The sequence below is a fragment of the Paralichthys olivaceus genome, chromosome 16, assembly GCF_024713975.1.
Source record: "Paralichthys olivaceus isolate ysfri-2021 chromosome 16, ASM2471397v2, whole genome shotgun sequence".
Lineage (NCBI taxonomy): Eukaryota > Metazoa > Chordata > Actinopteri > Pleuronectiformes > Paralichthyidae > Paralichthys > Paralichthys olivaceus.
The window spans coordinates 12,124,791-12,195,458 of record NC_091108.1 but is presented as its reverse complement, the minus strand read 5'-3'; the positions used below and the strand labels follow the sequence as shown (position 1 = coordinate 12,195,458).

Below are 70,668 nucleotides of genomic sequence, written 5' to 3'. Positions count from 1 at the left end.
GCAGCAGCAGCGGCAGCGTTGGGAACTTGGCCGACATTGGGGCTTGAGGCCATGAGGACAGGGGTGCTGGGTAGGATCTCTTGCGGCATCAGGCTTGGTGACACAGGGCTCAGGTAGGGATTAAAGGCCGCGGCTGCGACTGCTGCTGCTGCACTGGCATTGGTGGCCAGGCCTGGCGTCACCGAGAACATGGGCTGGATGAGAGAAAAGGAAAAGCAGAAAAATGAAACCACTGTGGATAAAACCGGTGAAAACCCACAAACGAAAACGGGAAAATAGCGGGGCTGACGGAAAATGACAGAAAGAGCCACAGACAGTGAAGGAGCTTTATATGTGTGAGCTTTTACATTGCATGTGGTCTCACCATGGGCAGTAGCTGTGCTGTGTTCATACGTGTGTGTCCTCTCACCATATGGGGTAGCTGTGTGCCGGGCATCATGGCATTGAGCTGCATCTGCTGTGCCAACATGGCCATGTTCTTCTGCTGGATCAGGTTGTTCCTGCCATTGATCTCCAGCTGGGTCTTTAGGTGAGGAGGAGGGTGCAGATACTTGCAGTTCTCCCTGGAACAACGGCCCTAAAGGAGGAAGTGACAAAATGCACATATACTGTAAGTTAGGCTGTATTCATATTGAAAATGTGGTATCTGTAAAAAATACGGACAACTATATGATGAAAAATAAAGGGTAGAGGTGCTGTTTTCTTTACTGTCTCATGAACCGGGCTGAGATCCTGCCAAGCTGACTTCTTTAAAAATACATATTTCGTTGTGGTTTCTATTTCAACCATGATCATGTTCCATGTAACTATACATTTGGAAATGTAAGAGAATGGAGAAATGTGTAAGGGGGTTATATGTGAAACGTAAGCTCAGTACCTTGTTTATAGCTAGCTCAATGTCAGACATTCAAAATTGACAGTAGGTTCTGGGCCGGGTCTCGCACTAATTGTTACGAGCTTGCTATTTCTGTAGGTCCCAGCAGGGACATGTGAACGTGTGTGCATGTTTGTGTTGTGTGTTGTGTGCGTGTGTGTGTGTGCGTGCGTCTGCACTCGCCCCAGGTGGTCATGACACTGTGGTGCTGCTTTCAAGACATCCAGCTTAGCTACATGTTTAACTGACACTATAAATACTGCCCTCATATGATCCGTATGTATATTATATCAGCAGTCATCTGGAGGTCACACTTCAAAGCCTTTGAATAATTATCTCAGACAGGGATCCCTTTTTGCTGCCTGCTGTGAGTCTCCAATTATAACTTCAGTCTGGGGAAGGAGGAGTTTAGGAAGAAGTCTGACATACATACACGCACCAGCAAGAATGCATACTCAGTAAAACGTGCAGATCAAGGTCGTGTTCCCCTAACAGGTGGCCGATCACGCAAACATCGGAGAAATGCCGACACAAACACGTCCACGGTTCAGGAAAGACATGTATGTACTTTCAGCCCTGCGGTGCAGCTGAGCTGACTGTGGCAGCCTGTGCCCTCCCTTGCTGACAGAGCTGTCCCCAGTGGGACTCAGCTCTAAACTCTGTCATGACTTCATTCCATTCTCCCATCTCTCCCACACTTTCACTGACACTGGATCAGCAGACAGGTGTGAGGGGAAACGAGGGGGAGATTAGGAGCAGGGAGTGAGACACTTAAATGACAGGGGGGGAGCTCTTTATGCTATTTTGTTTAATCCACTCGTCTGAAGTTGAAATTTCAAGCTCTCTTTAGGTCCCCCTTTTTGACACGAATACAGCATCAGTGGAGCAGGATTACAGCCCCTGATTTCTTTCCTAATGCCACAGCACATAGATGGAGAGTTTGTCAGTGGTCTGTTTCCACATAAAATGTCCGGTGGTGAGCTAAATAAAGTGAAGCATAAATAAAATTGGTGTTTATACAGCTTTGAATCCACATTTAAAGGCGAGATTTTGTGTTAACTGAGTAAAGAAAAATTCAACCGAGGCATAACCTTTCCGTTAACAAGACTGACCAGGTTGTATGCCAATCACTCTACATACGCTGAGCTTGCATTCAGAACAGTGTCTGACACTGACAGCGCTGAGAGGTGTGTGCGTGGGCAAGTGTTTCATGTCATGTGTGTGAGACGAGGAGCTGAAAGCAGGTTCTAATAGAGTGAGAATGGCATGCGTCGGAGGGAGAGTGAGTTTGTTGAGAGTGCATGTGTGTGTGTGGAAGGGGGGCTGGTTGCGAAAGCATGGAGGATCACGTTGCTTTTACCCCACATAACCCCGTCTGTTGACCTTTGGCTCAACAACTGCAGCTGTAAACGCGCGTGAGTGTGTGTGTGTGTGTGTTAAAGGTTATAGGGATGTGTTAAAGAAAGAAATACGTGGTTTTGACTTTAGCTCACAACATTTACCTTCCTGCTGAATCATCCAAAGGGAAAGCAATCAACTAACACTGGCTGCCATTTTGAATTAAAAATCAGGTCCCAGGAGAGGAAACGTCAGGCTGCATGATTGTTACACACAGAGAGAGAGAGAGAGAGAGAGAGAGAGAGAGAGAGAGAGAGAGTCATAGTAACTCTGCATAGCAAGAGCTGCATAGGCTGCGTCAGGGAAATTTTAGAACTTGCAGAAGACGTGATCAGTCTGGGTCATCACATGCAGGGAGGAGAGAGGGAGAGGAATGGAGAGGCAGACATAGATGGGAGGAGGAGGGGAAAGAGGAGGAGGACGTTGCCCCTCACATCATGTTTGTGACTGTTTTTTGTGACATCAGCGGCCTTGAGGAGCAGCTAGAGACGGTGTCCACGGCAACAGAGCAGCCAGTCACTCCTGCTCTCACAATGCTGTGATTCCTGGAATCTTGCTGATAGCTGGTAGATACGGGAACTCCGCAGAGATAACACTACAAATACAGACCACAAGAGTAGAGGGCATCCACAGTCTGCCCCGGTCTGTTGTGGGTATTTTTTTATATCTGCGTTATACAACTACCTTATAAAGCTGTTTCTCCAGATAAATACTACAGATATCATCTATATACTTTTCTAATCACTGACTGTTTTGTCACCATTGAGAGAACTGAAGATGAGAGTTACATTATTGTGTCACTATTTAAAGGCAAAAAAAAATCAGATGAGCTATAGAAACCCATAGAAAGCTTCTAGCCACATTTTTTCCATGTCACTGTTTGAGGAAATACCTGATGAGAATGTGATTAGTGAATATACTGATTTGTCATTGCTCTGTGCTTATGCCAGAAATGATGAAAACAATAAGGCATGCAGCTTGGGAATGATTCATCCACGTCATTAGTTCAGTCCCCAGAGTCCACAGTCAGTGCAGCCTGATGAGCAGAGGGCAGTTACAAATTTGCTTTTACAAACATGTGTTCTAGGAATGTTTAATTTTTTAAACATTATAGGTGCCAAGGTTGATATTAGTTTCACAGCAGCTATACCCTGAGCCTTATGGCAAGAGATCCTGACCACAGTGTTTTACCAAGGGCCAAATAATCCGAGATAAAAACACTGAAAGATATATTAAACTTTAATACCTCTAAGAAATTGTTATAATAAAATGTCTAAAAATGTCAAAATGATTGTAATTGTAATTAATGGTTGCTTTTGTAGTGGATACAAAAGTAAATATCAAATAGTTGTATATCTCAGTTTGAAAAATATTTTCATAAAAGCGCATTAATGCACAAAAATATTTAGAACCAAGCCAAGTTTTAATCTAAAATACAATATCATATTATTTTGTTCTATTGCCAAGTCAATCACAACGTATAAGAAAGCATGGCCAAACTTAACAAGTACACGGTGCTGGACAGAAGAAAACCAGAAGACAAGAAATGTTCCCCCACCAGTTGAGGCTGTCAATAACTTTTTAAAGAATTCCCAGTTAATGTTTCGGGCACAAGAGTAATTAGCTAGTGTCTAATTTCTCGACATCTGATATTGTCAAGTCAACCCTTTTTTTTTTTTTTTTTTATCAACTTGCTCCTGCTGCTCTACTGACCCCCCTTCAGCTCAGGCTGTATTTTGTTTTATCACAGGGGGGGTCGTCTGTTTTTCCCCTGCTGAGATCTAACTTGCCAAACTCCAGGCCAAACTGGGAACAATAATCCCACAGGCTACCGTGCACTCCGATTGATGATAAGTTGTAATAACATGTCCCACCCTGATCGCTCTCTCTCTCTCTCCAAACTCTCTGTCTCTCGCCCTTAGTCACACACCCTGCTTTTGTGACTGTGTGGGATTTAAACAAACAATGAACCAATGTATAAAGAATGCTGGGTGGGTCTGTATCCCAACCTTTTGAGGAGATGAGATGAAGCATGCAGCAAGATGCAGTAATGCGCATGTGTGTAAGTGAGCGACTGAGAGGAAAAGTAAAACAGTGGAATAGTGAAGAATAAGGGCAACAGTAAAATGAATCTAATAAAACAGCAGCTCTCAACATTTTTGACTCGTGATTGTTGCTGTGGTTGGTTTGTAAACCACCAAGCACTTTAGATCCAGAATACATCACTGTCTGCTATGAACTGTTGCTGGGAAATGTCTGTTTGGTATCAGGGTGAAAGCAAAACAGCAGCATTCAGTTTATATGCTTCATATCTGGGACAATCTACCTGAAAAAGTAAGTCTGTCAGAAGTTGTTTTATCCTACATCTTGAAACTTTAAATTCTTTGAAAAACTGCCGTTGGATTAAATTATAAGAATATTCATTAACCTCATACACTGCATTAGAACAGTCTTATTACAAGGTGTCTTTATACATTGCCTCATATTTGTTTTTAAGATCTTGTCTTAAAGTCTTATGTAAAACACGTTAAATTGCCTTGTTGTTGAAAGGTGCTAATAAATAAATGTTTCAATAAACTCTGTTTAAAACAAAGCTACATAATATATTCTAACAGACTGCATATGTTAGTGAGTACAACCAAAGATTGATTCTTGTTTTTATTTTAATAATTTAACAGTGGCCTGAGGAGGTAAATTGTATAATACACAAAAATAAAACCCAAATTAGAAAAAAAGGAACAAGAATCTTCTCATGAACCATTAGATCTCTCATGTGACCTTTCAGAGGGTCCCAACCCCCAGATTTGGAACTACTATAAATAAAGTTTCCTGCAGGCGTCAGATTGTGTCCAAAACCTTCTTCAAGGTTTATTAATTCATTCCAGTTACCTCTAGATGTTTATCTGTTTTGCACTCCTGATATGAAGCATCACCAATTAATGTATGTTAATTCGACATAATAATATACTGCATATCATCTTTCACAGTTACTCATTATACCCACATCCAGTGTTGTGCTGGATTCAGTCGTGTGGGGTTCTGGTGTGGAGCTACGCTGCTCTCTGCCCTGTGTTCCTGTGACTTCTGTCTAAACATACGCAGAGATGAAAGCCCCGTCTCCTCACACATACTGTGAGGGAAGCTTTGTTCTGCTGGAGAGCAAAGCAAAGACTCAAAGGAGTGAGCTCAGTGGTCAGTCTCTCCGTCTATACTGTGAATTAAATATAAAACATATCAACTGACCAAGTGCTGATCATCTTACAGGGCATCCGGACAGTCAGTAAGACAGCTTGCAAATTACTTGAAATTTAGCAAACCAGAAACTGAGCATATTGAGACGTGGTAGTGTAATTGGGTGTTCAGTGCATTTGCAAGCATTAAGCAACCAAATGAGTAGTCAGCAATTCATAATCAATAATATCCTTTTACAGTGCAGAGTACAATGGATTTCCTTTTTTGTTTTTAGCCACTTAAATGTGCATTAAATTAGCTGAAAAGTTCATTTGGAAGAGGGTGAGGAAGACCTTCCAGATCTACACAATCTTATGTGAAGCAGGGTTGTGCCTTTGCAGGCTTGAATTTCGGTATCAGACCATCAACACTTGTGAGTGTGTCTGTTTCTCCCCCATGGGACTCAAAGTACATAGCGTTGTGCAGCTTAGTGGTCGGGGAGTTGATGTGACCAGTGGGGCTTATGGAGATATGGAGGAGGGAGGGAGAGTTAATCTATGATAATAGTTGCAATATGCCTCCCTGTGACGCTTTACTACACTAGACCAAACAGCAACGAACAGAAAAGGATCATGAACCACAGATGAGATATGACGTGGACCACGCTGAGGAAGATGAGGTCAGCCAGAGAAACATAACATGTTTGTGGGGATGGACATTTTGAGGAGATTCTAAAGTTTTAGGAATAATCATTTAAAGAAATAATGTGCGCGCGCGCACACACACACACACACACACACACACACACACACACACACACACACAGATGAGTTATTCACACTTCAGAGGGTGTTGGTTCTCAGAAATGCCTCAGGTCAGATGTCACGTACACAGGAGCCCAGGATCCAAACTTAGACCTCTCTGTTTCTGACCCCCTCCTCTCCCTCGCTATCAACCCTCTATCTCTTCTCACATGAACACACTTTCATGTGACTTTATTTACGCCAGGTTTTTTTCTCTACAGTCTCTGTTAACAGTGAAGTGCTGCCTCTTCTCCCGTGAAGGCTAACAAGGTTATTTCCACACTTTTCATTATTAGTAATAACAGAGCAATCACACAGGTATCGATCTAGGCAGCAGCAGTTTATGAAAGCCATCCAGTGCTCGCAGCGTGAGTGTTCATGAGGGCGGCCTGGGAACTTTCATTTAATCATCTGCGAGTGAAGCTTCCCAGTGAGATAGAGAGAGAGAAGAGTCAGTGCGCAGAAGTCACAAGGTCCAGACGGCCTCTGAGCGTCAGTAACATTGCTGTTGTTTCTGAAATGAGTTGCGCTCTTGTCTCTGTCTGAAAGCCTCACAGGTTTAAGAAGGATCAAACGTTGCCACATCAAAACTTGAGACATGAGTAATCTAAAGACATGTGATACCAATAGTTCTACCTATCTATGTAAGCTCTTTTTTTTTTTTTTAACAGACAGCTCTTATTAAAGAGCAGCCACATGAATAGAAAATGTACTTTTACAATTCCCCACCAGATACACTAATCGTCTTTTGCTTTATGATGAGTATTAGACAACTCTAAAAGTCTTAAATAAAAGAAGAGGTAAATTTCATATAATACAGGGCGGGTAACAAAGACAGAAAAATCATTTGACAATGGGAAGATAGATGTATGCCTTCCCTATCTTCTTGTCTCATGCAGATTCCATCTTTAGCTACATCCATATGACCATGTTTTTGTTTGAAAACGCATCAACTCAAAAGCCACTATAACAAAGTTTGGAAATGCTGTTGGCTGCGTTTAATTTTGAAAACTCAGAGGCGGTGTTTTAGGAAGTAGATGTATGGAAACAATGGCTTAGACACTCATAACCGCTTGTCGATGGCTGATTAATAATACAGAGACAAGCTATTGTTTAAGCAATTCCTGTTTCCACTGGCTCGGGCATGCCCAGTGTGTATGAGTGGTCATGTTATAAATGTTTTCAGGTGCATTAGTATGAACAGGAATAAAATCTGATATGGCACCAAAATGCTCTTATGGACAGAGATTGTTTTTGGTGGTTTTTAGTCCAATGAATAGGCAGCAGTATGGATGCAGCCTTTGTCGTTATTGTTTCACAGTAGCAGCTTTGCGATGCATCGTCACACATCAAAAGCTAAAAAAAAGTTTGGAGGCAGCATGTCACTACTCCTTTCCTCTTTTCTATACCTTTGTTTGATCCTAGCTTTCTGTTCTCCCTTTCTAACCCCCCCCCCTATCTGCACAAGGGTTCACCTCCCCCTCAATTCTGTTACACCTGTATTGTAGGAATGCAGAGAAAAAGTCTCTTCAATCAGCATCCAAGAAATAACCCCCCGGAAGATGATTAATTTGGTTTGCAGCATGATCAGATTTAATCGGGCGTGTATTATGCTAATCTGATATAACAGACTGTAATCCTATCCACAGCTCTAATCCCACTGTCAACTGGCCTAATCCTTTTCTGCATGTGATTATCTCCTCCGGATTTGGCACTACCACAAGCAAGATGCTGTCACTCTCCTCCTCTCTTACTCTTACTGCAGCGTATTCCTTCTTTTCTTGAGCTGCAGATGCAGGGAGACAAGTTAAGAATGAAACTGGTGTGTTTATATTGAGCAATAAAGCAAGAAGAAAACATCAAGAGGAATTACTGTCTTCTATTCTACTCAAAATAAACTAAATGTACTGAATTCTCCACATTGGAAGTTTCTTACTGAACTTAATTTACTCTCATTGTAGTTTTCAATCAATAAATCTATTAATAATTTAAATTACATTTACTTAGAAAAAACCAACATGACATCCTACCAATCAGGCCCAAATCCTATTCATGAATTCATAATTTTTAACTGGTCATACTATAATTAATCCAGAAATTGCCATAACAATGAAATCGAAGACAAGGAAATTTCATGTAATGATGTCTTTGAAAAATATGTTTTTGAGACAATTATAATAGGATTGAGAAAAGCAAAAAAAGCAAGGCTAATGCTACTAATTCTGATGATACATAAGCTAATAAATTACAAATGTAGAGGTTGCAGTGCAGTGTAAAGCAGTGTCAACAGAGACTAAGGTGGAATGTGCATGTCAAACAAAACTTATCAGGGGTAACGCTGACTGGAGTTCAGGCGGTGCCACTGTTTCAGGTCAGATTCAAGGACACATGATGGATCCTAACCTGCCAGGTTTGATGTGTTTATGTTCACAACTCAGACCTTCAGCTCAATGTCATGTGACAAAACAGTTTGCGACAATAAGTTGATGTTCGAGTAGATTTGTGATAAAAGTTTTCCCCTGGCCTACAAAGAGCATTTATAGGAATGCTGAATCAGATAAAAAGTTAAAAGTAATTAAGACCAACGCCATGGCTTTGACAGGCCCAGGGGCGGTGATTCTGAGGAAGGAATGCACTTTAGAAAAAAAACTAAATGGACAGAAAGAGCAACTGAGCAAGAGAAAAACAGATGAACAGGTAACATGACTGTGTTTGCCTCAAACTCTTGTGCCTTTCACTACCGCTACCAGAGGCGTCTTCTTCTCCCGCAGCCTCTGGCACGGACTCCTCAACATTTTGCCATCAACAGAGAGATGAGGGGCAGGGTAAACGAATGGGTCTAACAGCTGGCGAGAGGGAGGGGCAGTGTGAAAAGGTGTTGAGAGAGTTGAGTCTAAGTGAGTGGCTGCGCCCTCAAGCTCCTCTCTCACTTGTCTAATGGAGGATAATGGCTGAGCTGACTGACGACTGGATATGTGACTTTGCATGTGAGGGGTAATGAGAAAGTCGATAAGAGAGAAAAAGAAAAGGAGGATAATCGTGAAAAGCCAGTTTAGTTATGAGGCTGAAGCTCCATTTAGATTACACAAAACTATTTCACCCCTAAACGTCTAGTAATGTGCTATACATTTTTATGAATTCAAATCACATTTTTAATGCTAATTACAGTTTGCTTTTAATGTATTCACAATTATGAAGTATATTTTTATAGCATAGTTTTTGTCAGTAGTGGTAGAGTACATCATTCTCATGCCTGTCAATTCACAAGAATTCAAGAAAATGATGCACGCATATATCCATCATGCCACAGCACACACTCATTTATTGAAACCATTTGGGTCTCCTGCTGAATATAAAATAAAGTTATGTGCGTTAAAACAATGTTTTGCTGGATATGGGTCAAAAGTCCTGAACATAGAAATATATTGTCATATTTATGTCTGCAGGACTGAAAGGTTACAAACATTACTATTTGCTCTGATTAGTATATTCATCAGTTGTGAGGAAGTCTACACATTTAATCAGTTCAACACATGTATCCAATAAACTCTTACGTGGTTGTAAATCCTCTTATAAGTGACATACCAACAAACCAGTAGACATTTATGAGACAGCAAACAGATATGTGAGTTTTAAACCATCATCACTGTGACTTTGCATTTCAAGATGTTGGATCTGATCTGTCAATATTTTTTATTCATTTAATTTTAAAGCAAACATAACCCTCAGGCTATGTGAGGTTTTATGATATGTCTGTATGTCAAAGAGACAGACAGAGAGACAGAGAGGCGAGAGAAGTAATCATTGTATCAGTGGTGTTATAAAAGGGGCCCAGTGTGATGGAGGGACAGGGGCGGCTGACACTGAGAAGAAGAGACGGGCTGTTGTCGTTGATCTTCCGTCACATAAGCTCAAAGACAAAATGCACAGCCGCCCTGATCTGACAAGGATACACACAACATGAAATGAGCAGGCCACAGACCTACTCTGTGTGTCTGTAAGTGTGTGTGTCTTTGTGTGAAGGCTACGATTAATCTGGTCCAAACACAAATCCCTCTAGCATTTAAGTGAGAAAGCTGAAAGAATAGTTGCATGAATACCAGGAGGACAGAGATGTGAAAGAGCCTGGTTACTAACATGAAAGCCTCCATAATGTGACTCAGCTCTTATCAAGTGAAACCTGCTCATTTTAATCAGCCACATTAAATACGCAGCGCAGCCAAACAGAAGACAGGGCAGAGGCCCATGTGGTATCCTGTAAACAGTGTCTGAGTTATAGCCTTGCTGCGGTGCCCTGAGTGGAGATTAGCACAGTGCTACAGAAACTAAACCTTTTTCGATCAAAGATGCTTCTGAATCTTATTTTGACATTATAACACACTGTCCTATTTCCTTTTCTGCTCTGTGTTTTCTTTGGGCTAGAAATTGTTGGTGAGAAGCCAGCGAAGCAAGTAGTGTGAGGATCACACGTCTACGAGAGGCTTTGGATTCCACACTTCCCATCTGTGGCTGCTATTTAGATAAACACTGCATTTTTGTGTCTGCATGTGGCCCACTATTATTTAGACAACATTCAAAGAGGGTTCGATCGGTTTCTATCAAATACCCTGGACATTTTAAGAAATCAGCTCATTTGCTCTTAGATTCATTCACCTGCATGTTTATTAGTTACAACATTGGATAGAATGGAATCAATTAAAGATTCTGAGCTAAATTTAACAATTCAAACAAACTAAATTGTGCTATTTATTTTTCTATGGCCTTAAGCACTTTGTCACTGGCCACAGAAAGGACAACTGTTCGCTGCACGTGTGTCACAGCAGTGTCAAATACACATTAGCCTTCTGAACTCATAACCATGTGTTTACACACAGAGAGTGCATGACATGTTGATTTTACAGCCCAGAGATTGGCCAGACAATTTGTTTGAAATCATAAAAAACACTGTAGACTAGCAACACGGCTAATATTTACCGCACGTCTGTCTGGCCGGCCACCATTGACTTTGTGTGTCTGTTAGTTTTTGTCTATGTGTGTGTGTGTGTGTTAAACCTGACTGTTCCACCGAAGCAAAGAATATATACAGACTGTCAAAATATGGAACGCGAAATAAGAGGAAAGACAGATAGAGACAGACAGAGAGGGACGGAGAGAGTTTGAGACAGAGGGAGATAAATAAGAGGTATTCACCCGCCCTCTGCTCTGCAGGAATGTAATCTTGGCTCTGAACAGTGTAATAACACAAAGTAACTCGCTGAAACAGCACCACGAACACAGCAATAACACACACATTAACATGTGCACATGCTCACACTTGGTCTCTTTTTTTCTTCCAGAACTCAGACATGATGACAGTGGGTGTGTCTTGCTGGCAGGTGGACAAAGTACAAAGACTATGCCGTGACTATAATTGTGTGTGTATTCACACTTTTACTTGTCCATGCTAGACCATTATTAGGACTTTGGTTTATGACATGGAAGGCAGTGTTGGGGGCAAATAAGGACACGCTGCTGCTGCTGGGTTCACACAAAGTCATTGTTGATGTCACTCCAAGCAGCCTCTTAAAACTCACGCAGTGTGGGTTTATTTGCATGTGTGTGCATGTGTGTGGGTCTATAAGAGTGTAATGTGAACCATCCTGTCCAGGGATGGGTGTGGCCTGAAGTAAATGAGGCAAAAAAAACAGACCGAGCGGGAAATCAAGTAGAGGGAGCTACCAAAATGGGAGGAGAATGAAAACAAGCGACGGAGGAAAGGAGAAGGAGTGGAGGAGAAGTTGACTAGAATAGGCTTGCATGAGAAGTTGGATGGCACAGTGCTGGAAATAAATTGGCGGTTTTCCTCTGTGTGGGTGTGGTGGAGCTTATAGTTAATTTACTGTAGAGTAACCTATATTATGTCAGACTTATTCTAGTATAAACTCATAAGGCATGCATCGGCTCACTTGTTTCTGCAACCTGAGCTGACAATCATGCTCCAATATGTGTTTTAGTAAAGGACATACAGAACTGAACTGAAGTAGGTTACTTCCTCAAAACATCATGAACATTTTAAACTCTTATTGGATTTTATGTTAGTTACAGTACAGCTTAAAAGAGCACATGTTACACATGCTTCATCGTTATACTACATCACACACACACACACACACACACACACACACACACACACACACACACACACAACTTAGTATTAATTCTGTGGCCTAGATGAAAATTTAGCTCTGACTGATTTTCTTGCATGAGGCTTATATCATCCACATCTGATCACTGCCAAGAACATCTTCCCATGAAATATTTCAATTTAACTGTTACTGCTGTTTCTGGTACGTAGTCCCTGCTCTAATTCCCTCAGCATGGACTCCACAAGTGTGGTTTAGTCCAGGACATGTTTTTGTGTGTGTGTGCCATGTGAAAAGGAGGCCAGAAAGAGAGAGAGTGGCTGTTGGGGAAATGACTGGGTTTGGGTGTGACCTGCTCAGCTATGCACTGGTGATCATGTGAGACCTATTCTAATTTTACACTTCTCAAGAAGAAGGTCGATCCACTCTCATGGGCACGGAGTGTGTGCACATGAGTCCGAGGGGGGTACATTAGTGTGTGTGGGTGCAGGGGGTGCAGGACGTATCACGGGGAGCAATGTGGCTTCATGTAACAAAACTAAATCGAGAATGTGTCCCGTTTAAACCACTCATCCTGAGTGAGGGTGAAGTAGAACAATTTTTTTTTCTGTGAATGTGTTTGTGGGTTTATGTAAGAGGAAATCGTTGGGGTGTCTGTGCATTTATGGTTTTGGGTCTCATCTGCTGGTGTGTGCTAAAAATGAATCAACAGCCTTTGTTTCTGATTTCCTCCATTCTCCCTTTCTTTCTCTATTGCTCTCTCTCGCTAGCTGTTTTTTCCACTGTGGGTTTTAGCGACCCGTTCTGTTTTTCATTACCAGTGGAAAAATGGGGCAGTTGGTTAAAAAAAGTATCACCCATCTCCATTAATACATACGTCCTTGTGGAAAATGAGTTCAAACTGCTAAAATAGGCCCCTTGGTTCCTTCAAATAGTTCCATGTATCTGCCAGCTACTGCTCTCCACTGTCTGACCTTGACCTCAGCGTGAATGACAATTTAGACACATGTTCACATATCAAGATCCTTCCGCCTGTAGATAAAAACTAGACGGCTTTATCAGCAACCTGTCAGGTCCAGATAGTCAGGAGGTGTGGTATGTACATGAGGATTTCAGCTTATTACAAATTGGGTCTAACTTGTGTAGTCTTTAAACATTTAACAAACCCAATACATTTCTGAGATCTCTGCAAAACCGCAAAGTCTCTTCAACGAAGCATCAGGTCACATCACAGGTCATAATCAAGCAACAGTTTAGCAAGATTATCTAATTCTTTATGAGTAAAGCTAAAGAAATGATTTGCAATAATCGCTCTTACAAACAGAAAATTGTGTTCACATATCTAAATGTCATTCATTGTACTGAAGTATGATTTGTCACACTTACTATAGTTAATATGTAAGTACAAATATGATCATGTGACTGCTTGTGTTTCTTGCCCTGCCTGGCTTCTGTTTAGCAAAGTTGGCACATTCTCAATTTTTCTAATTAACTCAAGAGATCTATGGAAATTAGACAGAATGGTGGTTGCAGTCCCTTTCGATAGGATTAAATATTATTTAATTCATCTTTTGCAAATTTTGACACACAAACGCAGAGTTGTTGCCACATTGTGAGGAAACTTGGGACGAGTTCAGCTTGTTCACATATCTAAATGTCATTCATTGTACTGAAGTATGATTTGTCACACTTACTATAGTTAATATGTAAGTACAAATATGATCATGTGACTGCTTGTGTTTCTTGCCCTGCCTGGCTTCTGTTTAGCAAAGTTGGCACATTCTCAATTTTTCTAATTAACTCAAGAGATCTATGGAAATTAGACAGAATGGTGGTTGCAGTCCCTTTCGATAGGATTAAATATTATTTAATTCATCTTTTGCAAATTTTGACACACAAACGCAGAGTTGTTGCCACATTGTGAGGAAACTTGGGACGAGTTCAGCTTGGGCCCGACAATGTTCCTCTGTCCACATCTGGCTATAAACGCTGTTCTCTGAGTCGACTCACACACGCTGTCCTCATCATAACCCTACCCTGTTAACACACTGCCAATGGCCACGAGTCATCAATGTCTGGAGGGGCAGAATATAAACAGAGGTAAGAAAAAAAAGTGTGTGTGTGTGTGTGTGTGTGTGTGTGTGTAAAGGCTGGAAACTTTGGGTTGAGGTCCGCCCATCTCTAGAGATGAGTGTTCTGATAAAAAGACAGATTGTGAAAGACAAAGAATGAGAGAGAGAAAGAAAAAAGAGATGTTTGCTTTCCTACTACAAAATGGAAAAGTACTGCATACGGTGCCCCAATTCTGCCCCCATCCTTGCTCGAAAACACACACATCCATATAGAGATACACCCCCACCAACTGCCCCGAGGCCTCTGTGCAGGAAGTGGTTTGACTGAGTGAAAGCCGCATGATGACGCTATCACTTCGTTCCTCGCTCGCCTCTGAGACACGGTGTGCTCAGGGCACTCGCATAAGTTTGTACATGTTACAGACTAATCACTAGTGTTTTCCTATTCAAAAGCTGGCACAAGGCAGAGGGACTGGGCTGATGTTGTAAGTTCGTGCCACTGTGTTTATGTTCTGTGTAATCAGTCGGAAATACGAATGTCTCCTGTTTGAAAAGATGCAGTAACACCAGCCAAAATACTTCAGTCTGTCCTTTTAAATTCCTCAGTGCTGTTGGAAATGTATGACTTCTGCTTCCTGAATCTAAAACGCTGAACACCCCTCCACCCCCACCCTTGATCACATGTTCTAGTCACCTGACCAGAAATGGGCAGAACCAAGCAGAGCACATGCTGAGGCCAGATGGTGCAATAGCTTTTCATGTAGACTATAAACTACTATTTCTAGTTTGCAACCCATTATATCCTTAAACGGTCTGTCAGTCTAAATGTGCTAAGTCTCACAGACTCTTATCTGTGGTCTGTTTGAATCCCCCGTGCACCACCCTCCACTTCCTTACCTTGAGTGAGTCGAAGCAAGCAATGACCCGTCCGTTGTCCACCTGACAGCTCTTGGCGGGATGAGCGAACTTGCACTCCTGGTCAGAGCGTGAGCACGTGCCCCTCTGGAACTCCCTACATACTTCCAGTGTCAGCCACTTTGTGTCACGGATATGTGCTATGTTCATTGCCATGGCAACACGCTGGCAAAATGTATTCTGGGAGGAGATGGGTTAAAGCGTGAATAAAGTTCCTCTAGTGTAATCCACAACTTTAAGGTCTTCTTTTTGCTTATTTATCGGTGCAGTTAAAGTCTTTGATACTTTTGTGTCAAGTTGAAATGAAACTTTCAAAAAAAGAAAAGCTCCTATTGACTTTGACGGCTCCTTGTCCAAAGTGAAATGTTACAGCACAATGTATCGCTGGGGATGTTAATGGATCATTTTCCTTATTAGACAACCACTGACAAAGTGATTTATATCCAGCAGACAACTTGGTCTAACAATTAAGTTGCCAGTCTCGGCTTGACTTTCCACTCTCACTGGTTATTGCTGGCTGAACAGTCTCATCTACACTGTTCACAAGCCAAGGCGGCAAGCAGACGGACAGGCCAAAGCGAGAGCCCTCTGGTTTGGCGCAGTGATGCAGGCAACAAAGGTGACAGTCTGGGTGTAACCTGCTACAGGAAGGTTAAGGACACTGAGGACCAAGTGGAGGCTTACAGGGTCAAAGGCGAAGGTTAAAGGCAAGGTGTGTGAGATGCTGCGTGGGCCTGGTGGTGTGTCGAGCTGCTGTGGTAAGGCTGGTCAGCTGGTGGTGAGCGGTTGGGCAGCTGGGCCGTCTTTTAAGGAGAGTTCAGGATGGGGCCTTGCTGCGAGGAGTGGATGGTGATGATGGTGAGAGGACGAGCAGGTCGAACCGTAGGCTGCGAGGAGGGTGTGGTTGTTGTCCTTGCACTCCTGTTTCTGTGGCAGCAAGCGTGCAAGGCAGGGAGGGGGGGGGCTGGGTGGTGCTTCAGCTGTAGAAGCAGGTCAAAGCTGCAGCAGACCTCAGGGAAGGCACTTCCTCTGGGGAGAGAGAGATAGAAAGGAAGGAAAGGCAGAAAGAAAGATTAGTCTGATAATACATGTACAAAGAAAACTTCCAGGTTTGTTTTCTCTCTCGTTTATCTTTCGTAGGAGGTTCTGACCTGGAGCATTTTTAAAGTAATTCCACTACTAAATTATGCAGCTGTGGGAATGAAGAATATGTAAAAATGTCAGATATGCAGGGGTGTCAGCTAAGACAAATAATACTTTCACCCTCCCTGCGCTCTAAACACACATGGTGTGCATACACACATCACGCCACACTCATACACACCACACACTCTCCCTCATACACACATAGAAAATGCACAAAGCAGCTATTCACAACTTTCCACCTCTTCTGCCCGATGCAGGAAAAACTCGATCAAAGCCTGTATCACTTACATTCGAATACAGCAAAGCCGGCCATCGCAAGTGTGCTTAGAGGTGAAAGAAAGGAAGAGTGAAAGCAATGGGGAAGTCGAGGCAGGGCATGAGGGAGAAGAGGTTAGTCATTTCCCTTCTCACACAGTGGTGTGAGGACCAATGAGAGCTAGCAGAGTTGCTGCAACATTCTGGGCTAAGCGCCAGGTGAGAGCAGGGGGAGGAGGCTGACCTGCCTGCTACTGGCGGAAGAGACACAGACTCAACTAATAACTGTTCAGTATTTCTATGTCATGAACATATGATGAGTTTTTTTAAAACAAACAACCTTTCACATAAGATCTTGTCTCACATTATTCTCCATTTCATGTGCCATCATGGCAGCTATGCAGTGATGATCTCACACAGATGTAACCTTGCCTACTGTGATAATATCATAATACAATCATTACATCATTTCGCTTGAATATTGTCCTCTATATTACATGCAGAAGAGATCACGAGAGGTTACTATATTTGGTGAATCCACTGTAGAGGGTTCGCAGGGGGAATCTGAATTATTGGGCTCCCGGGGGCCCATTCTGCTCTTATCGCACAGGCAGGGTAACTCACCACACCCTCTGTAGAGAAATCGCTTTTCCCAGAACAGCATGTGAACCTCCAGCAATGCTATGAACCGTTGCTAACTTTGCAGCATTGCAACATGCTATATCAGAGCCATGCAGTAGCACAGCCCTGGTCATGATGACCCAGCAACATGGATAAATGTTTGAGAGACAAACAGAGCGAAGCAAGAAACTGCTTGGTTTCACCTTGGATGACCCCTTCGATAGCAAATATAGCGCTGCTGCTACAAACGACCTTTGAATTGCTTGCATAAACGTAACGGAAATTCTACAACTGCCCTACCCGCAGCATGCACACACCCAGGAGCACACGTCAAAAACACAAACACAGCAAATTATCTTCCATATCACGCACTTTAAACAGGCCTCTAAAACAAATGAACTTTTCAATAAAATACAAACAGCAAAGATTCAATATTTTCAAATGACAGAAGTGGTTTCTTATACAGTTTAATGCTAAAAAACATTTCTTACTAAAAGCGGTTTGACTGAGTTGGAACCCAACCCCCAGTCTTATGTGCACCAAGCCATTTTTATGTTTACATTGCTTAAGGCGGGTCTATTCCCATGAACTCAGTCATTCATCATTATGTTTATTGCTGTGAAAATGCCAAGTCAGCCAACTCTTATCTTTCTGCGTAACCCTGTATGCCTTCAGATCTGTTTGTAACATCATATAATGTTGACTCTGCTCGAATTTATTGCTGCAGCTAAGTCTGACAGGGTGAAAAATATGACTTGTAATAAGGTAAATTCAGGTAAGCGACAACTGTTTCTGAACTCATAAGTCAAATGAGAGAATGTTATGTCTTGATATGGGTAAAGCTGACGACCCCTGCATTCAGCCTGGCTGCTTAATATGTTTCTATGTTTTCTATTCGAGTCAGACGAGCAGATATCTGTGAGAGAGAACATAGCTTGGTGCAAGGCAGTGCCAGAGTGATAATGAGGACTCATCATGATCCATCATGCCTGGACATGGACACCCTTCCCCTATTGATTTCTTCATGTCTATGGTCTTTCTTGTCAGTGTACCACTCCCTCTATCTAATCCCACTTTAACTGTCAGTGCTCTTTGTCTCCAAGGCACCCTTTTCAAATAGACAACTGTAAAATATCTACTTCTCTCCTCTAACCACTGTTTAAAACCAGCGGACACTTCTTATGTCTTCTTTTCTTTTCACTCCGTCCGTGCTTCTGTCTTTTATGCCCTCAATGTGACTGTCTGGCTTGCGTTCAGCAGCACTCCCTCGGACTTCAAGGTCTTGCAAGCTGGTGCAAGGTCAACCACAATGGAGGAAGGGAAGATGGCGAGAGAGCTCGCGAGGTTTCTTTCCCTCTATTGGACACGTGGTAGAAACATTATGTGGCTGCAGGAAGGGAAGTATATCTTCAGTATCAGCACAACACCATCAGCTCATGGTCATGTGACACCAGCATATGCCTCAGTGGCACAGACAGTTTCTGACATGAAAAGCAAGCCTTCCATGTCTTTTCTTTTCTCTCGGTAATGAGTCCGAAATTATTCAGTACTCAACGAAGTGAAGACGCTTTACTCTGACATTATGAGGTTTTCAAACACAGTGAGTTTTTTTCTTTTATGAAGGCATGAGTGAAAAGTAAGAGCAATCTAAGGGACATGCTAATCTGGGCTGGTCTTGAAGTTGTCATTGTGACTAACTGCCAGAGACAACAAGAAAGAGGGTGTGGTTCACAGTTATGATAAGACTTCCTGAGAAACAACTGAATGCAACATTATTTGAGGAGTTTGGCAATGCTTGACACCACAGGTCGTGAGTTACTGGAGGCGCTGTTCTGCATAGTCACGCAAAAAATAATACATTGACTACACTAACTGATGCAGTTTGAGAGGAGACAAAGCTGAAGCACAAATAAAGATATGATTCTCTGTAAATTTCAAAATACATGCTATGGCAACCTAACCAACAAACCCATAGCTTCTAGCCTGAGCTTCTATTTTCGGCTTTGACTGCAGAGAAGGAGGCGTTCTTCTCTTTTGGTTTGATGCCATTCAGTAAAAGGAGTGGTTTCAGCATATTGACAGAAGTGTAGTCAGGGTGACAGTGTGCTGAGACAGGTCAAAACAGCGGAGGACGCTGGAAGAAATGCAACCCCCAAGGTCTCACTGCTGCTGCTGCTCATGCGTCTGTTCCATGCGTTCAGGATACAGCAGGTCAATATTGCCCTCACTGACCTTTATGCACACATACATGGGTGCATATATGGACACGTGAGCATGTTCTCCTCGCTGTCTCTTGATCTCTTTTACACTGACACACACACACACAGAAACCAAAGCCTGCTACTCTATCCACCATTGCTCTTCTACAAAACCTTTCATATGGTTGAGCCCAGTGAGGTCTGTAGGGGAGTTATAGAGTTAGGTCAACAGTACATTGCATTAAAATGATAAATGTAACACTACATTTGAGCTTGGTTTTATTATGAGTAAAGGTTGTTGATGAAACGCAGCTCACAGGAATAGCCTCGATCCAGCACATTAGAGTAATGTCCACCATGGTTATCTTCTTTCCTGGTGTTAACATATCTCAACTAGTACTTTTACTTGTTTGTCATCAGATTAAGTAACGCAGTTCTGAAAGTGAGTCTTAGCCAAGGAACACACAACCAACAATGGCTATTGATTCCTCTGAGAGCGAACCTCTGGAGACAATGTGATCTCTTGTTTAGCATACATGGACAGAGCTATGCACGCACGCACATACACACACATGCACACACTGGCAAGACACACAAATACAAACCTTTACAAAACCTCTATGTGTCCTGACACTGAGTATTCCTAAGCCGTGGTGAATATCTGCCTGTGTGCAACACTGCATCTTTGTGTGTGTGTGTGTATGTGTGTGTAAGGATGTGATGCAGTCAACAGACAGTGGGGGATAATGGCCGGACTACGGTGTAATGAGTGGTTCATTGGCTCAAATTGATGTCGCCTGTGTCAATGTGCTGAGACATGTTTTCGACATATACAAACAGGTGACAAATTTCAGAAAAATCCAAGAGCGAAGAAAGCATAACAAATGATGCATGTTCATACAATGTGAATCTTATAACCTCACAAGTCAGCAGATCTAAAACTAATTGATATTCGATGAAGTCATATCTTACAAAAGAATGATGTTCATCCCTCCGATAAAGTATAAAGATTGCAAAACATTGAAATTAAGCCATTTGAGCAGATATTGATGGATTACCACTCTACTGAGAGGCTGTTTTTTTATTCCTGTATTTGTATCCATATTTATATATATACAGGTATGGCTTAATCTAGTTGCTATCCAAAAGACAACTATGGATAAAAAACACATCAGGGCAGTTTTAGGTGATTAAGTGTTATCTTCTTCTTTTCCTGAGGCAATCATTTTCATGGAGGGCAGATGTTGCTAATGCAGGTAACATACCCACATTCACTGACTAAGATCCACATAGATCCACTGCAGTAACATCGATAGAAACAACGGCTTGATAGAGATGTACATTTAAAAGAGATTGTGAGTGAGAGAATATTGGGCCTAGAAGGTGTTATTAAATGTTGTGGGTCGCTCCTTCAGAGATAGAGATGCTGCGTCTGTGAGCAGTAGCCGATGCAGCTACAGGGGGGTAGAAAAACAAGGACAAGGCCTGTGTTGACACGTGTACCTCTGGACAGAACAACCAAGAAATAACTCCACACTTATTACTGCCTGCACAAACAGCAGCTTCACATGCTGCTTCTCCTGCTTTTGACCATGACTGTGTAGTTCAGACACAGACGAACACTGACTATGTATTCTCTGTACTGCAATGTCTGAAAACAGAAACCTTACACAGAAATTACTTATTGCTTGATAGGAAATAAAAACTGATATGTATGATGGCAGGCTAAGGGCTTAATTAAATTAAATCACTGGTGTAATAAATAGCTGTCTCTCCCACAGTTGTTGAAGCTAATTCATTTTAGCTTAGTGGAAGTGGAAGGTGTCTTACTCAGCCCAAGCTATGTCAAACTGTTGCTCACAAGGGTTGAAATGTGGTCAAAACACAGTAGGAACATACAGAGAAGCCCTCCTTTAATAAAGGCTTAAACTGTCAGCGAAGATTCAATCATGCATATAATCCTGTCTGTAGGGCAGATCCTAAATCATAGGCAACACACATTCAAGGAGAGCAATTTGCACCTCCATTTAAACACATATGCAATCAAAGACATAGAGTAATGTGATATTTCTACCTACTACAGGCACATTGACATCAACATCATGTTTCTCACGCTTCTGCAAGACAGAAATCAGCAGTCTACCTGCAGCGGTGCTGCCACAGGGATTTTTTGGTCTCGACAATGCAATCTGCCACACATCTGTCTGTGCTGCGCATGCTTGCACGTCTGCACATACTTGTGTGTGAGCTACCGTCTGAGCCACCCTGAATCTCTCTAAGTCACAACAACAACATTCCTCATCATCGCCCCAACCACGGACACACCACCAAAAGGAAACACACAGAGAGGCGAGGGGAGGAGGGCAGAGGTGGAGAGGAGAGGGACAAAGAGAGGAGAAGAGGGAGCCCAGGCTGGAGTTTTTAGCTCTGAAGGTTCCCTAGCTCTTATACCACTTTTATATCATCTGTATTTCACCAGACACACGTCCGGCTATAATTCATTTTTGGGTTCTAATAAAGAACAAATGAATGCAAAAAAAAGTACAAAAATTATTGTATGTGAGCCTGACAAATAGCCAGATATAATCGCACATATGAAAACGCTTATGGTCCATTTATCTTAGTATGATCCACAAAGACAAAATTCACTTCTGAATAGAAAGGAAAACGTTAACAGGGTAATCTCACATAATCTCCCAAAGCGTTTATAAAGTAAGAAGCTACTTACTTTTACTCCAGTTTAGACATCGACAAGTAAAATCCCTTTTTTTACTGGGCCACTTCTCCTTGTCTCACTCCCTCACTCGTTCTTGCCCCTCTTTCCTTCTCTCTTCAACTTTCTTCCTTCTTCCTCTCTCTCAGTTAACTCCCCCTCTGACAGACACATGCAAACACTCACTTAGTCACACACACACACCGAGACACACACACACACACTCCCACAGACAGAGTCACCCTCTCACACACTCTCTCCTCCCGCGACCCGGAATGCTTGGCAAGATTCTACTGTACTGAAATACTGTGCTCACCATATAAGGTAGCAGCGGCTTCACATGTCACACATAATTTACATGCAGCGGGGCGGGAGTTTGCCTTACACAGCAAACACACGCAGAAACACACAGGCACACATGCAAAACCATGCTTCCCCCTTTGGGCTGACGCAGCAAGGGAGGGAAGAGGTAAGAGAGAAACAAATTTTACCATTCTCCTTGTTAACCAAGCCCTGCAGGATAACTCCCAACATGTCCAATGTTGAGTCAGATGGAGGGAATGAAAGCTGAGTGGGCGATCTATTGATCTTCTCCACTGCTTCCTGGAACAACCACGGCCCTCAAAACATATACACACACACACACACACACACACACACACACACACACACACACACAGAGCAAATTTTCTTGCTAACTAGCGCTACCCTGAGGAAGTAGCTATTGTGTGACTGTCTGCTTTCAGCCAAGAATGTGTCTAACTGTGTGTGTCTGTGTGTCTACGTGCACGTGTGTGTGCCTGCCTATATCTATAAAAAAAGCCACAGCAAATACATGTTAACCCTGTGGCTCACATACTGAATGTGCACACACAGCAGACAGTAAGGACAATAATCCCCATATCTCCACCTATGCTCCACTGCACAGGCACCTACTTTGGAAAGTGAAGACTGCAGCACACACAGGAGGAAAGATCTAGATAAACCAATGAGACAAGGAGGAGGGTTATGAACCGAGATCTTACCTCTCACATAGCTCTCCAGTTTGTGTGTGTGTGCTTCCGCGTGTCGATTGGCTCTGTGTGTTTATGCGTGTGTTCAGACAGGCCGCGACAGCAGACCCCCAGGCACCGGCTGGACCATTCTCAGGCAGGCAGAGCGCAGCAAGGCAGAGCGACTGGCAGAAGAGAGGCAAGCGAGTGAGCGAGTGAATCAGCAGCGAATGAGTGGAGGAGCTGTGCAGAGCCGAGCACCAGAGTGAGATAGGGAGAGGGAGAGAGAGAGAGAGAGAGAGAGAGGGAGAGAGAGAGAGGGAGAGGAGGAGTGGTTGTCTGTGTAATTGTATGTGTGTGTGTGTGTATGTGTCTGATTGTGTGTGTGCGTTGCAGCACTGGCAGTGTGCGCTAGTGTCTCCCCTCCCCTGCCTCTTGAAGTGGCTGAGCGGGGCTGAGCTGTACTGAGACGGGCTGGTCTGTGTCTCTACTGACTCCCCAGCCTCTGGATCGTCTGTCTGCTGCTCGATGAAAGTGCTGCTCACTGGGCGGCAGTAGCAACAGCTGTGGAGGAGGAGGAGGAAAACGAGGAGGAGGAGGAGAGAGCCCTGACTGCACTGGGCATACAGATCCTGCAGTCCACTCGCCCTCCCTCTCTTCCTCACTGAAGGCAAGCCACGCCCCCCAAAACAACACCAGGAAGTGCTGGCTCAGTTACAGCAATACTGCCCTTGCCTTTCCAGTGAGGCCGGGGAAGGAGGGAGGGACAAGGGAGGAAGGAAAGATTAGGGTAAACACAGTCAGAAGATGAAGAAGGAGAAAAACGAAGGGAAATTAGTTACAGGATAAACATAAGAGCAAAGGGAAAGCCATGCGCAGTAGGGAAAAGGCCTCAGAAGTAAATGCCGTGATAGTGATGTTGAATGTGAGACAGGAAAGAGTGAGAAAGAATCAAGGTAAACAAGGGACTTAATGGAGTATAAGGAGAAACAATTAAAAGCAATTAAAACAATTGGAGGAACAAAATATTTAAAGAAATAGAGCTAACACATTAACTCATTCTTCTATTCAGATACAACCATGAGACACCTCAGCTCAGCCTCACAGCCCACAATATAACACAGGAGTCTGTGAAATGCACTGAACCAAACTGGACTGTTAGTACACGGTTATTCAGAGTGTCTAAATACTCAGGAAACAACTTTTCACAAAGATGCAGACGTGTGTAGTTTGGTTGCAGGTCAGCAGCCCATTATGAAAAAGGCTAACCCAAGACAACACTGAAGTAACTGCTACTGCCAACTCTCCTGTTTTGTTATTGACTCGAGGCTTCTGCCACCACAACCCCAGCATCCAGAGGAAAGCCAGAGAGGCTAAAAAGAGACTCCAAGAATTTGATTTTGACCTGATGCTGCAATGTCCGGTAGCCATGGAGATATAGTGGCCTTGGCATCTGCAGGAATCTTAACAGATTTTTGAGCTGTGAGCTGACGCCAAGTTGTCTGACTGATCCTGCGTATTGTCTATAACTCACTTCATTTCATTGTGATCAAGGGGAGAGTGCATTTATAATGCTGCTTATTTAGAATACTGCAATTGGCTTTGAAATGTATTTTAAATTATAAAGAGAGCAAATTACACATACTGCAGCTGAATCCACTTTGTCTGTGAGCACACCTGCACCTATAATGTGGTATGGCAATCTATCAGCCTGGTCACTGGATATACATATATAATATGTTGAAAAAATATCCCAATGTATTACCTATGTAAAACTGTAGGACCTCAGCTGTCGTTCTGTTCTACCCCTTCCCTCCCTCTCTCTTTGGACCAGTTTCTACTGCTGGACGACTGTTTAATACAAAGCCGGTGATAAGTCATCTCTAATTTTCACAGCGGGCCTTTAATCCCTGGGTGACAATCTGTGGTAGGGCCCCAGCTGCAGTGCGAACCCCTTACCTAGCCAATGTTCTGGTGAAATGTGCCAGCACACTTAAAAAAAACATGCTGTGTACATCTGACGAAAGAAAAAAATCACGGTAGTAATTTTCTGAGTTGATCAAGTTTAGTCAGATAGTGACATTATTCCTTGTGTCCTGTTAGTCACATTATTAGGAATATAAGGAGATCTATTTTTCATCATGGAAAAAGCCCTGCAAGAAAACATATGTCTTTTACATTAGAATGAGTAGTCCGATTGACAACTGATCAATGGAAGCAGAAGGTCATTCTAACATCCAATTGGAATTTTCTTTGACCCACAATGTAAAAAAAATTAGATGACTAATATTGTTGTGACTCAACAGGAGACGCATTAGTAAACCCTCCAAAGATCTGGGCTCTATGTGAAACTCTTGACATTGACGTGGAATTTCCCCTCTTCCTTTCTTCTGGAGCAGCTGAGTGTACGCCAGTCTTTCCTTTTCTCCTCTGTGCCGCTATAGTCCAAACTTTCCTATTCATTATTATTCTCAATACGCTATATCTGAGTCTTTTCATCACTTAATCTCATTTATGACTACAGTTTAATTTACCTAAACTTGCCGCTTGGAGAGAATCACAACCACTTCTCTATTTGTCAGAACCCACAGGACCGTATTCCCCTCGTCCAATTAGAGGTGCGGGTACTGAGCCAAGCTTTGCAGCAACCAGATGGTTTGTTCATTCGGCTCATCGTCGTACTATCAGGTTTCATTCTGCGTTTTATCTTATCAAATGTAGAGCAGGAGCAAATTTCTATTTTTCTACTCAGTGACATCAGATATATATTTCAACATCAATCTCATATCTTGTATCTCACAGATAAGGGCACTGGTGTGACTCTTGTTTTCTTTAGAGCAAGAGCAGTTCAAGTTTGCGCAAAGAGCAACAGGAATCAACATACTCAGGTTGAGCAAACTCTGTTGGCCAACCGACAACAGGAAGAGGTGCACGTGTGTGCTTTTAGGTAAAGGGAAATTCCACCAATTTTACATGTCGAGATCAGTGCAGTAGTAGGAGTACTACTGAGCCTGTTAGAACAGAAATCAGTTGCACAATGTGTTTTGTGGCTCTGGAGAAAAATAACCCTTGTAATGTCACTTTCGAATTGCATTATGGTAATTGTAGGATTGTCTTTTGAAAGTCCTACAAATGCAGAGAAATAATTAGCCAAATGTAAATATAGGAAGCTCAGAATATTCTAGAAACTCCTGCAAACTTTCTCTCTAATCTTAATCTATCACATTAAAACTTGACCTGAACAATCCCCCTTTTTCATCAGTCGAACCATCAAACCTTTCACCTCCGTCCACCCTTATTTTCTCTCGCTCCTCCCTGATGAACACAACTTTCCACCTTAAGCTCCTATCATCTCAACACTCTGCTATTTCCCAGCCTTCTGTAAATGACACTGGCTGGCTGATGTGAACTCTCACTCCACTGAGGAAATGTCCCAGAGCTTTTGTGTGCCAAACCCTGACAGCTCATCAGTCACTAAGGCCGCAAATACACATTACACTCCCATTACAGACCGTCACTGCAATAACTGTAACAGTACACAGTTGCAGAAAAGCCCACAACAGAGCGCTGCATTCAATGTCAGCCATTGGGCAATACAGTTTACTTTGGACGATGCAAACGACTTCTGCTCAGGTTTTATGTATTCCTTCGAGATAAACACTTATCCTATAAATATGCCACACATGACTAAAAATATTCATGAAAGTGGGACAAGTTGTAAATGTTTGTATGCTGCCAAATGCTCCTATTCTAGAATGAATGTGCAGTCATGTGTAGCTGCTGATTACTTTGTGGTTTTCTCCTAACTTCTTTCCACTTTGACGCAGTGAGGGGAAGCAGGTGCAATTCAAGCTGTCAGGTTTGAAATACAGAGAGAGGAAATAGCACACTGTCTTGTCCCCATCTGACACCACTGTGCATGAGAGTGAGTCTCATGCACAGTGAGTGTGTGTGTGAGTGTGCACTATTCAAGCTTGAAGCCTATCTTGGAGATAAAATGAAAATGAATGGAAGCACCCTTTGCAAAAAGCTCTTTCACTTGAGCTTTCAGCAACATTAACCTGCAGTTATAATGCTGTGAAGATGAAACTCGTTTTACATCTCAGAAGTCATGTTACAGAGTAACATGTGTTCTATGATCTTAAAGAAAACTTCCCCCCATTAAAAAGTACAAGCTTCAGTGGAAACACTGAATAACATTACAATTAATTTAAGTTTTCTACAGGTATTATTGTTATAGAGAGTGATTTCACAGAGAGAGCTTACCTGTGTGTCCGTCTCTGGCTGATGTGACACTAGGACAGACAAAGCCACTTCAACACAGGGCATGCTGACGCAATGCATTGTGGGATGAACTAACATTTTCATTTCTCTCTTCCTCTTCTTCTCTCACTCTCTCATAATAGCACCTTCTGCTTGGCAACGGCCATACCACAAATGTGGTCAGGTTTGCAGCGAACCATCACTGCGCAACATCAAGTCTCCATGACAACCACTCCTTATCTCATTTGCATCTTCTGCTTGCATTATCTACTGATACCAAATATGGTCACCTTGTTATTGCCCCCGCCTCTCTCTGAATACGCTTTTTTATAACTTCCTCTTTCACTCCATTTTCAAATAGGTGTGTATAGACTTTGTGTATAATATTTGTGTGCGCAGCCTTGCAGCCTGTGAGTGTGTGAAAGAGGAAGTCCCTGTGACATTAGAGCAGTTTGGAGCCTGAGAGATAAGCAGAGAAACAGCTCTGTAAATCAGGAAGTAGGGTGTCGTAAAGGCTGCAGTTGAGACTTTGAAAATAAAGGGAACTTGCAGTATGTTATCAAAATCCCCACAGTGGCTATATCATCAGAGGATTTCACTTACCCCCTCAGCTCTTCTTCATTGAAGTTTGTACAGGAATCTGGCCCCCACCTCTTCCTCCCCCAAGGTCTGTGTCTATCAAACTATCACTGGAATGTTGAACCAGGCCCCTGGAGCCCACACACACACGCACAGACACACACGCACACGCACACGCACACACACACACACACACACACACACACACACACACACACACACAGCAACACTCAGCAGCACTCAGCACCTGTCCGCAGCTGCCAGCACAGAGAAAGAGACACGGTCAATCACACTGGACAGCACAGCAAAGGGGAAAGAGCAATGAAGAGTGGGAGGCAGACAACAAGTGTTCTGTCAGCAGAAAAAACATACAGAGCAGGTTGCACAGTATCTGCAACACATCACATCATTTCTTAATGTAATATATCATTATTAAATTATTATGGCATTTTGGCATATTTCCCATAAATGAATAAGGTCTAGACAAGTTACAGCCTCTGTCTCATGACAGTGTCCTGGCTTTTTTTCAGTGCAAAGATGCAGTTGATAATTTGACAATTTCATAAATCAATATTTTGGTGACTTGTTAAGCCTATAACAAGAATACAAATTAGGTTTAGGGTTTTTTAGACTATTTGTAGATCTTTAAATTACATTTTACATTCGGTAGACATCTTTGTGGCTTGTAGCATAAAGTGATCTCTTTTTGTACAATGTGCAGTGCCCTATGCAGTCCTAATAAAAATCTGAGTTGTAGCAAGATGATTAAAAAGATCTAAAGAAATAGTGGATACTTATTTAGGTCTCTCAACTGAGTAAAAACAAGAGAACATAGTGTGTTGATTGTTTACAGTAATTAAACTAAAGTTAACCTCCTAATGTTTTGTGATGTTAAAATGGTTAACATCACAGAATACTTAATGTTATTCATGTTACTTTTCCCTTTACGCAGAATACTATCAAGAGATACAATCTCCCATCTCAAGCTTCCCTGAAATATCATCTCACCATCTGATACTTTAACTTACGCAGGCAGCATCTGGAGAAGCTCTGAGGAAGCATCAGGGCCCCTGAGGACCAGCCAGCCTCCCCTCCTCTGGCTGTAGGGCTGCTGGGACTCGGAGGATTGGAAGTCAATGAAACCAGGACTAATTTAGCCTCCACTGCTCCAAGAGCTGCCAGGAATCAGAGTGAGACTCCTTCCCTTTTTAGGGCTCCCTGGACGCTGCGGTGGGCAAGTGGCACCAATGCATTCCTAGCTATGCTAAGGAGGCTGGAGAGAGGTGACAGTTAAGAATCGTTATTAGGAAGCATAATTTTAATCATCATCTCGCTCTATATGTCATTGCCATGCACTATAGGAGCTATTTAAATTTTTCAACAAACTACTGGGAGTTTATCTAGTCTGCCTCTTTGGAAACAACCACATTTACAGAACTTTCAGTAGATATGTGGACAGCTTAGTCTTATAACGGACTCAGACGCAACAATCCATTGTCCACTGTTTCAACAGCTTGCCATAAAATCACACCGGTAATTAGGTGTGAAGAGAGGACTAATCAGAGAGTCTATACTTACACGACCCAATCATCCAGGCCCTGACACAATGTCATGTAATCTTCAATATCCTCGGCTGCACTGTAACTAGATGCTGCCAGCCGAGAAGTGTTCCTTCTCTCCATAAATCTGTCTGACTTTCATTTGACAGAGAAAGAGAGAAAGATACACAGTATATACATTTTATAATGATTTTCTTACTTACACTGACTAAATACAAACAGACAGTTAATTTGCCTAAAGACAGACAGATCTAAATAGCAAGTTAAAGTGTAAAAAGTTAGAATGTGCCACTTTTTGAAAACTACGAAAATTAAAACTCAAAAAGAGACAGCACTGCAACTGTGTGAATTCATTAAAAAGATCTACACATAACAGTTATTAACCCTGGCAGCACATGTGTTTGAAATAAATGGATTAGATGAGGATTATTCAATGAGTCGACTCATTTCGCATTCCTATGTTTTTCTGCTTGTGATAGGACTATACGTGTATTATAGAGTACAGTGATCACATAAACCATGGTTTGGAATACACAACAGGATTATCTATGCTGGAGTGCTTAATTCTCCTCTTTGCCTCCCACCTCCAATAGGGAGCAGACAAATAACATGGCTGCCGTTTTGCTGCGAGTGTGTTCAGTAAAAGCGGCAAAGGCGGATTCAAACTGACATAATCCCATTAGTCTGTTCAGGGTCCCTGTCCGACCACCCTGCATAATGAGGAGATAAAGGCTATTAGGGCAAATCCATAAGTAACCGGTTTTAATAAAGAGATTCATGCCTCTTGTGTCACGGACAAGTATTAATTAAATTACCCTACACTCACAGGAATTGAATATTACAATTTATAAAGAATCTTTGGGTTTTATTAGGTCATATAGGGTGTAAAATGATAAATTATCAAGAAGTTTGTTGAGCCTCGTTTATCCTGCCTCTTCCATACTCCATATATATATAGCGCAATTTCCTTGCAGCTCCTTGGAAATCTCTATACCATCTAACGGTTTTGTCTTATCTTACGTATGTGCGACACTTTAATTAACCTCTGTATATGATTAGGTGCTATAAAATTAAACATGCCTTGCCTAGAAGCCATAAGCGAGAGGTAGCATCAATAAAACACAAATTACAGCCCTCTGATGCTGTTCAAGTAGTACCTGTCTTGCCAGTACGTTGGAATATAGCCAATCACCCAATGGTAAAAAAGTTAATGAATAATTAATAACAAATCAGGAACTAGAAGAGGTTATTCCCAGCATGTGCAGCCCTGTAACAATCTGCACTGCTGAATATCAATCATTTTAATATTTAATGTGGTCAAATACCTACAGTATTGATCTCATACCAGTCATGTATATGTTGGCACAAAAGACAGACAATTCTTGAGGAATGGTAAATAGCAGGTATACATTACAAGCCATATAATTTACTAGTAATTCCAGCATTTATTGCTTCTTATAGGGTTAAAGAAATAACAATTAAACAAAGACACGATTAAAGGTTCACAGTTTTTGCTTACTGTAATCATCTCTCCTGTTAAAGCTGGCAAAGACATACCTCCCTGAAGCATATCAAGTCATGGAGGACAACATTTACAGTCCTCATTCAGTGTAAAGCTATCAGCCAATCATTAAACACCAACAAAATTCCAGACAGTCTCATACAACAGTATCAGTAATGAATAATGACATTGCCCAGTATTAGGTAACATGCCTCACTAGGCTGAGGGTAAGTACAAAGAAAGGGTTCAGTCCATATCAAAAACATTTCTATACAGTACAAGACCCTCCACTTAGTATCCTAGCAACCGGTGAACTCAAAATGGCACTAACTGTAACTCTAAAACTAGCTAAGCTGAGCGCCAGACATAATTATATCTCTCCTCAGCCAATCACATAAGGCCCTGAGCCATAAATAACAGACTGCTCCCCTACAGAGCACCAGTCTGTGCCGAAAAGTAAACAAACGCTTTCTCCAGTAGCGGCTCTTGCTCACTACTGGATTTGTCTTACTTAGAGTAAGACAAACAGAGGGGGAGGGAGGAGAGGTCTATAGGTTTACAGAGAGCAAGAGCGAGACAGATAGAGCGAGTCGAGGGAAAAAGAAAAGCAAACGTAGCCTGTGATTACTGAGTCATAATGAAGGCTGTTGAATGGGACTGCGGCTATGAGCTATGTCATTAAAGACAGTGTGGAGCAGCTGGAAAACCTACAGGTTTCTATTTGAAACACTGGCATGTTGGAAGACAAGGACGCATAGCGCTGGATTCAAAATGTCCTTTCAAATAGCTTCTTCAAATTCATTCAACATTTCCCAAATTTTATGCTCAGAACCACAGTAATAGGCGTCTGGAACTTCACTTTCCAACCTTATTACCCACTGCATGTTTATTTTCCAGACAGCTACCACGGCATTCTGTGAAACAGCTCAGTCTCTGGGGCCTTATATTTAGATTTTACGACCAATATTGAATTCTAACCCAAGATATTTTCACCAGGGTGATTTAAGATGCCACCATGATAGGGCAACAAGCGGCTGCAATTACGATCAGATCACATCACATCACATGGCTGCGAGAGGACACTGGTACATTTGTTCCCTCTGGGTGATGAGAGATGGGACGGGGGATGTGTCTGCACATAAACATTGCTAACGTAATACAAAGTAAGAGGACACTTGTTTGACGAAGGGGGTTTGAGAGTGTATCTAACCTCTTAATGTCATATCATGACAAAATGACAAAGTGGCTGTCAGGCACACAATGACAAATTCTGATGGAGTATGTCTTTTTTTTTCACTTGCTGCAAGGATTTTCAAAATAGCACATTGTAAAATAATCTAATAATCAGATTTTATCAACAGGAATGTCAACTGCATCAACAAATCATTTCTTGTCACATATTTTCTGAGATATGTAAAGATGACTTACAGAACTAGAAGACATATTTGGCATGTATCACATAATGAAAACAGATGTGCCCCACATTTCTACTTCTCTCCTATGATACTTTTTTGTTTTGTTTAGCACATCTCATACAGAGGGGGGACATTTTCCAGACATCAGAATGATGTATCCAGTGAGTCATGATCTAATCCTTGTTGGTGACATTCAAAGCTTACATATGTACACATGTTAACTAGGATAAGGTCAATGCTGGCCTTTTACTGAATGCTTTAGTTATGTTATCTACCATGACAGTTACTTCCTGACTTTAGTCTGTCTCACTTTGAGGAAGTTTGTGGGGAAGCAGTGACTAAATGTCACCTTTGACATGTTATGCCATGAAAAGGGTTAGACACTTTATCAAGTACTTCTCTTTGATACTTTGTCTTCAAAGTGATTATAACAGACTACAGTTATTGCGTTGTATTTTCTTGTATAATCATATGGCTGTGATTATACACAGGATGTTCTGGCTCTAATAGCTGCTAAACCTAAAATTATATAAACCTAAATGAAATTAATGAAAAGATTATCAACTTAGATCTCAGAGATAGTACCCTACTATCTTAAAATCAGGAATAGAAAAATCCTGAAGGACAAAAGTCTGACCCTTCTCTCGGCTCCCAGGATGTTTTCTTCAAGCCTCCCTATTGGGATTCTGGTAGCCTACATTCCCTGCTTCAAGGTCGACAGCAGTGGCAAATTAAATTACTTGTCCTGTTTTGTGGTGTTGGCGCCGGGTCAACAGCGACTTGGCTAAAATGATGAGTGCGGGATTCTGAAGCGAGCTGCATTTGTCCTGGCCCTCTGGTGTCATGTTTGCAAAAGCAAGTAGCCGCAATGAAAAGAGCTGAAATCAAAAGCAGTGTATTAAATTCTGCCTCTGTAATCACTTGCAGAAAAAATCAATTACCTCTGCTTTCAAATGCACCACTTTATACTGTTGTCCTTTTGGCTTACCTTGCTGCTGGAGGATGTCATGTGCTTGCACATGGAGTGAAGCCTGGGTGCATTGGGCCTAATTTTGTAAAACTCAAGCTACAGCACACGCCACCTGCTGTGCATCCTTGATATCACATGGCAAATATGTTGTTACTGTGTTTAAAAAATGTAGTTTTAGTAAAGCTAACAACAGTGAAATACCGTTCTGATGCTTTTTTGCCATGTTTACAGGCAACATGTTAGTTGTCTCTACAGCAGCAAGTGGAGTTTATGTCCTTGTTTCTGAGGGGGTTGTTATCAGCAGACAAACAGCTTACACACCACACTGTGGAATGGGAGGAACTTTAAGTATTTAATGTGGGGTCGAAATTCGGCATAAGCAAACAGGCGACTTGATATTATGCTTCATTTATCATTTGTATGTCACAGAGGTCTGTTGACACAAGAAGTTAGAGACCAAGTCAACAAGGATTATAGTGACACACACCACATCATCAAATACAATAGATGTTTTATGTTATCACTGTAGGATAAACAAATCTGAAATTTTCCCATGAGATATAATTTGCTCTGTTAGATGCACAACAATTGCTGAATTTCCAAAGTGGCTGGTCGACACACCCTCCACAACACACTAAAATTATATCTGAGTAGATATTTCTAAGCACACACAGATTGTAACTGCAGCACTGTCTGTGTAAAAAACACACCGAAATCTGATCTCATCTGATATGCACACAGTTCTCTAAGTAATTTTCTATTATGTATCTTCATTACATGAACCACGGCTCAGCTGAGACTTCATGAATAAAAGAGCAATGTGAAGACTGTTTATTGGAAGGTTTGTTGGAAGGTTTGTTGGCTGTCTACAAGGACCAGAGACATCACAGGCATCCTAGTTAAAACACACATTAGTTGTAGAGATCTTCTAGGTGCTTAGTGAAACACTCATATTCAAAATAATGAATCTACAAATAGTGTCTATCCATCTGCCCTTAAGTTACACCCTGACCTCCTTAAAATATTATGATCTTTTGTAATTGTTCGTCATTCTACTAATTACTGATCAATTTTCTGCACATTTATTCAGTTAATTAATTAACTTGTACTTGTTGTGTGCATTCTTTTGTCAATTTATATCTATCAGTGTCCATGACACAATATTAAAACAATCTTAAACAGCTAGATATCACTGTTATCGGTAGGCAGAGTTGCTACAAACTTGACCAGCAGAGGTCAGTGTTTTCTACTCACTAAAATTATTAAATTCTAGACAGCAACAGAACAGCTCCAGACAAACCCTCAATGACTCATTCTCTCCTCTTAACACTGCACCAGTGATGCTTATGGTCTTATTTTACATTCTAATATATTCTATAATAATGCATAAATAAACAAAAAGTTTAATGTACAGTACTTTTGTAGTTTTTACATTTCAGTAAACAATGCTATATGTGTATACCATAACCGGGAGGATATCAACGTAGAGGCCGATAATTAAAATTATTAATTGTGTTAATATAGCAGTTAAGTTTCATTTGTTTGTGTGTAAATAAACAGTCTTTTTTCAGCATGGGGATATATGATCATCACACAATGCAAAAATTTGGTGCAGAAATAAAGTTTAAATTCAAAACACATGTTTGACAAACGTGAGTAACTTCTTGCCTATCTATGTGTATTTTAACCACATTGAGAGGTTGTGTTAAACAAGAAGCATTTCACCTTGTATCAGCTGGACACACACTGTTAGACCACACCAATAGGCCTCTCCCAAGAACCTATTGTTGCCTTATGTTGAAAGACCAGATGAATATTTAACCGGAAGAGAGAAAGTGGTAGGCATCAGATCGCTGAGAAGAAAATTACACTCTCCCCATCATGTGACCCGACTATCCACAGTCTAAAGGCAGACAGGATTGCTTCTTTTTCATTGACTGCTCATTTATAATGTTGGGCTTTGAAATCAGCTTTAAAAAGAGAGGACCTGTGTGCAGTGACAGACGGTATGTTTGCAAGTCTAATGGGGCCAACTGGCGAGTTGGGTGTCTGTGAGAAAGATGGAGATGGGTTGGAAAGGCATAGGGTCAGCAGCACCACTGACAGAGAACAGCGGCTCATCCAGGTGATCAGGGTGATGCAGATGGAAATCAGAAAGCTGGAAATGGAGAACATGGGGCTGAGGAGGAGAGCAGGAGCTCATCTTCGAAAGAATGCTACAGTTCCCATCATTTTAACTGAGTGCAGAGGTAAACTTATATAATATCATTATTGTGTACCATGCAGCTTGAGTTTAGTCTGGGAATAAATAATGGCACTGTAATAATTTATTCTGAAGCGTTACTTGAGTTATTACTTTGAAGTATACCTTAACCTCTAACTTCTGGCTGAGGTCTCTCTCTCGAAATTCAATAATTTCCATTAACAAGGTGATGGGAGGCACCTAACCGGGTGTGTGTGTGTGTGTGTGTGTGAGACAGCCAAAGGGCAGGGGAGGATGGGGGACATCTTTGAATGGTAGACAATGTGGTAGTTTAGGGATTCAGTTTAAGCATGGATTTGAAAATGAGTGCATCTTTCCAGATCCCCACTCACAATTAATCAACGGTGGTAGGGTGGTCATCCCAAATGGTTGTATTTGTTTTTTAAATTTTATACATTTTTATAAATTTGGTAATAAATATAAAATTGAAACAAGCATAGGATAGTTCACCCAAAAATTAAAATTCACTCATTGTCCACTCACCACTGTGCTGATGGAAGTCTGAGTGACGTGAAGTAACTGGACGTCCAAATTCAACTCAAAACGAGGTCATTCACACCATGTTTTAGCCTTAATGTCCCCCGTGATCCTCGTTCACATGCACACACGAATTTGAATACCGGTGCTTACAGACACTTGGATGACACCACAGGAGCAGTTTTTTTTTTGTTTTGTTTTTGTTTGAAGATGTGTTCCCCAGTTACTTAAATTGTTTTGGATTGAGCTATTGCCTCCATCGGCATAGTGGGGAATAGATAATGAGTTAATTTTTATTTTTTGCTTAACAATCCCTTTAAGAGTGCAGTATCTCTTTAATCTTCTTGTATAATGCGTTATTATCCCTGTATTAGTATTCTGAAATACATATTTTTTTAAATTAAGACTCACCTATTTGTTACTGTGGATGTTTATATTTTCATTTTTTTCTTCCTGCCATCCAGAGAGCGTGGTCATGACGGTGAGGAGATACCCGGTCTTCCAGCCTTTGGTCAGTCACAGCACTTTGCAGTGGGGGAAGATGAAGAACGAGAAGTGAACTGGAAGACAGCAACGAAGACAATTAGCATGAACTGAACATATTTAACAGTGAATATCGTGAGAATCATTAGAAAACACCAAACTGAATGAGGGTCCTGTATACTTCCTGCAAGAGGCAGGCTAACTAGCTTGAATTAGTGGTGACTGAGTTGTTAAGTTAAAGAGAGCTAAAGACGGGATAAGCTAAATGTACAGTTTAGCCATTGAATAAAGTCTTTTGCTCACTTTGTCAGTATTTTTACAACCAGTTGTTTGTTCATTACACTGTTATTAAGTTATTTAGTACTTACACAGTTCTCGTGGAAACGTGATGACGACGTGATAGGAGTCACCCGTTATCTCCATCAACCTGTGGAATGTGTGTGCACCTGTCCGCGAAGCAGCCTCAACTCTCGCGAGAGTTCGGCGTTGCGCAGTGGAGTCCAGCCGTCCGCCATCATTACTCCCAGGCTAACATTAGCCAAAACACCCACCGGGAAGAGGGCGAAGCGAGCGAGTGACAACAACAACAACAGCAGCAGCAGCAGCAGCGGACTCACTGACACGACCCGCTGCTCAGAGGGGAGGTCACCGGGTTCCCCTGCCGCTTCCCTGGCACAGGAAGCGAACACCAGCAGCTGCCTTTCATGTAGTCTTCAAATCTCCACAAACGAAAAGTCGTTCGAAGTAACCATGTCCAACCTCATAGGCGGCACCAAGAAGGACACCAAGATGAGGATACGAGCCTTTCCTGTGAGTAATTCACCGGCTAAATATGAGACCCGAGCACCGGGGCTGACAGGGTTTAATGCTAGCAGTAGCATATGCGCGCTAGTTAGCTGGTCAATCGAGATAAAAACATGTCATTGTCAACTGAAATGTGCTACTGGTTTAACAAATAACCCGAAGCGCACGAGCTATGTTATTTATTCAATTCATTTAATATGAATAAGGTGGTCGTTCAGTCGTCGTCTGACATGAGCTAATGTTAGCATATGTTGTAAAAAACTTCTCCAGTTAGAGACGAGCAGATAGTAGCTAGCTGAGTAGCAGGCCTGGGTGTTAGCGTACTTGACGTTAGCCAAGTTGCAGTCGATCTGCAAGTATCATCACAGCGATGATAACTGTGATGATCTGTGTTATATTACGGGTGGAGGCTGACCCGAGCTGTTATAGGTGGTAAATGACACACCGTCATAAAGTGTTAGCTTTACAGAGCTAACGAACCTTCAGCCTAACTCGAGACCATAGTATACATGCCCAACGTAACTCGAGAAGTTAATGCCCATGCCTTTCCCAGGACCAAGATAACATAGTGCCAACTCCATCTACCGATTGTTGTGCTGATTTACAAATTCTAATGCCGGGCTAAGAATGTGAGGATATTGGGCAAGCTTAATCTCCTAGCTCTTGCAACACCCTTCATTAACAAATGTGTTTTCCATGCTGGGTGTCCAGGTTTATGCCTTGGTATCAGTTATCAAGTGTCAGTCCTCTCTCTGATGTTGGGCTTACATGCAAGTGGAATGCCAGCCCCCTAAACAATAATCAAGGTCTGTTTCATTGCAACAAGAAAATGTAATTCTAGGACGAATATGATTTAATCCTATCACACCTCTTTTATTTGCTCAAACCTACTGAGTCAAGCTAGTCAAGACTTACTCTTTACACGGGATGCACCCATATAACTTGTGCAGTGTACTAAATATGATGTCAGCCCTCAGAGGCCCATATCCTCAACAGTATTTGTAATGCACATTGTTTTCTGTAGTATATTTATAGCCAAACTATCACTATACTGCCAAATGTTACACTTCCAAATTTGCTGTTTCATGCTTGATGCTGACAGTCCACACATTGTTACTTTGCTTTCCCTCAATTAACAGCTGCAGTTAGCAAGCCAAAAGCTAAAATATGTTGTGTCACAACTTAAACAATACCTTGAGTGACTGTATATTACTTTTTGATTGCTATGATATTGGTTTGTTATTGCTACATTTCTACCACGTGATTTAAAAAAAATATTTCAATAAGAGATTTTTTGTTGCAGTTTATATGCCTGAAAAAATAAAGTAGTGATTTGAGAGTAGCTTTCTACTAACCAACCACCTGTGTTCTTTCACTGAAATACGTTATCAATTTCTATCACATGCTTGAAAAATCATCTTGACAGCAGTCAGAATAATCGAGGTGTCACCGTATGTCTGTATTGAAACAAGTATTTTTGTTCCTGGCAGCCTGGACATCACCGTCCTCTTGACTTAAAGGATGTGGAAGTAATGAATAATAAACACACTTTTATCTGTCTGCTCCTTCTTAGAATACGATGGATGAGAAGTATGTGAACAACATCTGGGACCTTCTTAAGAATGCCATCCAGGAGATCCAGAGGAAGAACAACAGTGGGCTAAGCTTTGAGGAGCTGTACAGGAACGCCTACACCATGGTGCTCCACAAGCATGGCGAGAAGCTCTACACAGGCCTGAGGGAGGTCGTCACTGAACACCTCATCAACAAAGTAAATAAATATATTCTTCTCTAATGCTGCTCTTTTTATGAATCATTTACAGAACAATAAATAATAGTTATATGACAAAAAAGGGAAAAAACTAAAAACAAGACAGGCATTACCATTACTGTTCATTATTGATTAAAACAAATAAAACTGTCCATTGAAGGCAACCATACATTTAAAACTATCAACAGCAATGCAATCATTGTCCTCCATTAACCTGATCTGATGTGTATGTATTTTCAGGTCCGGGAAGATGTCCTTAACTCTTTAAATAATAACTTTCTGCAAACACTGAATCAGGCCTGGAATGACCATCAAACAGCCATGGTTATGATCAGAGACATCCTCATGTACATGGTAGGTATGCCTCATCTTTTGTCCTGAGAAAATGGTAGAGTAGTTATAGATAAGTAATAGTCATCTTCACCACTATGCAGTGAATGTTCTGTTTTATCATCAGATAGAACAGATTTGAAGTTATACCTTTCCCTCATGGGTTGTGTGGCATTGTAAGTGTAGTATGATATCATCTCTGTTTAAAAAAATGCTTCTGTGCTGTAGAAGAGTAATCGTCATTGTGACCCGCCTTCATCGTTTTCTGGGCTTTGATTATAAGGTGCTGTCTCGTATGTGGGCCCAACAATGAGCTTCTGTTGTTGAAGGTATTTGTTTAGTTGGAAAACTGGCAGGACTAGTCGATTTACTTTAGCCCACAACCAGTCCTAAGGGTTTATGGGGTTGTGCATGTGCGAGTGAGTGAGCCTTTGAGATAGAAACTAGTGTAGGTTAAACAATGGCACAGTCGGTGCAGAGATGACAAGGCTCCCCTGGGGTTGTTTTGTTAAATGGTCTCCTTTTTCCTGTCCTGCTTTAACCCCGGACAGTTTGGCTTTCTGTTGTTAAACTACTGCAGACTCGCAACCTGCAGCTGTTGTTACCAGGCTGCTGACCATGAGTGCACAGCTAGACAGATACAGCAAGTGTGACTTTGTTGTTCTCACAGTTGCCTTTCTTCAGACTCAGGAGACATTGATTTATTTGTCTAGCAGAGGTATGGTCATTCATAGATTTTATGTGTTAATCATTCATTTAATAGGGCATGGAAAATGTGTGTATTTGGTTTTTTTTTATAAAATCATAGCCCTGTGTACCTGATTTATTTCTTATACATTAATTTAACTCAGTTAATACTGTACTTAGGAAAAACTGAGAGGAACCAGAAAGCCAAACCCCCAAAGCGTTTAAAAGAAGCTCTTCTTTAAAATGAGCAGGAATACAAATCAGTGCTCATTTGTACAAAATTTAAAAGATGTGGAAGTTTGTATTAGTAATAACCAGCTGTAAATTTGCACTCGGTAATATTTGTCATTCTGGACTAATGTTTGTAATATCAATTCTTGTAACTTAGTGGCTTGGTAAATATTTTATAACCCATGCTCATATCAATATTTATGCCATCTTAAAGGAGTCCATGTCATAACCTTATGTTTTCTGGGAATAATTCCAACAATTACTAATGATCTTATAAAAGCTTGGCAACCTGTCAGCAGGATATTAGAGTGTATAATAAAAGCTTTTCTGATAGGTTGCGCTGCATAAAAATAATGTTTTTTACATTGAAAATAATACAAATAACTTGTGAATACATAATATATCCAATAAGGATAAATACCTTTCACTCAAACTGAATATTTTCTCTATACATACATACATACATTCATTTATATTAATTTAATTGAGTCAGATTCAGGCCATGGTACATCTTTCTATGTATTCTGTGTCTGATGTCCTTTCACCCCATTCTCTCGTCTCCCAGGACCGAGTCTATGTTCAACAGAACAATGTTGAGAATGTGTACAACCTCGGCCTCATCATATTCAGGGACCAGGTGGTTCGCTACGGCTGCATTCGAGACCACCTGCGACAGACGTTACTGGACATGATTGCACGTGAGAGGAAGGGAGAGGTTGTAGATAGGTATGCAGATCAAAATTGTTTTTGTAACTTTACATTCTCTCCAGGATTCCTCAGACATTATTGTAATATGTACATTTGTCATTTTAATGATTGCTAATATGGAGGTCGTACATTCATTCATTACAGGGGTGCCATTAGAAACGCCTGCCAGATGCTCATGATTCTCGGCTTGGACGGCAGGTCTGTATATGAGGAGGACTTTGAGGGCCCTTTCTTAGATATGTCAGCCGAATTCTTCCAGGTGAGTCTGTGGTGTTTTTATGACTCCTCTTATGTTTTTGTTTTTGTTAAAAGTCTTTGTAATTAATCAACATATTCTATCTTTTCAGATGGAGAGCCAAAAGTTCCTTGCTGAAAACAGTGCCAGTGTCTACATAAAGAAGGTAGAGGCCAGAATCAATGAAGAAATAGAGCGAGTTATGCACTGCTTGGACAAGTCTACAGAAGAGCCCATTGTCAAGGTGGTGGAACGGGAGCTAATTTCTAAACACATGAAGACAATTGTAGAGATGGAGAACTCTGGCCTCGTCCATATGCTCAAGAATGGAAAGACAGACGGTAAAGCTTTGTTTTGTTGTTTGTTTTCCCTTTCTCCTGCATTTTGATTTTGTTTCTCATTACTCTTCCCACTGTATCCCTGTCAGACCTGGCATGCATGTACAAGCTGTTCACTCGCGTGCCAAACGGCCTGAAGACGATGTGCGAGTGTATGAGCTCTTACTTGAGGGAGCAAGGCAAAGCTCTGGTGTCAGAAGAGGGAGAGGGCAAGAACCCTGTTGACTATATACAGGTATGATGATTCAGCAATAAGTCCAAAAGATTTATTTGTTTTTTTTGAATGACAAAGATCATATCAGCTCTCTGTAATTTTCTCCTCACCAGGGCCTGCTAGACCTGAAGACACGATTTGACCGTTTCCTCCTCGAGTCCTTCAACAATGACAGACTTTTCAAACAAACCATAGCTGGCGACTTTGAGTATTTCCTAAATCTCAATTCTCGCTCTCCAGAGTATCTATCACTCTTTATCGACGATAAGCTCAAGAAAGGAGTCAAAGGGGTATGTGACTTAGAATTATTTCTTTTATTTTTATTGGTGTGCTGGTACGTTGCTCACTTTACCCCCTCCTGATTATTTGACCAGTTAACAGAACAGGAGGTGGAGTCCATCCTTGACAAGGCCATGGTGTTGTTCAGGTTCATGCAGGAGAAAGATGTGTTTGAAAGGTACTATAAGCAGCACCTGGGTCGCAGGCTGCTCAGCAACAAGAGTGTCTCAGACGACTCAGAGAAGAACATGATCTCTAAGCTCAAGGTAAATCCAAGGTGCTTTTGGATGCACTTCATGTGCATATCACTTTTATTGTTCCTCATTATAATGTCTGTCAAAATACCTGTCAGCAGTCTCAAGTGATTTCTCTCTGTCTTTGTCTCTTGCAGACAGAATGTGGCTGTCAGTTCACCTCAAAACTGGAAGGAATGTTCAGAGACATGAGCATCTCCAACACCACCATGGATGAGTTCAGGCAACACATACAAACCACGTCGGTAAGGCAGTCAGGCTTTCTAAACATGGCACATGTTAAAATAAAACTTTAACATGACATTGCACATTTCATCATCTGTTTCTGAAGGAAGATCTGAAACAAAGTAATTGAGTCAGAAAAGCAATTGTTTGGTGTGTAACCTCCTTGTTTCTCTCTCAGGCATCCTTAAGTGGTGTGGACCTTATAGTTAGAGTCCTCACTACCGGCTACTGGCCCACACAGTCTGCAACCCCAAAATGCACCATCCCGCCTGCTCCTAGACAGGCATTTGAAGTCTTTAGAAGGTAATACTCCCTTTAGTACTCTTTAAGTGATTAATACTATACACATGCTCGATATTATTTGATCCTGTATTTGTTTTTTCCAGATTTTACCTCGCTAAGCACAGTGGCAGGCAGCTTACACTGCAGCACCACATGGGCGGGGCAGACCTAAATGCAACTTTCTACGGAGCTGTTAAAAAGGTAGAAGCAAAAGTAAAAATACTGCAATAATGCTAATGTTTGGTATCATTATTATCATAATCCAAACTCACCTTCCTTTCCTCTTCAATTGCAGGAGGATGGTTCAGAGGTTGGAGTAGGAGGTGCCCAGGTGACAGGCTCAAACACCCGCAAGCACATACTGCAGGTTTCCACCTTCCAGATGACCATCCTCATGCTCTTCAACAACAGAGAAAAGTGCACTTTCGAGGTGGGGGTTGCACAGTTAAGCGCCTTCATCTGGCTATTATCACCTCTGTTGTTCCACAGGAGGACAGAGTTTAAAACAATCCTTATTTAAAACCTTTTCCGTGCTTCTGTCCTTGTCTATAGGAGATCCAGCAGGAGACTGATATTCCAGAGCGGGAGTTAGTGCGGGCGTTGCAGTCTCTGGCCTGTGGGAAACCCACACAGAGAGTTCTCACCAAGGAGCCAAAGTCCAAGGAGATTGAAAACGGCCACGTGTTTACAGTCAATGATCAGTTTACTTCCAAACTGCACAGAGTCAAAATACAGACAGGTGGGCAAAAGATTGATACAACATATACTAAAGACTGCTTCAGTCTCAGCTACTGCCCACAACTGTCTGTGGCACAAGTTGTTTCTGGTTTGAAGGTTTCATTCCTGAACATCTTAAACTTGATACTGTGGATTTCCTTCTGTACGAGAAGGGTTCATTACTACTGTACTTTGTTGTAAAATTTGGTCACAGCACATTGAAGGTTTGTCCTCTATCTTTCTGAAACATCATCTCAACTCTGTTTTCTACTTCCTCAGTTGCTGCTAAACAAGGAGAATCAGACCCTGAAAGGAAAGAGACACGACAGAAAGTGGACGATGACAGGAAGCATGAGATAGAGGCAGCCATTGTCCGAATCATGAAGTCCAGGAAGAAGATGCAGCATAATGTCCTGGTGGCGGAGGTAAGTAACGCAAATGATCATATGAAGTTGGGTCTCTTTTGCTTTGATTTTCCACCGTCTCCTGTTTAAACGCTGCCTTTTTCTTACATGTTGCAACTTTGTGTTTTCAGGTGACTCAACAGCTGCGGGCGCGTTTTCTCCCCAGCCCTGTGGTTATCAAGAAGCGTATAGAAGGACTCATAGAAAGAGAATACTTGGCGAGGACGCCAGAGGATCGTAAAGTCTACACCTATGTTGCGTAAAAGAGAAACTGTGGATTTGAGGAGAAAGAGACTGGAAGGGGGGGAATGGGATTTGTTTTTCTTTGGACTGTTGTTACGCATGGACTGGAAGTTTTTTTTCAAGATAAGTCTGGGAACCTGATTCTTCATTCTGTTCAAAACCACAGTAAACAAACACAAAATGTTGCCACAGGAAAAATCCATCAGTTCACCTAGATGATTTTTAAATCAGGCCCAGTCTTCTCAATCCCTGTGAGTTTTATCAAGGATGGATCCAGCTTCAAGCTTTTCACTGTTTTACCCTTGTAGAGATAAAACTTGCAAAGAATCCCTTGGGAAAATGTGAATGCACCACATTATTTTTTGTTTCAATACTGTATAAATAAATCAAATATGAAAAACAGCAAATTTGGATTGTTAGAAAATAAAAAGAATGAGTATTGATGCTCTGTAGTCTCCCTCAGAAAGGCTTTGCTCACCTTCTGCATTTGTCTCCCAAAGAACTCACAACACTGACATTTGCTCTTCTCAAAATGATTTATTACATTGAGAAATGTGTTTCAAGCTCTTGGTTAGGATTCCCACATTTTCCCATGGTGTCAACGACAGTGATTTTTCACATTGCACCTATTAGACTCTGTTTTTAATGTTTCATTGTAATTATTTCATGCCAGTTTCTAACAACTCTGTCAGTGCTACAAAGGAGATTGTGCAGCTTGGGTTCCACACACAACAAACTCAAGTGACACCTGCAGTGTATACATCGAGAACGGTGAGTCAGAAATCAAAATCCAATTGTATCATCTACAGGCTCATTTATTACATGCATGTAATATGTTATTTTCAGGCAATTACTTATTAAATCAATACTCTGACCTGCAGTGTTAATACAGAGCAGTAAACATGTAACAGTTCAAATCAGGTGACACTGAACTACATGTCTGTAAAGTGAATGAGCACAATTAGAAAGTACATTGAACTCAACATGATAAATGTGTCACTTTCCAGTATCTGATCTTGATGTTAGTAATAATTTTATGTAATACAGTGCAACAAATACAGCTGAATTCAGACGACTTGAGGAAGGGTAATTATGGAGGGGTTGAGGGAACTGTTAAGCTCTGGATCTGGTTGTGACTGAGCAGCTCTAGCCAGAGTCTCCAGCTGGGTAATGAAACTTTGAATGTCTTCAGTAGAACTGTGAGTCCAGGCCAGAGGCAGATGGGCAGCAACAGGTTTACGATCTGCAACACAAACAACCTCTCAGGCGACAGAATTTACAGAGGAAGTCTGAAAAGGGCTGAATAAGAACATCTCTCTCTGTACTGATTTAGAGTTGAACAGATTTCTCCGCAGCTCACCTTGAAAGAACTTCCCGCTGCATGTTCTGGCTGCAGCTCGAGACAAGGCCAACCATACAACAGTGTCCGCCCCTTGCTCTACACTGCGCAGCCTCTCCCCCATCATCTGGTGAAACTGAGGCATTGACGTGGAAACAGCTGGAGACATAATTTTTTATAAAAATTAGGTTTTAATGTTATTTTTGCAGTGAAGCAGATGAGACAAATAATATTTATCAAACAGATAAGTCTCCACTAGATAGAATAACTGGTCAAAGCAAAACTAAAAGTGGACAGTGCATCTTTGAAAGACATTTTTTTTATCACTACTAACAAAACATTTTAAAAAAGTAGAGAAAGAAAGTGAATGAGAGCTGCAGCAGCAGAATCAGCATTGGTTCCTCATTGGAGGAGCAATGTATAACCTGCACACAGTGATAATGTCATTCCATAATAACTTGTACCACACAGTGATGAAAGATAAGCTCGATCGTATCTCTAATGTTATTGGTTGCAATTTTTAAGACTTCATGATGACAATTCAATCATCCATCCATCCATCATCTAATTCGTATTCTCTTGAGTCTTGGGGGGGCAGCTGAAGCCAATCCCAGCTGACATTGACAGAGCTGACACACCCTGGTCATCAGCACATAACAGGGCCCAAATACAGAGACGAACAACCAATCACACTTACAGTCAGTTCAGTGTCTCCAATCAACCTAACCCCAATCTGCATGTTTTAGGACTGTGGGAGGAAGCTGGAGAACCCAGAGTATACATACCCACGACACAGGGACAACATGCAAACTCCATAAAGCAAGACACCAGCCGAACCGGAAACATTTCTACCACTTGATCATAATACATTTTATTGATATATGCAACTTTTAGCTCTTGTCTGTAGTTCTGTAGTAAGCAGAGACACCTTGTCCATGTGTACTGATATTTAAATATTTCGTACACACAGACAGAAGCTAAAACAAATACCCTGCTTCCACTTGTGTTGGCACGAATTAGTGATTAGTTAGTACCTGGTGTATCCACCCAGCCTGGATGCATGACAGAGAAGTGAATCACAGGGTTGGCTTTGGCCCACTGTTGTGTCAGCACCACCTGCTGTCTCTGAAAAGAAACAACACATTCCCATCACTAATATTATTTACATCCAGAGTTCCACTTAAAAAAAAGAAAGCCTCATGATCTAGATATCCCATGTTCCGCTCTGACCTTGTTCTGGGAGTAGACCATGACGCCATCAAAGTATCCCCTCTCTGACTGCAAGTCATCCGCTCGGAGCTTCTGGACCAGCATGCCTCCCGAGGACACAGTGATCTAACAGATAGAGAGGAGAGGCCACAGTGTGCTGAGACAACAGCCCCTTTACTGCAGACAAAAGTTCTGTTGTACTGTCCACATGATGCACTTCAACACTCGGCCTGTGTATACTGTATCTGTTTGCGTAAATGTGTTCACACCACTCTTGGGTCCCGGCTCTTCTGTAGAAGTGGTATGAGGGTCTGGGTGAGGATGTACACCCCTGGAGAAATGGAGAAATGCTTTAGCCTTGATTTCATATCAAAAACTGATTCCCTCCACAGAATCATGATGCGATCGACCATCAGCATGATGTCTCACCCATCGTGTTGGTGGCAAAGTTCTTCTCCAGTCCCTCAGCGTTTACCTCTCTCTTGTGCATCATGCAGCCTGCGTTATTTATCTGTCACAACAGAAAGTGAGATGAGTCAAAATTTGCATGGTTATTAGTTTGGTAAAGAATTTGTGATGAAGATTGGGGACACGTACCAACACGTTCAACGATGAATACTGCTTCTTGAAGGCATCTGCAAACGCCCACACTTTGCGTGTCTCTGACATGTCCACAATATGGACATGCACCTCCTGGAAAACTCAATTATCAGTCTTTCTCAAAAGGTATGGGACATGTTAAATTATTTCCTGTTTAGTTTCAGCCATGTTCTTTACCATCAACCCTCACCGTATTCCCAGACTCATTGACGATGTCCAACCTGGCGTCCTCTGCTTTCTCTTTGTTCCTGCACACCATGTGCACGGTCCCACCTGGAAAGAGATCACATGGCTTCACTACTGAGTGCTTAAAGGGATATTTCACCAAAAATAAAAAGCACTCATTATCTACTCGCCACCATGCCGAAGGAGGGGTGGGTAAGCGTTTAACACTTTTGGAGTTTGTGAGTAGATAATGAGTGCATTTAAATTTTTCTGTGAACTACCCCTTTAACTGTCCCTATCCCTTTAACAGCGTGTGTGTGCCTATACCTCTCTTGGCTATTGCCATGGCTGTCGCTCTGCCGATCCCACTGTTGGCTCCAGTGACCATGAAGGACCGTCCCACAACAGACACATCCAGCTGCTGGTGCTCGAAGTCTTTGGATGCTGCCTCATACCCCTTCCTGAAGGTACACACACACAAAGCTAAGAAAGGAATAGTGAAATCACAACTTTGACACATTTTTAGCTGGAGAAGAATCGAGTGATGCGAGTGTCATCCTCAAGACTCAATGAAACTGTTGTGTAACTGTCCATAAAGGCCTGTTTGTGTTATATACAGGGACCAGACATTTGAATATTCCTCTGTTTGGTAGCGTTTACACTTAAAGACGTGACACACAATACATGTTTACACACGGTAAAACCAACGTTTACACAATCCAAAGGCTGGAGTGACTCTACAGAGAATAAACAGTGAAACACACAAAGCATCTCCCTGACAGCATCTCTCTACTCGACTGTTCTCAGCACTGACCTTGTGTAGTGATGGATTCCGTTCAGAAACCAGATGGTATTTCTGTACACAGACATGTTATCACACAGAGTGAACCGGGGGGGGGAAGTGGTCAGACTTCACAGTGCTGGTGAAGCACTGTGACAGATCAGAGTCACATGAAGCAAGGAGGCAGCGACCATCTACCGCCCCCTACCGGCTTTGAGTGGTAACAACACCTTCAACACTCACCTTGTCTCTTAAAAGTTCTGGGGTGTTAGTTTTCATTCATTTAAATGCCTAAAGCACCCACGTGATGATCTATAGAAGCCGGGATGGGCTGGTGTGTGTTACAGGACTGACTGAATGTGACCAATCCAGCAGGTTGTTTGATTTGATGACGGGTCCTGCAGGCACCGCTCCCCGGGAGGGCGGAGTTAACCCAACCTCTGCTGGTGCCTGGAGTGGGCGACGCGTAGAAATGTGTTGAGTCCGGACTGTTCGACCCTTTTCTGAGGGTTACAGAGTTTATTTTAATTAGTTTTTAAAATATCTGATTGTCGGTCACAGGTCGTTCTGCGACATCAACAATGGTGAGTAGCTGTTCGGTGTTTGTTTGCTTTTTGTTCACCTGTTCACACCTGATGCAGCTCACTCTCAGGTGGCTAATGCTAAAAACTACACTTCCGCACAGCTTCCTGTTCACTTCAGCCCTGTTTGTTCTCGTCACGCGGCTCCACAGCAGATGTGTTTGGTTTCTACTGAGTTTCTTTTGTCTTACCTTCCACTTTGACCCACAGTGAGGTGTTCGATTCCCCCTCAGTAGAACAGGTTTAGTCACTTTCCGTCGACAGGAGCAGCTCTGTCCATAATTTGCCTACTGCCTCTGACACAGGGGAAGTGCACAGGGAAGCACCTGTTTGAAGAGGGGTTGTGGGCCTGCTGCTTTTCTCCAGTGAAATGTGTTCACTTCACACATTCCTCCAGTTGTGTCTTTATTTAATTTTTTATTCAACCTTTATTTAACCACGAAGTTCTCTTTGAGACATCTCCCCTGCAGGCCCACACAATCAAACTGAACACAATCAATAGATTTAAAAACATAGAACATATTTAGAGATGTGGAGGAATCATCGGCTAAAATAACTGTTAGAAGCATGAATCTGATTTTGAAAGACTTTTAAACATGCCAAGGGGAGGTCATGATAGGATTAGATTATGTTTAGTATGCTTTGGAGTTGCAAGATGTACGATAATTATCATATGTGTACAATAATCTCACCGTCTGCCCAGTGTACGACCTCTTATGCTAAAATACATGAATAGATTTACAGATAAGATATTATGCAAGTATATTCAAGATGTGTCAATACTACAATATACGCATTTCTGAACACACAAAAATAAGAGAAACAATCTAGATAAGGACAAATGTTGCCCAGTGAAAAGCCTAACTTACTCCCTCATACCAGCCTCTCTTACATGAACAACAAGAGGAAGGTGAAAACAGTGCAGCAGTGAGGGAAAGTAATGTTCCTCTTGATGTGTAGCCAAATCTATTTCCAACGCTCAGAAGCATATTCTCCAAACATCTGAAACCCAACTCCTTAACTCTCTTGAGGATCAGGAAAAAGGAAACTTCCGTCACCTTTTCCTCTACCAGTTGTTGACCCTCCTCTTTTCCCCTTTTGTTTGGTCAGTGGAGTTACTCTTTAATGAGCCATGACAACAGCAAGTCACAGGTTTGACCCTTGGTTTCTCTCTCTCTCTCTCTCTCTCTCTCTCTCTGTGTGTGTGTGTGCGTGTGCGTGTCGAGGGTAGTTAATGTCCTACTGAACGACTGTATATTTGCTCAAGTCACCCCCACTGTCCATGCATGTATCATGATTGCCCCGCTGATGTGTCTGTGTTGTTAGATGCGCTTCCTGCTGCTCTTCAGTCGCCAGGGGAAGCTGCGTCTGCAGAAGTGGTTCACACCCATTTCAGAGCGAGAGAAGAAGAAGATCATCAGGGACATGACCACCATGGTGTTGGCACGGCAACCCCGCTCCTGTAACTTCCTACACTGGAAAGACCTCAAGATTATTTACAAGAGGTGGATGCTGCCTCCACATGTTATTAAATGACTGTCTTAGCCAGCAGGTGTCTTAGTTACAGCTGCTGTGTAATATGTATCCCCATCAATGCCAGTTTATAATAATGTCACCTTTTCCTCAGGTATGCAAGCTTGTATTTCTGCTTGGCCATAGAGAACGAGGAGAATGAGCTGCTAGCCCTGGAGGTTATTCATCGTTATGTGGAGTTGCTGGACAAGTACTTTGGCAATGTATTTGACTGTGTTTCACTATATTTGACTCAATATGCATCTATACTCTCTGAAGCAACGCAATGCAACTTTTACTGAGCAACAGCGCCCTCTGCAGCCACTTGTGGTGATCAGTTATTTTGGTCCCTGTGTCCTCACGATCCCCAGCTTCCTGAACCAGGAGAGCATGTCATTTTAACTTTCCTCACTGAACATTGAACACTCTTCCAAACTCTTCTTACTGACCTCTACACTGAAAAAAGAAAATTGTTGTACCAGCTTAAAAGATTATTTCGATTGGTAACACAAATGAATTAAGTTTGACACCTCCACAAAGGAGGTTTGTTTGCAGGATTATGCAAAACTACTCAATAGATTTCCATGAAATTTTGTGGAGAGGTGGGGCATGAACCAAGGACAAACCTATTTTGTTGCAGATCCAGGAATAGTTTCACTTTCTTTAAAATTGTCATATACAGAGTTTTTCAACATTTCTGTTGATTCCTCAGAGAATAATTCATGGATCTTCATGGGAGAGAGGAATGTTTCTGGGACTGATATTTATGTGTGTTTGCAATTTGGTGCAGATCCAAATAAAAATCTGGATCTAGTGAATTGAAATGTGGTTTCAGAGAGGGACTGTTACTGGGTGCCAGCCTAGTTCAACTTGAAGTTAACAAGTTGTATATTAACACAATTTTAAACTTTAATTTGAAAGAACTTCAATAATATGTGTGTTACTAATTGCAAGTATTTATTATTCAGTGTTAGATCAGCATGTGGCTGATCTACAGTTCGGCCTTACTCTTGAACTTGCGCTGCCCGATTCTGACAATTTAAGATGCAACTATCAGACTAACAGAGCAAAAACAGGCGTTCAGGGTGAGGTGAAGTTGCACAGTGTTGCTTTTATGGTGGCTAAAATCAAGGGCAATATACTGGAAATATCATATGAAGCATTTTAAATTTGATACTTTACAAAATAACCAACATATCCGCCCTCATACCTCCTCTCAGGTGTGTGAGCTGGACATAATCTTTAACTTTGAAAAGGCCTATTTTATCCTGGATGAGTTCCTCATGGGGGGTGAGATACAAGAAACCTCCAAACAGATGGTGAATCGCTGTATCGAAGCCTCGGACATGCTACAAGAGGTGAGTTGCGGTGACACACGCTAACACTCGTAAACAACACAGGGCGTGGCTTGCATTTTTGGTGTGACCATGTAACGTGTTGCATGGCTCAGAATCATTAAAGGAATAGTGACATGATTTGGAATTTAGTTTAGAGGTGATTATATATTTTCTTCAATCTCGGATGCGGGGTAATGAGAAGGGTTCAGATGAAATTGATTTTCCTTATAATTTACTAAACATCAACATTTAACACAAATGCTGTATCAAGCTCCATCATGAGAACTTGTTTCAATTAATGTGAGTGTGAACTTACCAGCAAGTAGTCGGTATCAAAATGAGTTCAATTAACAGCGGTGCTGCTGAGTCCCTTGTGTGTCTTTGTCCTTCTCATAGCTAAAAGGCTTTTGAATATTAGCTGTTGCACCTGTTTTGAATAGATTTGTGCTTGTGCTGCTGGTTTTTCTCCCTTTTGTGTGTGTTTGTGTGTGTATCTCTCTCTCTCTCGCTCTCTGCCTGTGTTATGGCGAGTGAGAGACAGATCTCCCTGGAACGTGGCATAGGTTTTAAAAACGGTTTTTGACTGATTCTCCCTGTTCCCCCTGTAGAGTCTGTGGCTCTGTGTGCTACTGTAGTTTCTCTGGGTGTGTCGTTCTGTTGTTCTCAGTAGCGCTGACTAACGCTTCTAACCTAGAGTTGGATTATGTGCAGTATAGCCTCTCATTCATTGTGACCATTATCGCTTCAGGATGACAGCAGTGAGTGGTATGAGGTGGAGCTGTTTGGATGACCTTGAATATGGACAGAAAGGTTAGACGTTGTGCTTGTGTTAGTCACCTATCGTTTGTTGGTGTGCTCAGCACTTTATAACAGGTGATTACATACGTGTGCCAGTGAATATTAATTGTATCATGATGCATTTCAAAGAGGCTGAAGACTAATTTTTCTTGTTTTTGCCTTTTTTCTAGACCATGGAGGAGTATATGAGCAAACCTGCATTTTAACACATGGAAAAGGGACATAAAGGGGGAGGAATACAGGAACCAAGTGTACTGTACATGAGTCAAAGAAGTTTCAGAATATGGAAAACGGGATTAGCTTTGACTCTACTGAACATTTTCAAAGGGAAAAGTTGCCGTCTTGAACGTCTGCTCCTGCTCTAAGCATCGCTGCAATATAACCTAATTCAAGAGTAAGTCTACCTTTTGTTCATACTTATACATTCAAGTGAAGGAAGGGGTTGGGAAGTAATGCTTTTATATGGATTCAATGAAGTAGTAATACAGGTCCAGGGATATGAATTTTATACAAATACATTGATTTTAGCTCTACAGGTTTGTTGCATTCGTATCTAAATCCCACATAAATTTGTTGTAATTGAAGTGGGGACTGATTGCAGGAAAAAAAAATTTGTGAAGTTAAAATGGATTGATTTTATATTAGTAAATAATAAATTATGAATGAAAGTAATTATACGTTTCATATTGTTTTTTTCTCTGTATAAAATATTATTAAAGTGTGGGATGATTGGTGTTGAAAAGGAGCCGTTGCTAGTGTGGGTGTGAATATCACTGTTTTTAATGATGTGAAATTTATGATATTGTGGCTTACGATTAAAATATGTATTTTGATAAAACACTCTGCTTTGAGTAATCTTTATTTGATGATTAATTTTATATCAAAGGAATCCACCTTAATAAATCAGTCTGGATGACACCAAGCCAACTATCAACATGATTAAAAGTGTTGATCTCCACAAACTGTTTTCTTCTGATAAACCTTTATGTCTATGGTTTGATTTAAAGAAAATTGTTTTAATAAGGCAACACAACTCAGCAAGGAGAAAAATAATACCGCTGATGCTTTATTCATCTGTTATTCCTCACACATCATTGAACATGTACAAAATGGTTTAAAAATGAGCATACAGAGCACAACCACTGGTAGGCCAACGATACAGAGCTTCGCAGTATGAAAGGGTTGGAAGGCAGGCGACGGTCTCATATTTAGACTTGGAAATATTTATCAATAATAGTAGTAACATTACATCCACTAAACCTGAATATAGAACGAGTCTCGACCACGCTCGTTTTCAGCCCGGCACGCCGTCCTATAAGAAAAACATATTCCTATTGTACCCCTGCCATTATACTGTATACACTTTGTGTTCTTAAAGGCCCAGTCAGCAATATACTTTATAATTTACATGTATATTCACATATGTATTTGTATAGTTTGACATGAAAAATAAGCTTTTTTTTTTAACCATCACTCAGCTGATTATAGTTGAAAATATAGGCCTGCTTACAAACACCATTAATGTTAACAAACTTTGAACAACATCACAAAACTTCTATAATTTTAGTTTTAATATTAGTGTATTCATTGGCAAGTTCAGAGTAACAACAGGTTTACATCCAATCAAGGTGTTTAAAGGATACCACTTTTCCTTATCTGTGCACGGACTGCACCTTTAATATCCTCACTATCATGGTAATATTTCTAAAATATTCTTGCAGCAAGTAGGGACTAGTATGTATATATATATATATATATTTTTTTTTTTTTTTCAAAAAAATTGTGTTGGACCAGTAAGATTGCTATAGTTGATCTTCATCGGGGATGACATTATACCAGCTATAGTTCATATAATAGAAATGTTTGTAAACTAGATCACGTCCACCAAACTTTATTTTTGAGACAGTATAAATACTATATTCATAATTTCGTGCGTCTTGCAGGGTGGGGGGTGTGTGTGGGGTGGGGTATCGGGCTACATCCCTGCCACTGTCATTTCACGGTGCCCTTCTTCCTCTTCGTTCACGGTCTGTGGAGCCGTGGTCTTGGCCGGTATCTCCTCTTTCCCCTGCACCTCTGTGGGCTTTACCCTCTCCTCCGTGGCCACCTCGCTCTCCCTCTTGGCCACTGGCCTCAGCGCAGTGTCCGCTTGGCCCAGGTAGTCCTTCATGGCGCGCTCGTACAGCTCGTAGGGGAACTTGCTCTTCAGCTGAGCCTGGGTGTCCCGCTTAGCGATGGTGTTGGGGTACTCCGTGAGGATTTTGGCAGCCAGGTAGGTCGTCACCTCGTCTTCCACGTCACCGTCATCATCATCATCTTCATCATTGGCACCGTCTGCCTGACGCTTCAGGGGCATCTTGTTGAGCTCGGATAAAAACAGGTTCTCCCTGCGTCCGGCGGGAGAAGGGATTTTGACCGGACCAGGATTTGCAGCAGGGATTGACGCCAGTGGGATTCTGTCCGAGGAGGGAGAGGTCTTCATGGGTCTCTGCACCACGGGATACTCGTTGCTGATGGTCTCCACTCCGATGATATCTAAAAAGTCCTCCCTGTCCATGTCCTCCGCGGGGGGCTTGCTCTTGACGGGCAGTCTGCGGCTGAAGTACCTGATCTTTGGGGTTTGGCCGGTGGTGTAGCGCACCGGTGCTTGACGGTCGCGGTGCAGCTTCCTGAGCTCCTCTGTGAGCAGCATGTCGATGAGGTCCTGTGGGGGGACGTGGAGCTTCAGGGAGAGCTCCAGCAGCTCCTTCACTGTCCGGGGATCCACGATGGAGGGGCGGATCAGTCTCTTCCTCTGCTCCCCGATCTTGTCCCGCTTCTGCGTCTGGTCGCTCATCTCCAGGACCTTCAACAGGTAATAATCTACCAGCTTGGTGTCATCATCAGCCCCCTCGTGGTTCTGGTTGGCCCGGCGTTGCATCTCCTCCCTCTCGGCTTCCTCCTGCTCACCGAGCGCCCGAGCCATTTCTTCGTGGCTGCCGTTTACCATCTCCTCCGTCTCCTCCCTCTCCTCCACGGGGACCCACTCCTCTCCTCCGGCCACGTCCTCGTACGCCTGGCTCCTCAGGCTGAACCCTTCCTCCTCATCATCATCATCGTCGTCCCCGAACACGTCTCTCTTCTGGCCGCCGAATGTGGGCATCCTCCCGAGCTCTTCGAAGATGGAGCGCAAATTGGCGAGACTCTGGGGAGTGTACTGCTCGTCCAGGTCCTCCGTGGCTCGCTTTGAGGCGTCTGTGTTCTCCTCGTCCTCAAACATCAGCGGGTACTTCTTGTGGGGTCTGGGGAAATTGCCGTAGTCTAGCGGTGCGCTCTCGGGGACTTCGGTGTCTTTGGTGCGGTGCCTGTGCGTCCGGCGGTCGTTCCTGGGCGCAGATGCGGGGCTGATCTTCGTCTCCCTGCCGGCCTGATCTTGCAGAGACTTGAGCAGGGCTTTCATGAGCTGCTCGGCGGTAATGTCCTGCCTCTGCGCGCCGGGAGCAGGCTGGCGATCCCCGGGACCCTCGTCCTGCTGTGCAGCGAGCTGAAGCAGGATCTTGAACTTGTCCACTTCGTCGTAATCCAGGGGCTCGGGTCGGCCCCCGTTCCGCTGCTTCAGGTTCTCAATGTACTCCAGGGCTTTGATCATGTCGGGGCTCGGTGGGTAGGCAGCCGGCTGCCCCTCACTCTCCCCGCCTCGGAGCCTGAAGTGGCGGGGGAGAGACGCAGCCTGCACGGCGCATCCGTGGAGGAGGAAGGCGAGCAGGACCATGGCTCCCCCCGTGGGCAACTTGTGGTGGAAATGCAGCATTATAGGCTATTTGTTACCTGGAAATGAAAAGAGCACGAATTGTTAGCGAAGCAGGGGGGGGGGGGGGGGGGGGGCAAAACAAAGCAAAGCCACCGGTGTGTGTATATTTCTATAAATTATTCATTTCTTTTTACCAAAACCCGAAAGCACAAGTGTGAGGGAGTCTGTTTTGATCCGAGGTCTGTGTGCCTATTGGGGACCTACGCTGTGCAAATTGAATGATATGATGCTCATGCGTGTGGAGACACATTCACATCACTGGATGAGTCACTCCCCGCGTTGTTATGGGCAACCTAAGCATCCGATTTCCTCTTAACAACATAAGCCATCATTAAAAAACATAATCTCTCCCTTGCCTTTTATTTCACCATAGCAACCACACAACTCTATGTAATCGCCAATTGTTGATGTATTTCTACACAATGAACAGCCCTGTTGCAAGAGTCGAGACCTGCGGAGATGGAGGGAAAAAAACAACACCCCCTTCCAATCGAATACATATGGAGAGGCAGTTTTATTTGAACTAAAAGAAAAGAATTGCAACCTATAAAATAAAAAATGCGTCTTACCTTTGGAAATGTAGCTCAGACAGTGGTGAGGGTTTATGGCATCTCCTCCGGAGCGGTGCAGTTCTCTTCTGTTTTCAGCACTTGGACAGCTCCCCTCGTTTTATGAGGAGACACCTGACCACCGCGTCATCACACAACACACGCAATAGCCCGCTCCTTAAAAAAACCCATATAAATGATTCAGGTTCATGATATGCTATATGGCAGTATTTAAAAATAGCCTCTCCGTGCAGTTTGTTGCACCTCAGCACCGCTCAGTAGAAAGTATAATGTTTAATAGTCGCAGGTCACAGTTGCTTGATGTAAATGTGAAGGATCTTTGGAGCATTTCATCCTCTTAAACTTGCTCCAGCAGACTTTAGAGAGCTCGATTCAAAGGGAGAAATATTGTCTCTGATCAACAGTGAGGTTCCAGTTTATTGAGATGTATTTTGATTTTTAGAAAAAGTCCTATAATAATGTGCCAAAGTGAGTATTTCCTTTCTCACTGGGGGGTCGTAAATGAGCATTTCCAGCCATCTGAGTGTAAACCAGTGGGAAGCTTTCACCATCACCTCCACCGTCACTTGTCGTCGCCATGGCACATGAAGAGTTAAACCCTGTAGCGATGACTCACAGGCTCAAACCACCACGGAGTTGCTGTCGCAGTTCACTTCTTTCTCTCTCTCCTTTTCCCTCTCCCTCCCTCTCTCATTCATTCAGTGTCTTTCTTCCTCTCTCATTCATCCAGTCTATCTGTCTCTGTCTCTCTCCCCCGCTGACAGTGACGGTGATAGACACCTTTCTGTCGGTGGGGGCCACAGCTCCAGCAATCAGATCTTGACAAAGATAAAGGGGCCACCTGCACATTAAAGGTCGTAGTGAGATCAAAAGCCTATACTACTAATTAAGTACTTATTTTTAATATCATCCAGCAAACAACTGGGTAATAAAAAAAAAAAAAAAGCAACTATGGTGTATACCTTTTTTCTTTGAAACATGTCACCACACAGCGTACGGAGGTGGTCTACCTCAGGCGATGATGCAGTACTTCTGGCCTTCTTGTGGCCAGACACAAAATGGATGTGAGCCTAAAGTGGTCGACTCGTAAAATAGTAAATGTGACCCAAATATCCCATAACAAATGTGGGCCTTTTTTTTGGCAAATGTGGTGCTGTGGGCAAAGTGTAATCTGGATGTGAACCTAAAGTGGCCAACGTGGTGAATGTTGTTATGTAATATTAAGTAATAATAAAAGTGACTATTTTGTTGACTGCTGTCAGCAGTGGGGCCCTTTAGATTTAAGCTGGGGCCAGTGTCCACCCCTGGTCCTGCCCCTGGATCCACCCCTGATTGCGAAACAATAATAACTTCCTCTTTGTATGTAATTCTAAGTTTTTCTTTAGGAAGAAAAAAAGGATATAAAAAAGTTTTATCACCACACGCTTTCTAAACTATTTCTCTTGGGGAAACAAATGGTAAATGGACTGTATTTATACAGCACTTTTCTATACTCAAAGCAATTTGCAGTAGAAGTCACTGCTCCACACATATATTCATCATACATTGTATGTGCAACGCTTTCATAAACCATTCACACACACAGCCTCAGTAGCAATTTGAGGTTCAGTGTCTTGCACAAGGACACTTGGACACAGAGAATTGAAAGAGCTGGAGACTGAACCTCTGACTCCTGTTGGGACCAGTGGATTACTCACTCTTCCTCTTGAGCCCCTATAAATCAAGAAGTAATTTGCACACACATAATGGAGCCTTAGTACATCCACTAATTTTCAGCTAATGCTTTAAAAGTAATAAACATATATAAAAGAATTCCAGGACTCCTGTTTCATGCTGTCCCTGCTCCAGTCTTTGTTAGTGTCTACAGGCCATGTGCCTCTTCATTTAGCTGCATTAGGATAGTTTTACCCTCCAGCAGCATCAAGTCTCCTCCATACCATCTAAAGTGATTTAACTATTCCACTCAGTGCCCTCTGACATCCCATACATATAAGTGCTCTTCCATTTTAGACCTGCTCCGGCCTGCCCCCCCTCACTTTCATTGCACATCTAATTGCATCCAGTCTGTTCCTTATTTAGTCCGTGTTGTGATCCTTCACATCCATTAAAATGCTAAAAGAAACAATAACTGCCAACTTCATCTTTTCGCTTCACCTTCTGTGCTGAGCACACGGTGCATCATCAAAAAAGATGTTGGCAATGTTGGAGGTGCTTTTTCCTGAATGTTTTAAACAGACATCAATCTGCCGGGCTGCTGCAGTGCACTGGCTTGTTTAAGTTCCCATCAATATTTATGTATGTGTCTGTATATGTGTGTATGTGTGGGGGGCAGGGGGACTGAATGGTTGGACAAATAGAGAGGAGAGGGGTGCGTTGTATAATAACACACCATCACTCCTTTGACATCACATCTGTCCATTCACAAAACAGCCTCCTCCACCCTGAGCAGCAGCAGCTCCAGAGGTCATGACTGCCCGACCGCTGTATCATCGATCATTTAAACATTACATTAATTCATTCATTACATTAAGACACAGATAATAGAATATGCTCATTATGAACACGCTCACAGAGGCTGTATGAAGATGAACACTCACACGTTCAGCCCCTTTAATTGGCTAAGCAATGACAGATGTAATGTCACACTTGTGTGGACTCAAGAGTGGATGTGATAAATATTTTATACAGCCAATGAAAGCTGGGACACAATATTTTAGAAGGGGAATATCTTTCCAGATTCAAAATCAGTTTATTGTTGGAAGTTGTGTCTATTTACAGGACACAGGTATAAACATACTTTTAGTTTTTTCCTGTATCTTTCAGTCAGGCTGAAGCGTGCCTTTTTTTGGTACCACATTGTGCCTGAACTAAAAATAACTTGTGATATGGTTGCTATGACGTGTGTGAGTAAGTCACAATGCAACACAACAAAGAAAAATAATTACTCTGTTGAGGGACATAGTTTTTATTCAAACCTACCCATCAGTATCTAAGCTATTAATCAATATGGAAAAAGTCTCAGTGGAAATATATATATATATATATGTCTGTGTAACTGTTGTTGTGTTAGTCATATCAGCCCCTTGAGAGCAAGATGATGATGGATCAGAGTTTTTGAAAAATCAAATCCCAGCTGGTTCCTGGCGGCAGTAGATCCACTGAATGATTCCATGATTCCTCCCTGTAAAGCTTGTGATGTGCTGTCTGTGTGCATCACTCCACACAGACCCACACAGTTATTTAAAAAAAGTCTCCACTAATCAGCACTGCTGCATCTTCTCCCTCTGTCTCCCTCCCTTTTTCTCTACTGATGAGAATTGCAGCATGGAAGCAGGAAAATCATATGTAATTAGATCAAGAGTCCTTACTGCCACTCTCGTTGGCTTTGTTTCCTGGTTTTCATTACTTTGAGACTCTCTCTATTTCCATCTGTCTGTATGTAAATGTGGTTTATTCTTGAAAATACAAAAGTAATTGTTGGCAACAATATTGATGTTACTGTTGGACGCACAGTGTTATATACAGTGCTGCTCCTTTTCCTCTCCAATTAATAATCTGCACATTGAGGTAAGGTTTGTTATCACAGGGCTGATACACAACGACTTCACTCTCTTATCATTATTTGAAATCAAATTATGTGATATTATTTATCTAATTGTAGGATCTAAATCTCACTGCTACGGTTGAAATAGTTTTTAAATTGAGTGACTCTAAAGGTTTCAGCCAAATTGGTGTATCAGATTTGATTGCTCTCTCTGTCTCTACAACCCACAATCTCTCAGATCACTGCATTGTATCTGCCATTATATTCAAATAGTGTATCCCACCTCCTCCATCTGTCTGTAAACCTACAGCAGTCAATTGGAACACTGCTGCTGTTTACCCACACGTCTATCAAAGCTGTGGGGAGAGGATGATATCAGCTCAGCCATGGCTTGCATGCGTCATTATGGCAAAAAAATACACACGCCCTTTTGTTCACACACACGGAGAGCGTCACAAAGCTGCATCTCAAGGAGTTCAGATCTTTTGTGTGTGTTCGGATTCTTCCTCTAATGCTTTAATTTCAGCTCAAGGACCCGCAATTGAACCGAAAACCAAGGTTGTAGAATTGCAAATATTTAATCACCTCAGCCTTGGATTTCTTCCAGAGAAATAATAACATTCAAAGATGATGCAGCGTCATTGGAAGCAGATAAACGCTGGAATGGTAACAGGGACACGTGTTTATTCTTCTCTTCCGCTGTTTCTATCCTCCTACTATAGTCTTCTGCTCTTCACCCCCATCAGCCTGTCATGAGATGGGGGGAGAGAATGGCACGCCCGTTGTCATGGCTCACCTTCTCCTCAACCGTCTCCTTGGTGACACCGCCTCATTGTCTCTCATCTGCTCCCACCCTCATCTCTTCCCACTTGGTTGTCATGCTCTCCTCGATTAGACATTTTATTTCTTAAGCTATTTTTTCGTTGGCTTGCATTCATTTCTCCTTCTCCTCTGTTGTAGCCATCCGGCTCATCCCTCCCTTTGCTCCAATTACTGTGGTCAAAGCTTGGTCCCTTGTCTTCAGGAGGCAGGTGATTTCAAGGAAGAACGTAGATGGGGGTGTGTGATTAGAGCCTCAATGTGTTGTCTGAGCCATTAGGACAGAGGAGCAGACATATAAGGGGAGGAAACTGTCTGAGAGAGGAAAACTGAAGGAGAGTATGAGAGGAATGGACGTGGAGATTCTCTGCACAGGCTCAGGCTTTTTGAAAAGGGCAGATGTCCATGTAATGCCACAGGAACGCAGCAGAGCAGTGAGAGTGGACTTAACATCTCCGCATTAATGAGATGAGCCTCCATTCCACCTCTGCTAATGGTCATCTTCAGAGAAGTTAGAAGTCGTTCAGACCAAACAAACTCAAGTGTAGAAATGACATACTGCTGCATCATATCATTAAATGCACGCTTGTTTATTTTGTTTTCAGATATGTCAGATATATTTATAAGCAGCAGATAGTCAAAATGAGGTAGACCAGAGAACGTATGACTATACAATAAAATAGGTAATGAAATTAAATAAAAACTAAATTAAATAAAAATGCAGAGAATATGTACATATACTGTACTTCTGCATTATGTATAAGAGATATTGAAATAAACTATACAGTGTATAGTATGTAGGCAGGTATAGTACACATACAGTATATGTACAGTACATTGTCATTGATCACTGTTTGATTTTTGCACTAAATTTGCATTTTATGGATGTTTGAATTTGACAGTGATTTCAGAGGCAAATTCCCCCCCCCCCCTATATTTTATACAGATAAAAGCACAAGTAATGTGCAAGTGGACACTAACACACATACAACAGAGAAATAACAGGACATGAATGCAGACTGGGGGATTTTGCAGTTCATTCAAACACCTATTTGTGACCATGCAGGACGCCACATGCTTTTCAATTTGTCCTGAAGTTCTACTCCTGAACTCCGTTTTTTAAATTCTAAACCAGCTCTCTCTTCAATGAAGTCTCTATTTCGATCCCATCCACCCGTACGCCTCCACTATCACAAACCTGATCCTCAGAAATCGCTGCACTCATTTTCTGTCTCTCCTGAGCTTCTCCTCCATCTCATTCTCTCTCAACCTCCATTTTCCTCCTTTCATTTATTATTATTACTATCACCATCACCATCCTCCCATCCCCTCACTTCTTTTTTACCCTGTACTTATTAATGGCTGGCAAGTGTTCACCTTCAGCTTCTGACTCATTCCTTTTCAAACCGATGGTGCTGTGTGTGTGTGTGTGTGCGTGTGTGTGCGTGCGTGTGTGTGTGTGTGTGTGTGTGTGCTTGTGTCCCCTCCCTCACAGTGTGTATGTGGATATGAGCACACACGTACACAGATCATCTTGGTGTCTACGGTGTAAGGGAGGGCGGCGTGACGCACTGGCTGTCGTCAGTGGAGGCGGAGGCTGTTTTTTGATGAATAAATCCTGTCAATGAGGAGATGGGAAAAAAACCCACCATGTGGGAATATGACTTTTTGTCAAAACAGAGGGATCTGTATACGCATCACGATAAAGTAACACAATAAATGAATCAGTTATAGTATCAGTCTCATATGATCATTATCACATGGATGGGAGCAGTGTGCCTCTCTCATTTGTTTGTATGTGTAACATGTCTTTTGATTATTTTTCTTTTGATTATTATAGTTTCCCAGCAGCCACAGCGATCTGTCTTATAGTCTGCCACCTCCTCCTGTCCTCTCAGCATGACTCCATCTGGCTCCTGTGTGAATGTGAGGCTGCAGGGAAGTGGACTCTATGTTTTTTTGTTTTTTTTTACAAATGTTTGGTGACGCAGCAGATTAAACACACGTAGAGATATTTGTTAATCGAACATGTGAGTGAATGGAGTCTTTATGACGTATAATACCACCAGTGTGTGTCAACAGTCTGCAGTGTGATTCTTTTTGTTTTTTTCTCAGATATTCTCATCCTTTGCTGATCTATTCTCGTCTTCACAGTTCATCCTCTCATCTTTGTCTCGTTCATCCATCCTCATTGCATCCTCTCCTGCTTGCTCTCCACCCTCCTCCTCTGCTTTAACGCCCCCCCATCCTCATCCCCCTCTTCCTCTTCTCCTCCCTGATTCTCCATCACCGTTGGCCCCCGTCTCTCCCTCCACCACTCCCAGTTGGCAGCGTGATGTTGGCGTTCTGGGCGACTCCCTAACCACTTGCCCCCTTCGCTCCTCCACCCCCGCACCTCCCTCCCTCCCTGATGCTATAAATACCCAGCATCGGTGAGTCATCGCCGAGACATATCAGTAGCCTCTTCCACCGCCTCTCATACCCACCCTCCCTTCGCTTCTCAGCTCAGAGCTCATTAGCAGACCTCACACGTTTTTTTCCACGCTTGCACCTCCACTTTGGCCTTCGCATCATGGCGGCTCAGCTTGGGTTTAAGCCACCGGTCAGTGCCGGATGTGGTGCAGCAAGCAGTTACCAGGCGTGGAGCCAGAGGTCAGCCTGACACCTTCCAACCCAAAAGAAAAACAAAAGCAGTAGGAGGGAGGCACAGTGAATCCCATTCACTAACTTTCTGTTTCATGAAACGATCTCCCTGAATGCCCCCACAGGAGATTCAAAGGATATTTGTTCTTTAACTACATCAAATAAAAATAAATGGACCTTGTATCTGCTTGTTCACTGTTTAATTAAGTCCACATCACAGTTAGATTGGATTAAATGAAAGGAATAAATTAGGCTCATACTGTGTTTAAACACAACATATATTGTATAATTAGAGCTTTTAAAACGAGTAAATTCAGCACTCATTCTCCATCCTCCCTCCCTCATCCTTTCATCCTCCCTCCCTCATCCCTTTATCCCTCATCCCTTCATCCTCCCTCCCTCATCCTTTCATCCTCCCTCCCTCATCCCTTTATCCCTCATCCCTTCAACCTCCCCACACTCATCCCTGCATCCTCCTTCCCTTATCCTTACCCTCATCCACCTTCCCACATCCCTCAACCCTCTTTTCCACACCCCTTCATCCTCCCTTCCTCATCCCTTCATCCTCCTTACCTCATCCCTACACAGATTCTTTAATCCTCGCTTCCCTCACACCCTCTCCCTTCTTATCCTGACTGGTGCATGTTCTTATTGCACGCACCAGTGTCTCATTCTAAGTACTGTCTGGGGGCCCGCAGTAAGCTTGGGTGGAATGTTCCCTGAGACGGAACCCCCACCCCACACTTAGTATCCATCCGATATATCATTTTTCATTCAAACCATCAAATTGTGACATGGTTTTTCTTGCAGACGAATCCAAAGTTGTTTTTAGTGTATTTGTGAAAATGGGCATGGTAGTGCAGTGGTTTGCCTCACAGCAAGAAGGTTGTTGGTTTAAATCCCAATGTAGAGTTTGCGTGTTATTCCTGTTGTTCCATGTTAGTGTAAAAAAAAAAAGCTTGTTTCCATATGTTGGAAACCCCCCCCTCGACCTTTAAACGTTTCATGGTATAGATGAAGGTTGGATGGACCCCCCAAAGGCTTCACTGGGTTGAAAGGGATAATTCAAAAAGAATACATCAGGAAATCCAAAGGAAATCTCACCTTTTCCCCTGCTGCCATAGCACACACTTCACATCTCTAATCCAACCTATCCGTGAACTTCTGTGTACCTTCAACAGTCCTGGGTCATATCTCAGTCCCAGTCCTTGCTGTACCACCATCTTTCAGCCTCCTATTTAATTACTCACAGTTTTTTCCAGCCGGCACCCTCAGATATGGGAGGAGATGTCCAGGTGCTGGAAGAGACTTCCAGGTGTGCGGTCAGGTTGGACTGTCTGATGTTGTGTCTCGTTCTCAGGACAGAAAACTCCATCGAGAACCACTGGAACTCGACCCTTAAGAGGAAGGTGGAGAACCAGCGACACCTGCAGGTCCTGCACCTCCACAGCTCTTCCTCCTCCACACTTGCAGTGACGAACTGCACCCTCCCAAGCTCCACCATCGACCCCACCAAGGTCACCACACACCCTCCACCCCCAACACCCACCCATGACAGATGTGTTGTAATACTGATGTTTGTCCTGCAGGCGGACAGTGTGTCCACGATGAGGGTCAAGTCCAGCTGAACCTGCAGTGAACAGAGCACTTGCAGCTGCTACGTCCACCTGTGCTCCACCTGTGCCCCTCCCTCTTCAGGCTACGACTGTCTGAGCTTGTGTGAGCTGACGACACCAGCGGAGCTGATGGATGCAGTAAAATAGTTCATTTGTTGGGGCTTTTATTTTGGAAGGGAGCTTTCTGTCATCTGTGTGACTTCTCTGAACCTACATTTCTCAGACTTTCATCTGTACTATTGATTGTTTCATTTCTCTGCAGTTTTTCTACTCAGCGAGGTTCAATCAGTGTTTTTATTTCATAAATGATTTAGTCTAACTTCTATTTCCTGCAGCAGCCTTGTCACCGTTGTTTCATACTTATTTTCTTCCCAAATCAATGGAATCTTATTTTTTAAAAGAACATGGAGGCCTAGAGCCACAGCCCAAAGGATGTTACATCATCACTCCACATCCATCTGCACAAAGAGGATGCCGATCCGTCAATCGTCATTCTGAGCTATGTAAGACTGAACCCAGTTAAACCTGAGTTAAAGGAACATTCCACAGTTTTTATCCTGATCAGAGTCTGGATCAATCTGTGACCTCTAACCATGGGTCGTGTGCAATGACAGTTTGTTTGTGTGCAGGAGGCAGGTTTTAAGGAGCAGCTGATGAACAGTGAGGACGCTGCGTCCTGCTGCAGCCTGGTGGGGGCACTGAACTTCTCACCCTCTGAAGTAAAGACCTCACATTTGTCTGACTTTTGTTTGATGTTTCTCTGACGTTTCTCTGACGTTTTTCTGACGTTTCAGTTCCTCAGTTTTTTAACTGTTGAGGATCCGAAGTTGCAATGTCCAACCTACACCTCCACTCCTGTCTGTTCCCTCAAACACTCAACCAGCAGTTACTATGTGTATACTCTTGTCTCCACGGTAACACAGTGTATGTGTGTTATCAGTGATGATGGATGGATCAACTAAGCAGATAAATTAAAGATAAATTAAAGACATTTGATGTTTATTGGTTCAGGACACCGTCAGACATCACAGAGACAATCAGAGATCTGTGGACGTCAGCTCCTCAGACACCGTCACCACTGAAGATCAGCAACAGTCAGGACGAGGTGAGTCAGCTGATCTTCAACTGATCAGCAGGTTTAAACAATTAACAGATTTAAAAGAGTGTAAAAGCTGAAGTTTCCATGATGTTAGGGAAGTGGACAGTGTTTGTTTGTTGTTTAGGTCATTTCAGTTTGTCTGGGCAGGACCATGAAGGCAGAGGGGGACGTGAGGAGTGTTAACCCCAACAGTCAGCTGTCGGCCAGCAGCTCGGAGGTCTCACATACACACACGCACCCACACACACGTACACACACATTGGACACCACAACATGAGAACAGGGTTAACAACACCTCCTGGTGACATGTTGGACTTCAACAGGGGGCATCTGTCCTCCAGGTTCACGGGGAGAGTCTGCTGAGCTCCATCCTGCAGGTTAGGGCAGGGACAGTCCAGCTCTGTGTCATTTGACGGACAGTTAGAAGTGTTGTGGTGCGAGCAGCCTGTTGATGAGCTGCAGGCTCCAGAGGAGCGCTGACTCCCCTCCAGGTAAAAACCAATCATCAACACGCCGTCAATTTTCTCATCAGTGGTCAGACCTCTTTTCTCTGTGTCTTGTGTCGTCTTGTGTCTCATTGCTTCATCAGCTCAGTGACCTTCAGGTGGTGATCTTTGGGAGAACAGACGATCAGGTGACTCTTACGGAGCAGGCCCGGCTGTATGTGGACCTCTGATCTTCATCTTTTTCTTCATCACTGAGAGTGAGAGGATGACGTCAGCACTCAGATCTTCATCATCATCATCATCATCGCACTGCTGAGTCATCCTGTTAATCGTAACTCAGCATTTTAAACCCTCACTGTATCGTCTTTTATTGATTGATTTACTAAGCATTGACTTTCAATTTTTAACATCCTCCTGGACTTGGCCAGGACTCGGTGGAGGAGGCTGGGGGAGCTGTTACCTGACCCCCCCTCGAGTCCCGCAGGCCGATGGATGCTGTTTTTTCTGAGCAGTTTCGGAGTACTGCAACCGCTGGGAGGGAAGGGAGGAAAATATTTAAATATTCCAACAATTTATATAAGAATGGGTGAGGCTTCTGTAGTTACCTGGTGCAGACACAGGGGGCGCCTGCAGCTGTCACAACAACCGGCACTGATCCCCTCCTGACTGGCAGGGGCGTGTCTCTGGATGAATCACTGCCCTGTCACACAATGATGACATCATTAAGGTTGACCTGATTGCTAAGGTGGAAGTGATGGTTAAATTGGAACTGAGTTAAGGCCATTTTGTTTAAGGTGTTTCTACCTCTAACCAGGTGAGTGTTGTTACCTGTAGTGGCTCTACACACGACACAGGGAAATAACCGTTGTGTTCATTTGACGTCACTGCCATGCGCCAAACAAACAACTAATCTACAAGTGAACAAAGCATTGCAAAGCAACTTAGTGATGCCTTGTAGATCTGTAGACAACAAGACCATGCCGTTCCACGGTGAATGAAAACGACATACAACAACAATAACAATGCTCTTTGAATGAAACGTCGTAGACCGGCTACAGTGGGATTTATAATGATTAATTTTACCTGCTTGGACTTAAGCTGTGCATATTCTTTTTTATTCTTTCCTGTTGCATAGTTTGCAAGTCGGCTCTCCGTCGTTATGGATCTATCCAGTTGTTTTGGGTAGCTAAAAAACTCCCAAACAAATGAACGGAGTCGCTTGGCCGGAGGATAAAGAGGTGGTGAAGTAGGGAACACTGGGTCAACCGGGCCCGCAGGTAAATCTGCCTCTGGTTCAGAGTCTGCTTTTTTCATGTGGGTCTCGCGTGTGTTTACCAAAACTACCTTTTTGATTGGACTGTCACTGAACCAACTAAAAGACGCTGACCATGCAGCCTGCCCTGAACTAAATGGAATATACACAGGTAGGAAACGCTTTTTCAATCTACTGCTGCAGCTGTAAAATTCGATTATAATGTGACTGAGTGACGACTGAGCACCACTGATCTTAATGTGAAATGTTTTATTTGTGAGTTCCCTACTCCTGTAAGTGGAGTTACGCCGGCAGCACCGCATAGTAATTAAAATAATTCATTAATTACCGTCACTGTGAGCTTGGAAATCTCGCGGTGTCACCACCGTGGCTTTACACCACCGCGGTATACCGAATTACGGTATACCCTAGTCCATTTAGAAGAACAAGTGATTGTGAATCACTTTCTCTGTTTTGGTGCAAATCAAAGTCACAACAGGTTCAATGAGACAAAAGTAAACGAGCCCCAACAGGGAATATTTTTAATGTGGTGTCCACAGACAGCTGCTGTGGCTCCTGGGTTCCTCCTGGTGCAGGGTTGCAAGTCGTAGAGACTTGGGCATTTCACAGATAGTAAGGGGGAGACAGCCACGCACTCACACCAAATTTCAACACGTTTCGAGCAAGCAGCGCAGAGTTATTCACCCTATGGTGAATAGGGTTAGGGCTGAAATGAGGGTTAGGGTTAGGGTTAGGGTTGCAATTAGGGTTAGGGTTGCAGCCAGGGTTAGGGTTAGGGTTGGGGATGAAAACCCATTGGAGATCAAGATATTCTTGAATAACTTTTGTTCTGAAGGTCATAGAGACTTGGAAGTTGGTTCCATCTGAACTAATGTGGGGATGCCCGATCTATTGGTTCCATCCCCGAGCTTCTACGACCTCCGGAAGGGGTCAAACCACCAAATCTCAACAAAAAAGTACACAATATTTTTGAATAACTTTTGTTCTGAACATCATAGAGACTTGGGCATTTCACGGATAGTAAAGGGGAGACAGCCACGCACCCACACCAAATTTCAGCACGTTTCGAGCAAGCAGCGCAGAGTTATTCACCCTATGGTGAATAGGGTTAGGGCTGAAATGAGGGTTAGGGTTAGGGTTAGGGTTGCAATTAGGGTTAGGGTTGCAGCCAGGGTTAGGGTTAGGGTTGGGGATGAAAACCCATTGGAGATCAAGATATTCTTGAATAACTTTTGTTCTGAAGGTCATAGAGACTTGGAAGTTGGTTCCATCTGAACTAATGTGGGGATGCCCGATCTATTGGTTCCATCCCCGAGCTTCTACGACCTCCGGAAGGGGTCAAACCACCAAATCTCAACAAAAAAGTACACAATATTTTTGAATAACTTTTGTTCTGAACGTCATAGAGACTTGGGCATTTCACAGATAGTAAAGGGGAGACAGCCACGCACCCACACCAAATTTCAGCACGTTTCGAGCAAGCAGCGCAGAGTTATTCACCCTATGGTGAATAGGGTTAGGGCTGAAATGAGGGTTAGGGTTAGGGTTAGGGTTGCAATTAGGGTTAGGGTTGCAGCCAGGGTTAGGGTTAGGGTTGGGGATGAAAACCCATTGGAGATCAAGATATTCTTGAATAACTTTTGTTCTGAAGGTCATAGAGACTTGGAAGTTGGTTCCATCTGAACTAATGTGGGGATGCCCGATCTATTGGTTCCATCCCCGAGCTTCTACGACCTCCGGAAGGGGTCAAACCACCAAATCTCAACAAAAAAGTACACAATATTTTTGAATAACTTTTGTTCTGAACGTCATAGAGACTTGGGCATTTCACGGATAGTAAAGGGGAGACAGCCACGCACCCACACCAAATTTCAGCACGTTTCGAGCAAGCAGCGCAGAGTTATTCACCCTATGGTGAATAGGGTTAGGGCTGAAATGAGGGTTAGGGTTAGGGTTAGGGTTGCAATTAGGGTTAGGGTTGCAGCCAGGGTTAGGGTTAGGGTTGGGGATGAAAACCCATTGGAGATCAAGATAT

General features: G+C 42.6%; 5 protein-coding genes across 59 annotated transcripts in view; 2 read left to right on the top strand and 3 right to left on the bottom strand.

The window, feature by feature from the left end:
* mbnl1 (muscleblind-like splicing regulator 1) overlaps positions 1-27,809 on the bottom strand; it is a 38,667-nt gene extending 10,858 nt beyond the window's left edge. For 15 of the 50 annotated variants that reach the window (XM_069511238.1, XM_069511242.1, XM_069511255.1 and 12 more), the window contains exons 1-4: positions 22,304-22,960; positions 15,338-16,384; positions 410-577; positions 1-194 (exon numbers count right to left, since the gene is read on the bottom strand). The exon at positions 1-194 is cut by the window's left edge and continues 31 nt beyond it. In XM_069511238.1, the coding sequence (XP_069367339.1) occupies positions 1-194; positions 410-577; positions 15,338-15,511 (536 nt within the window). In that variant the 5' untranslated portion in view covers positions 15,512-16,384; positions 22,304-22,960. Of the gene's footprint in view, positions 195-364; positions 578-15,337; positions 16,385-16,789; positions 16,986-22,303 lie in introns of those variants that run through there. The other 35 variants (XM_069511235.1, XM_069511237.1, XM_069511236.1 and 32 more) reach the window with 9 other exon arrangements.
* A 9,458-nt stretch (positions 27,810-37,267) lies between these two features.
* On the top strand, positions 37,268-44,978 carry LOC109643120 (cullin-3-like). Its single transcript, XM_020108137.2, has 16 exons — positions 37,268-37,600; positions 39,168-39,365; positions 39,606-39,719; positions 41,179-41,339; positions 41,466-41,580; positions 41,669-41,897; positions 41,984-42,129; positions 42,222-42,398; positions 42,483-42,653; positions 42,779-42,886; positions 43,045-43,169; positions 43,253-43,349; positions 43,444-43,578; positions 43,701-43,887; positions 44,145-44,290; positions 44,401-44,978. The coding sequence occupies exons 1-16, from the start codon at positions 37,541-37,543 to the stop codon at positions 44,530-44,532; spliced, it is 2,301 nt and encodes a 766-aa protein (XP_019963696.2). The 5' UTR covers positions 37,268-37,540; the 3' UTR covers positions 44,533-44,978.
* Positions 44,979-45,029: 51 nt separating this feature from the next.
* Positions 45,030-50,336, bottom strand: dhrs12lb (dehydrogenase/reductase (SDR family) member 12-like b). Of its 3 annotated transcripts, none has more exons than XM_020108158.2 (10): positions 49,379-50,336; positions 48,153-48,286; positions 47,851-47,933; positions 47,658-47,753; positions 47,490-47,571; positions 47,330-47,391; positions 47,082-47,186; positions 46,886-46,976; positions 45,873-46,010; positions 45,030-45,755 (listed from the first exon to the last, which is right to left on the bottom strand). In XM_020108158.2, exons 2-10 carry the CDS (start codon positions 48,211-48,213, stop codon positions 45,580-45,582), a joined length of 894 nt encoding a protein of 297 aa, XP_019963717.1. In that variant the 5' UTR covers positions 48,214-48,286; positions 49,379-50,336; the 3' UTR covers positions 45,030-45,579. The 3 variants fall into 3 exon arrangements, with proteins under 3 accessions (XP_019963717.1, XP_019963724.1, XP_019963710.1); XM_020108165.2 differs by lacking the exon at positions 49,379-50,336 and adding an exon at positions 48,850-48,970; XM_020108151.2 differs by lacking the exon at positions 49,379-50,336 and adding an exon at positions 48,640-48,797.
* On the top strand, positions 49,011-53,674 carry ap1s3b (adaptor related protein complex 1 subunit sigma 3b). Of its 3 annotated transcripts, none has more exons than XR_011238770.1 (6): positions 49,011-49,190; positions 50,514-50,692; positions 50,815-50,923; positions 51,920-52,057; positions 52,785-52,909; positions 53,005-53,674. XR_011238770.1 is itself a non-coding variant. In XM_020108175.2 (6 exons), the coding sequence occupies exons 1-5, from the start codon at positions 49,188-49,190 to the stop codon at positions 52,824-52,826; spliced, it is 471 nt and encodes a 156-aa protein (XP_019963734.1). In that variant the 5' UTR covers positions 49,011-49,187; the 3' UTR covers positions 52,827-52,846; positions 53,005-53,674. The 3 variants fall into 3 exon arrangements, 2 of the variants coding, with proteins under 2 accessions (XP_019963734.1, XP_019963743.1); XM_020108175.2 differs by having other exon boundaries at positions 52,785-52,846; XM_020108184.2 differs by lacking the exon at positions 52,785-52,909.
* Positions 53,675-53,876: 202 nt separating this feature from the next.
* scg2b (secretogranin II b) lies at positions 53,877-57,348 on the bottom strand. 2 transcript variants are annotated; one of them, XM_020100451.2, is made up of 2 exons: positions 57,194-57,348; positions 53,877-56,641 (listed from the first exon to the last, which is right to left on the bottom strand). In XM_020100451.2, the coding sequence occupies exon 2, from the start codon at positions 56,622-56,624 to the stop codon at positions 54,810-54,812; it is 1,815 nt and encodes a 604-aa protein (XP_019956010.2). In that variant the 5' UTR covers positions 56,625-56,641; positions 57,194-57,348; the 3' UTR covers positions 53,877-54,809. The 2 variants fall into 2 exon arrangements, with proteins under 2 accessions (XP_019956010.2, XP_069367334.1); XM_069511233.1 differs by lacking the exon at positions 57,194-57,348 and adding an exon at positions 56,759-56,893.
* Between the last annotated feature and the right edge of the window lie 13,320 nt (positions 57,349-70,668).

What these genes read in the sequence shown, in the direction of transcription:
- ap1s3b (XM_020108175.2), top strand. An exon ending in CTCAAGATTATTTACAAGAG is followed by an intron (nt 50,693 to 50,814) that starts GTGGATGCTGCC and finishes CCTTTTCCTCAG; the next exon opens with GTATGCAAGCTTGTATTTCT. An exon ending in TGGACAAGTACTTTGGCAAT is followed by an intron (nt 50,924 to 51,919) that starts GTATTTGACTGT and finishes ACCTCCTCTCAG; the next exon opens with GTGTGTGAGCTGGACATAAT.
- dhrs12lb (XM_020108151.2), bottom strand. Translation starts at nt 48,695, where the DNA reads ATGTCTGTGTACAGAAATACCATCTGGTTTCTGAACGGAATCCATCAC. An exon ending in AGGCTGGGTGGATACACCAG is followed by an intron (nt 46,011 to 46,885) that starts GTACTAACTAAT and finishes TTATGTCTCCAG; the next exon opens with CTGTTTCCACGTCAATGCCT. An exon ending in CAGCGGGAAGTTCTTTCAAG is followed by an intron (nt 45,756 to 45,872) that starts GTGAGCTGCGGA and finishes TTTGTGTTGCAG; the next exon opens with ATCGTAAACCTGTTGCTGCC.
- scg2b (XM_020100451.2), bottom strand. Translation starts at nt 56,624, where the DNA reads ATGCTGCATTTCCACCACAAGTTGCCCACGGGGGGAGCCATGGTCCTG.
- LOC109643120 (XM_020108137.2), top strand. Translation starts at nt 37,541, where the DNA reads ATGTCCAACCTCATAGGCGGCACCAAGAAGGACACCAAGATGAGGATA. An exon ending in TGAGGATACGAGCCTTTCCT is followed by an intron (nt 37,601 to 39,167) that starts GTGAGTAATTCA and finishes GCTCCTTCTTAG; the next exon opens with AATACGATGGATGAGAAGTA. An exon ending in TGTCAGCCGAATTCTTCCAG is followed by an intron (nt 41,581 to 41,668) that starts GTGAGTCTGTGG and finishes CTATCTTTTCAG; the next exon opens with ATGGAGAGCCAAAAGTTCCT.